This window comes from Lontra canadensis, unplaced genomic scaffold (assembly GCF_010015895.1).
Source record: "Lontra canadensis isolate GAN:19392208 unplaced genomic scaffold, GSC_riverotter_1.0 scaffold458, whole genome shotgun sequence".
NCBI classification, from domain to species: domain Eukaryota; kingdom Metazoa; phylum Chordata; class Mammalia; order Carnivora; family Mustelidae; genus Lontra; species Lontra canadensis.
The window spans coordinates 6,125-78,047 of NW_022631451.1; the positions used below are offsets into that span (position 1 = coordinate 6,125).

At 44.3% G+C, this 71,923-nt stretch overlaps 1 protein-coding gene across 1 annotated transcript; it reads left to right on the top strand.

Moving 5' to 3' along the window:
* Positions 1 to 26,573: 26,573 nt before the first annotated feature.
* Positions 26,574 to 44,653, top strand: LOC116863015 (protein argonaute 2-like). The gene is made up of 2 exons (XM_032850488.1): positions 26,574 to 27,253; positions 44,480 to 44,653. The coding sequence occupies exons 1-2, from the start codon at positions 26,574 to 26,576 to the stop codon at positions 44,484 to 44,486; spliced, it is 687 nt and encodes a 228-aa protein (XP_032706379.1). The 3' UTR covers positions 44,487 to 44,653.
* The last annotated feature ends 27,270 nt before the right edge of the window (positions 44,654 to 71,923 follow it).

The following is a 71,923-nucleotide window of genomic DNA, read 5'->3' on the forward strand; positions in this document are numbered from 1 at the left end:
ACTGAGCCACCCATGCGCCCCATGTTTCTTTCTCCCTTTATTAAAAAGTCAAATTTTGTTTGTTCAAAAGCAGTTCAGAATCACATTTACACACTACAATTTAGAGGCTAAGTTTTACCAAGTAAAGGATATGCTTGAAAGTCAAATTCCAGGCCCAGGAGCTTACCTACTTAAGTGGTTTGATTACCAATAAATTCATTGGGTTCCAAAGGATTTAATTCTCTCTTAAGCAGTTAAACAATCCTCCTTTCTTTAATTAGAAACATCTTTTCGTCAGGGACCTGGGTGGCTCACCATCAGACTCTTAATTTCAGCTCAGATCATGATGTCAAAGTCCTGGGATTTAGCCCCACCCCCCCCACTTCGCTTCAGGTTCTGAGCTTAACAAGGTGGGGGAGGGTCTGCTGGAGATTTTCTCTCTCTCTCTCTCTCTCTCTCTATCCCCCCCCCATGTGTGCTCTCTCTCTCAAATACATAAATCAATCTTTAAAAAAAAAAGCTTTTTTGTCTTTGTCAAAGTCAATGCCACCATTAAACTCCTTTCCACCACTGTATGAGTTCCCATCGTATCAGATTTCTAGGATCTGAATTAATAACTGTTTTAGATAAGTTAACCAAATCCAAAGAACTCAGTAAAGAACAGTTTAAGAGGTGGCCTTTGAATAGACAGGAGGACGTTAGTCATTTAAAGGTTGTCTGGCATCTCCTCCCCTTTGTGATTATCCCTTCTTGGATTTTCCATCATGTGGGGCCCTGAGAAAAAGGAACACAGTCAGGGGATAAAGGCTTGACCACTTGGGCTCAGCTTCCAGCTCTGAGACCTAGAAACCCTGGTTCATCTCAGGCTGAGGAGGTAGTTCCTGGGACAAAGTCCTTTTGAGAATCCCCTTGGTTCTGGGACTTTAGCCTACCATCAAGTCAGTAAGTCCCAGGTATCCTTCCAGTTACTCCCTTCTTTGTCTAAGAGAGCAGGAATCAGTTTTCATTATTTGTAACCAGATAGTTTAATATGATGCCCTCTGAACAGCTTTTCATCCACACTTTCTTGAGCTAATCTATAGTGTTATTGCTACAAAGCATTTAACAAGAAAGACATCAGAGCGCTTTTAGAAGCAAGAAAATTCATTCCTGTCTCCATCTAGAATTCCTGAGTTGAAGATTTAAGATATATTTGGAAAAAATCTGTGTTCTTTTAAAATGTAGCCATGTCCATAATTGATGTATTATGCCTTTTTTCATATTTTTCATCTGTGTGTGGCTAGAGAAATTATAAAGAAAAGTTTCTGTTCCCAAAGGAGAACTCCTCTATGGAATATGGGTTGTTGTTTTTGTTTTGTTTTTTTTTTTTTAAAGCCACAATCATGCTTCTGAGAATGTTTATCTCACTTTACCAAACATCATACGGTCCAACCTCATGGGCATTCTTTATTCTGACATGTATAACTCTGTAAGAATACCATCCATCTTGGGAGAAAAAAAATAAAGAGATTATTTCTTTCCTAAATATGCTTACTGTTCAATTTAAAGGGTATCTGTGGTAGAGAAGGGAAAGAATGGGTTTTTCTCAAAACTTTCAAGAGGCTAGTTATTCAACATGTCTATTTTTAAACTTTACCATCTAAAATCATTAAGCCTTTAGGTTTATGGGTGTTGATTTTCTTGACTCCGGAAGTAAATCCAAAGAAAATGATGCAACACCAATGGGTATATTTTACCTGTAATATTTGCTCTGAAGAAGGGATTCTTTTTTTTTTTTTTTTAAGATTTTATTTACTTATTTGACAGACAGAGATCACAAGTAGGCAGAGAGGCAGGCAGAGAGAGAGAGAGGAGGAAACAGGCTCCCTGCTGAGCAGAGAGCCCTATGTGGGGCTCGATACCAGGACCCTGGGATCATGACCTGAGCTGAAGGCAGAGGCTTTAACCCACTGAGCCACCCAGTCGTCCCTGAAGAAGGGATTCTAATTAGGAATGCAGTTCTGTCTTCTTGTGTGTAGAATTATTTAGCTTAGCTTAAAGAGAGTGTGTGCAACCCGGGGGGGGAGGGGCAGAAACAGAGGGAGAGAGAGAATCACCAGAAGACTCCCTGCTGAACAGGGACTCTGATGTGGTACTCATTCTCACAACCCTGAGATCATGACCTGAGCAGAAACCAATGAGCAGATGCTTAACTGACTGAGCCATCCATGTGGCCCAGCTCTTTAATTTTTGATGCAGATTTTTCTGTGCTGATCATACTGTTTAGTCAACTCTGAGTTATCTACTTCATACTGTTCAGTCAACTCTGAGTTATCTACTTCCTTCCAACTCTCTTGCCGCCATGTTGGTCCAGGTCACCATGGTCTCCTGGCTATATGAACACAACTTTGTACCTACCTTTGTTGCCTCCATTCTCACTCCTGAGCCCCATTCTCCAGTTCATTTTCAATAGCTGGAGAACCATGCTGAAAACATAAATCTAGTCACTTAATCCTCTGTCAAATATCCTTTGGTGTCTTTTCATTGTTCTTAGGATGAAAACCAAAATCCTTAACAGGCTGAGAAGTCCATCATTATCACTTTATTCTTAACATTAAAAAAAAAAAACCCTGAAAGATGAAAGAGTCTGGTAGTTCATTATTTTGGACAAATTTACCAGAGCTATATTTTGAAACTCATAACTTACAAGGGCCTCATCTTTCAGTAACTTATTATCAGTAAATGATCTGTCAAATTTCATACTTTTGACAAAAGAAAAACACTGAGAGAGTGAAGCAACAGAAATGTCTGGTTTAATGGAAAGAAGATGTTGAAACTAAGCAAAAATGCTCAAACTGGCAAAAATTAGAGCCAAGAAAGAATGGGAGAAAAAAAACAAGGCCATCCCTCAGGCAGTGCCTGGGCCATGCCCACATCCAGACTGGAACAAACGAGCCCAAAATTTGAAAAATGTGTGGGCAAAATGTAACTTTGACCTATCACTTTTTTTTAAGGGAAAGAGATACATATGTGTGTATCAGTGGGAAATAAAAACAAAATGATATTATTTTAGAATAAAATTGCTCAGGCCGCAATAGCTTCCTCAGAGGGCAGTCGGCCATGCATCATAAAAACAACTGATGTCAGAGAGAGATCTTTAATATTGGAAACAAATAATATCTCTATTATAGCCTGTGACTTCAGATGAATTTGCCATTGGGTTGACTTCCTCCAGAGTCCCAGTCTGCCTATCAGAAAGGACTCATGCAGAAACATCAGTTTATTTTTTAATTCGCCTAGTAGGAAGTGATGGATCAAACATGCAGAGACCCACTGCTTGCTCTAGGATGACGTTCAGGAGACATATGAAATGGGATGGCTGCACATGTAAGTTCTCCCAGCCTGTGCTGGGGATGCATTCTTTACAGAGCCTGGTATTTTCATTCTCTGGAGGAAAGTTTGGAGACTTCCATATTACCCACGTCTCATGTGCCGCAGTATGTTCTGTGTTATCTTGTATATTTTCACAATGTAGCTTATAGTTGTTCCCATTTTACGGATGGAAAGATGGAGTCTTACAAAGAGAATAGACATGCTATTTCCTCCTTGCTCTCAGAAATCTTTCTCCCTTTTTCTGGTGCCAGCACCTTGGTTTTCTTTGGAGGACATGCCTTTCTAGTCTTGGTGAGGGTTTTGGGGGAGGCTTCCACTCATGGTATCCTACTCTCTTCTAGATAATTCTGTGCTTTTCCCAAAGAATCTCAATCTTGTTGAAGTACCACAGGGGTGGAAAGTCATTGAAGCTTTCCTAAAGTATCTGCTGCCATCTTCTGTCCTTCCTAAGGCCTGGTTCTTCAGCTTTCATTCTGGTACGTATTTTCTTACCTGAGTTGTCCAGGGTCAATTTCTGTAGCTCATAATCAGATAGCTCTGACTGAAACAGAGTCAGTAGCTTGCCTGCAGATGTTCTCACTGCTCTTTCCTTCACTCTTTCCACTTCCTCTCTCCCTGCCACCCTGGTTATGACTGCCACGCGCTGGGTGCTTGGTGCCCATGGGACCTAACCCTTTTCTCCACATAAGGAGAGTGAAGGGAGTGAGGTGTGTTGTGCTCCTGGGGCACAGCATCTCTAGTTCAAGGCTCTGGGTTTTTGTTTCTCTGTATAGCCTCACCACCTATGAGCTGAGCTCTATCTCAGTGTGATTTGAAGGTGGTCCAGAGACCTCTAAGTATCCATTCTCTGGACTGCTTCTGTGTCTGAAACTCTACCCAGAGAATCACCAACTGTGGGAGTTTTTCTCAAAATTCTTGATGAATAACATTAAGCCAGGAGTTTAATACTTTTTTTTTTTAAAGATTTTATTTATTTGTTAGAGTGAGAGAGAGAGAGCCCAGGCAGGCAGAGTGGCAGGCAGAGGCAGAGGGAGAAGCAGGCTCTCCGTGGAGCAAGGAGTCTGAGGCAGGACTTGATCCCAGGACACTGGGATCATGACCTGCACCAAAGGCAGTCGCTTAACCTACTGAGCCACCCAGGCATCCCCAGGAGTTTAATTCTTGTATGATAGTAGTTGTGTGTACCAATCTAATGCTTATATGTTTTAATGAAATATTATTCATCACAATAGTGCTTATATACATTTGAAAAACAGTGGTATAACCCTGTGGGAGACACAGAAGAGATTAAGTGCATGGACAGTAAGGTATTTGAGGATCTCCCTGCAAAAACTCTGTGTGCCCTCTTCACACCCAGAAGCCTCACAGCCTACAGGTGGGAACCACTGCATTAATCCGTGTGGCATTTGTTATCACATTAGGAAGTTTCATTCATTCATTCATTCATTCATTCATTCCATGGAGAATAGCACCCGGAGAGAGAAGTTGTGCTGGAGTCTCACCTGCTACCCAGAACCACAGAAGATGTATGTTCTGCAGGCACCTTTAAGAGGATATTTGACTTAGGGAATGGCTTTAAAGACAAATTTTGCTGCCTTATGGTTTTCTTGCGGTTTTTTGAGCCAACTCTTTTTAAGAATGAGCAGTGGAGGGGCACCTGGGTGTCTCAGTGGATTAAGCCTCTGCCTTTGGCTCAGGTCATGGTCTCGGGGTCCTGGAATTGAGTCCCACATTGGGCTCTCTGCTCAGCGGGGAGCCTGCTTCCCCCTTTCTCTCTGCCTGCCTCTCTGCCTGCTTGTGATCTCTGTCTGTCAAATAAATTAAAAAAAAAAAAAAGAATGAGCAGTGGAAATGGTACAGACAAGTCCTGATGTTAGGAACACCAAATCTCTTACTAAAACTTCCTTGTGCTTGAAAACTCAGGCCCACGGCTGGGGGTGGCCAGCCAAATACTGCCTGTCTGGTTTTCCAGCTGAGTCTAAGGGGCAGTTGATTGTGTGAGGGATTGTGTGGGCAGAGGTGAGCATAGGGTGGGGAGCCTAGTCTACCAGGAGAAAGAGGGTGTTTGTTTAATCGTTTGGGGAGAAAGGCTTAAAATGGAAGAGGGGATAGGCCTCACAATGGAAGAAAGGAAGAAACAGAAAAAGAGGTAATTAGGGTCTGACTCTATCCCAGCTTCAGGAGCTAAGAATAAAAACTGCCATTTATTAATCATTTGGTCTGTGTCAGGCACTGTGTGTCCTCTTCCTTAGTCCTCCCAGCAATTTTGTCATAGATACTATTACTATTATCCCCATCCTAAAGAAGAAGAAACTGAGGTTTGGGGTGTTAAGTAACTTTCTCAAAGTCAGATACCTAGATCTGTGGCTCTTGGTAACCTGGCCTTAGTCCCACAAGTGATCTGAAGCCTCTCTGGGGCTGGACTTTAACAAAACTGAGACATGGTGCTGCTGCTCTCTGTGGTCACACAGTATGGCTCCAGTGAGCAAAACCTGAAGGGGATTTTTTTTTGGTACCTCACCATTATCAGCCTAAGGAGTTGGGAGAATCAGCCAGTTCCAAAGATGGGGCATAATTCTCCTTCAGGAACTAGAGTGTACCCCAGCTGTGCAAACTTGAGGTTCAGTCTCTTCATCTATAAAACAGAGATGGCAGGGGCGCCTGGGTGGCTCAGTGGGTTAAAGCCTCTGCCTTCAGCTCAGGTCATGATCTCAGGGTCCTGGGATCGAGCCCCGCATCGGGCTCTCTGCTCAGCAGGGATCCTGCTTTCTCCTCTCTCTCTGCCTGCCTCTCTGCCTACTTGTGATCTCTGTCTATCAAATAAATAAAATCTTAAAAAAAAAAACAAACAGAGATGGCAGTACCTCCTATATCAGGCTTAGATTCAACTAGAATGACAGAAAACACAGACTAACAGTAGCTTAACAAGAGAAGTGTATTTTTCTCGCACATAAACAAACTCTGGTGATGTAAAGTCCAGAACTTGTAGTGTGGCTCTGCAAAGTTGTCAAATACCTAGGCTTTCTACATTTTTGTTCTGCCATTCATACCGCATTTCTTTTACCTCATTGTCCTAAATAGCTGCTGTAGCTCCAGCCATTGCATCTGCTTCTACTCATCTGGAGGGAAGAAGGGGCAAAAACAGGTACACCTCCCTTTAAGGTCACCCCCATTCTGAAAGTTGCACATTCCCCTTCTCTTCACATCCCAGTGGTCAGAATACATGCCAAACCTAGCTGCAAAGGAAGCTGAAAAATGTCTTTATTCTGTCAGGCCAAATACCCAGCTAAACATCAGGGGTTCCACTATTAAGGAAGAAGGCGAGAATAGTTATTCAAGTTGCTGGAAAATGAAATGAGTTCAATGCATGTAAGTGATCCAGCGGGTCTTCCTGGCCCCCTAGGGTAGACTAGATAAACAGTAGTAGTAAATCTGTCTTTCCTTTGCGAGTTTCCTAGCAAACATTCCAATTTGGTCATATCTGCTTTTATATATGGATAAAAAGCTGATCAAATATGTATCTTTAGGAGCTCTTTTTTTGTAGAATTTTGTAATAGGAAAGGGTTTTGTTTTTAACATATCAGTACGTTTTTAAAAGTTCCTTCCTGGGGGTGCCTGGGTGGCTCGGTGGGTTAAGCCTCTGCCTTCGGCTCAGGTCATGATCCCAGGGTCCTGGGATTGAGCCCTGCATTGGGCTCCCTGCTCAGCGGGAGCCTGATTCCCCCTCTCTCTCTCTGCCTGCTGCTCTGCCTACTTGTGATCTGTCAAATAAATAAATAAAATCTTAAAAAAAAAAACCTCTCTCTTCTTACATTATAAAAAAAAATAATAAAGTTCCTTCCTATTCCTGAAGATATCTTTTTTTTTTTAAATTTTTTTTAAGATTTTATTTATTTATTTGACAGACAGAGATTACAAGTAGGCAGAGAGGCAGGCAGAGAGAGAGGAGGAAGCAGGCTCCCTGCTGAGCAGAGAGCCCAATGTGGGGCTCGATCCCAGAACCCTGAGATCATGACCTGAGCCGAAGGCAGAGGCTTTAACCCACTGAGCCACCCAGGCGCCCCTTCCTGAAGATTTCTTAATAAGACAATGGTCTTTCTATTGTTGTAGTCCTTGGCTCTTCACTTTCCCTTATTGTAGTTAAAGCCTGAAGGCAAATAAAAATGATGTCATCTTATAATAAAATGTCATAAATGAAAAAACCAAAATATCGTAATCATCTTTGCTTGGCTTTGAGATCACTGCTGATGCTCATGCCACTTTCTAAAAGACAGCATGGGGTCTACCAAGTGCAAGCTGTGAGAGCTTGGACAAGTCAGGTCCCTGCTCTAAACCTCAGTTCGCTCATCTGGAACCCAGGGCTGTGAGAATGAAGCGGAATGATTGATGGAAGCCAAAGTCTCAGCAGATGGCCTGGCACAATCTACGTCCACCACAAAGGGGAGCTCGTATTTTTTTTTTTTTTTCCTATCCCGAGGACTCCCAGGCTTAGCTGGAGATTTTTTTTTTTTTTAATTTAGGTTTCCAGTTCATAATATTTTAGCTTTTGTTATAATAAAAAATACATACTTAATGAGATTGTTCATAGCAGATCTATTCATAATAGCTGCAAACTGAAAACGGCCCAGCCTGTCAACAAAAGAGTAAAAAAAACAAAACAAAACACACTGGCCTATTCATACAAAGGCACACTGCTCAGCAATCAAAAGGAATGAGCTACTAATACACAATCTGACAAGGATGAATCTCAAAACCATTACACTGAGCCAAAAGAAGCCAGACACAAATGAGTATATAATGTATGATTCCACCTATTTGTGGCAAAATTCATCTAAGGTAGAAAAGAACAACAGAATAGTGGTTGCTTCTGGAGGGGGAGTGCAGGGCATGAATGAGAAAAAATCTGAGGAAACTTCCTGGAGGGTTGATAGTGTTGAGTATCTTGATAGAGGTTTAGAGTCCATTTGTCTAGCACTCACCTAATGGCACATTTAAATTTTGTGCATTGCCTTGAGTGTGAATCTTAACCACAGAAGTAAAAAAGAGATGCCGGGGCGCCTTGGTGGCTCAGTGGGTTAAAGCCTCTGCCTTTGGCTCAGGTCATGATCTCAAGTCCCGGGATCGAGCCCTGCATCGGGCTCTCTGCTAGGCGGGGAGCCTGCCTCCTCCTCTCTCTCTGCCTGCTTGTGATCTCTCTCTCTGTCAAATAAATAAATAAAATCCTTTAAAAAAAAAAAGAGAGAGAGAGAGAGATGCCAACAAATACTGGGCCCTAGGATGATTGGTGAAGGGTCTGGAGTGAGGTATACTTTTGTCTGCAAACTGGCGATGCGTCATAAAAAGGGCAGCCTCTGCTGAATGGAGAGAACTGGACTCCGCAGCATAGGGCAGTGGACACCAAGAGAGAGGAGCAGAGATCCTTGCACTGGTAGAAAGCAAGAGGGAGAGTTGGAAAGGGTGTATGGGCAAGAGTGTGTGGGGCCTTCGAGTGGGACAGGGGACAGGGCTGGGACAGTGGCTCTGGTCCGCGCTCACTGCTGACACTGGTTCTTTTTTTATTGTTTTTACACTGGTTATTAATGTTTCATTTATTTATTTATTTCTATCTTTTTAAAATTTAAATTCAATTAGCCAGGGTATAGTACATCATTTTTTTTAAAAATTAACATATAATGTATTATTTGTCCCAGGGGTACAGGTCTGTGAATTATCAATCTTACACAATTCACAGCACTCACCATAGCACATACCCTCCCCAATGGCCATAACCCAGCCACCCCATCTCTCCCACTCCCCTCCCCTCCAGCAACCCTGTTTGTTTCCTGAGATTGAGTCTCTTATGGCTTATCTCCCTCCCCTTTTTGCATCGTTTCATTTTTCCCACCCTTCCCCCCACAACTCCCCACCCTGCCTCTCAAATTACTCATATCAGAGATCATATAATTGTGTTTCTCTGATTGACTTATCTAACTTAGCATAAAACCCTCTAGTTCATCCATGTCGTTGCAAATGGCAAGAGTTCAGTTTTTTGATAGCTGCATAGTATTCCATTGCATATATATACCACATCTTCTTTAACCATTCATTTTTTGATGGACATCTAGGCTCTTTCCATAATTTGGCTATCGTGGACACTGCCGCTATAAACATTTGGGTGCACGTGCCCCTTTCAATCACTATTTGTATCTTTAAGATAAATACCCAGTAGTGTGATTGGGGGCTCTTAAAGGAGGCTTTCGGCTGGTGTGAGCCAGAGAGGGGGGAGTCATTTCTGCTACCTCTTACCCTGCATTTGTTCCACCCCTGGGAGGTATCCATGCTGCCCCGTGAATCTCCCCTACTTTGCCATCTACTTGCCCTTGCCACCATCACTCCTCCCAGTACAAGCCCTCCTCTCTCTCCAGGGGACATCTGCATTGTCAGTTACCTGGATGACCAGTACGCCTACTTCCACATGGACCCCCAACCCTTCCTCCACACTGTGGGCAGAGCAGTCTTCTCAAAAGGCACCTATTGCATGGAGCTCTGGGTGTCCTGCATCAACAATGAATCTTGGAACACTGAAAAAGTAAAAGTAAATTAAAAAAAAAAAAAAAAGGAAATCTAATCCTGTCAATCCGATCAAAACCTCCAGGGAGTGAAAGGAAAGCTTCCCGTGTTCTGCGTGTCCCACCCACTGCTCTGCCCCCTCAGCTACGCCTGAATGCTTGGTGTTATTTCTACCCCACCAGTCATTTGTGGAAATCCTCACGCCTCACATGATTTTAGGAGGCGGGTCTTTGGGCGGGACTTAAGTCCTAAGGGTGGAGCCTTCGTGAATAGGATCCAGGGTCTTCCAAATGAGCCCTGACAGAGCTCCCTGACCCCTTCCAACAGGTGAGGACACAGCACGGCGGCACCATTTCTGAACCAGGAAGAGGGTCCTAACGCCCCCACATGCAATCTGCTGAAGCCATGATCTTGGAGTTCCAGCCTCCAGAACCGTGAGAAAGAAATGGCTGTTGTTTGTAAGCCCCTAGTCTGTGTTAGTGTGTTACTGCAGCTAGAACTAAGACATCTCCCAGCCCTCCACCTGCCTGGCTTCCTTTACCCTACCCTGGCTGTGTCTCTGCCTCCTTCCTGCCATCTCCCACCGGCTGCACTGTGGGGGCTCAGGCTGTTCTCTCTTCACCCACTTAACGTCTATTTCTCTTGCAGTTCGCAAACCAGCAGGGACACCTTCTCTGAGCTCCCCGATGAGGTCCTAGCCCCCCTAATTTCAGCTGGCATTATTCCAAAGGCCTCTGCGTGGGAGCATTTCTTGTGGCGGTTTACTCTGCATCTTCTGGTGAAATTCTGTCCTCACATCTGCAGGTTCCAGCAGGCTCACTCCGGTCCCTAGTGCGGTAGCTGGCTAAGGGTAGATACCACTGAATGTTAACTGAAGGAAGGAGAAAGAGGGAGGTGGGTGTGGTGTCCATGAGGACACAGCCGGCCAATGTTCAAGTGCCAGCAGCAGAGGTGACCAAGTGCCCTGTCGCTGTGCCCTGAGCTGCGGCTCCACATTGGCACGGACGCCACACCTGGCGCAGGTGGCGCCCAAAAGGCAGGCTGAGTGCCACAGATCCCTGATCAGGTCCTGTTCCTGGGCAGTTTGTGCCTGTCTTCCCCAGGAGAGGAAAGCAGCACCCACAACACCTTGCACACAGGGGAAGCAAAGTCCCTGACACCCAGCAAATACCCATGAGAAGTAGGAGAAGCAGTGTTTTCCAGATGGGGTTGTGATTCACTACTGGGTCAACTGAGTGGGTCTCAACTACCTTTTTTTTTTCTTTTTTTTAAAGGAAACTGAACCAAACTGAATAGATCAGAACGAGGTGTAGATTTCAGGAAATGTCACAGAAAGAAGGGGTCAGTTTTGTGTCCTGGATGTTTTGTTTCAGTTTTTTCATATAAGTGAGTTTGTACCAGGCTGTGGGGTGAAATATATTTCCCCATATTCCATGGGTCATGGTCAAAATTGTTTGGGAAACTCTGGTCCGCAGGATCATCTGGTTAAGTATTTCCCCAGGACACGTTTATCAACCAGAAAGTTCCTTTCAAAAGGGATTTCCTAGTCGAATATGACAGAGTTAACTCAGAGCAAACCACCGAAGAGAAAATCTCTATAGATCTCAGCCGACTTGGAAATAAATGCACAGGAGTCAAGGTTGTTAAAGACTGTCTGCATCTTCAAATCTGTTGAGTGTAGAACTTTTCACACGTTTGAGCACTGACTGCTTCCTCCCTCCTTTATTTTTAATCACCTTGAAACACCTATGACTCTCTCCCTAGATACTACTATGGAGAGACCCTGACCTGCCCCCCACCCCACCCCCCAGTGGATTCCTCAATGCACTGTGCTTGTTGGCATGACCGTGGGTCTGGGGAGGTGGCTGACCCTTCACCTTGGCATCTAACCTCCCACTCAGGCAATGATTTTGTGTGCACCTTCTTCATAGACTCAGAGACCCACTCCATAGAACATAGATGCCCTTGGCTTTTCCCCATTATTCTCCAATAGTCCCCCTGGTTTATACACTCTCTCTCCTGCTCCTTCTATACCAAGTGCATTTATTTGCAAGACAACAGCCTGTCACTGAGTTAACTCAGCGGCCAAGAAGAGAGGGAAGTTAAGTAGCCCATATAGGGACTGAGCTTATGACCTGGCCTTATTCTTTATGCTTGGTGATGTGGAGTGAAACAATCAGGTGCTCTGCAATGAATGAAAGTTTAGTCCTGTCAGCCCAACAGAACACAGCTATTCTCCTATAACTGGGAGGAAGTTAGTCGGATTTAGAGGACAGTCTGGGAGTCAGGATGTCTCAGTTCTAGACTGTGTCCCTACTGTAGGACTTGGGCACATTTCCAGGCCTTACGGGTAAAGTCAGGTGTCAGTCTAAGTGCTCACATTGACACAGAACAATAGAAATGAAAAGGGCCTTAGAAGTTTTAGTTTATGTCTTTGAGTGAACAGCTGAAGAAACTCCAAGTCCAGAGAGGCCAAGTAACTTTTACTAGTCCACACAGCACTTACATAGCACAGCACAGATAGGAACTCAGATGGCTTACTCCTATTTCAGCCCATTGCCTTCTGGCCAGTCTGTCATCCTAAGGTCCCTTCTATAGCAGTGTTTTCCAGTATGTAAAGTAATCATAGTAGACAGCAGATGGCAAACACTGCTCATCTTAGAGGTCTTTAAATGGGCTCTAAAAAAGGACAGGAAATAATTACAGAAATTGTAATTGTTTAACAGCAGCATTTGCATATTATGACATTTCTAAGCACTTTAAAAAATCTTATTAGCTCAACATAATAAATACATGAAGTGTTTCCCCATTTCCCCTTGGCAAACCTTTTCCTTAATTCCAAGTAAATGGCATTTGCATTATTGGGTGTTTATGCAACCTCTTAATTAATCAAGACTCTCAGGTGCAGTGGGTAGAAATACAGGTAAACCAATTTGATCAAAAAGGGGAATTTTGGCTCATGTGAGTAGAAGTTCATCTACAATTAGATTGTACTTAACTTCTTTCTCCTTTGCTCTCACAAGCTGTTTAAACTCTGCCTATCTCTGGTGGTTGTACCCTCATTTTCTCCTAAAGATAAGCTTTCTCCACATGGGGAAGATGTTTGCCAACAGCCCATTTCCAGCACTCCTGCTAAAAGTTGAGGATTCTTTTTTCTCTAACTTTAAATAAAAAATCCTAGGGAATAACTCTGGTTAGTCCGGCTAAGGCCACATAACCACCTATAGACCAATCACTGAAAGCAGGTGATTAGGTTACTATGAATGGCTGGGCCTAGATCATGTGCCTATACACCTATGGTCAGGACATCCTTCTGGATCAACAGTTTCCCTAGGATCTGATGACTAAGTCTGGGGAGAAGCACTTCCCATACTCAAATACAGAGCCCAATATGAAGGCTTAGCTGACTTGGAAAGCTGAGATGGGCTATGAAAGATAAGATAATTTAAGCCTAAATTCCAGGAATGAAGGCATTGGTTGGGACAAATATTTACTGGTTCACACCATGTTCATAGCTATGTATTTGCAAAGATAATGCAAAATGCACCATGGATCTAACTCCATGGCTGATTTAACTCCCATTCTCAATCCTTTACCCTAATTTTTAACTGGGGGTGGCCAAGTTACATAATTCTGACCAGTAAAACATAAGTTCATGTTTTCTCTTGGTTGTTGGGAAAGCATCTGCTTCCCAGATACAGGTGCTGCCTCTTTCCTCTCCTTTCTGATGGAAGATGGATGTGATATCTGGAGTTTGAGCAGCCATCTTACAACTATGAGGGAAGGGTCAAAAGAATTGTGAGCTGCAAACCAGGGCCCACAAGCTATTGTGTTGAGACTTTTTGTTATGTAAGAAAAATAATCCTTGTCTTTTTAAATCATTAAAGTCAGGTTGTCTGATACTTGCAGCAAAAATATTCCTGATGCAATGCATAAATCATATTCATATGTAGCCATAAATAAAAATCTTAAAAGTGATAGAGTATGGTACAGGTTTCTGTTTCTCAGAGTTTTTGGTTATCTGTCCTTTCAGACTTTGGGGAAGATAAAGAAGACACAGTTCTTTCACCCAGAGGAAGCTTACAATTAAATAGAGCTTAAAATTTAGGCCAGTGTTGAACAAAGAATTCCTTCTCATGTTTAATTCCCCAATGATGTAATTAAGCCCATTTGCTTTTTATTTCATCCTCAGTAGAGCTCAAGAATGGCTAGTTACCATCTTTTTAAATAAGGAAGATGACTTAATTAAAAATACTCTTCCATCCCTGTGCGGTGTATGTATGTGTGTGCGTGTGTGTGCACATGCATTTTTCAGTTTATTTTCCCTGGTTAATTAATACCAATTTCTTTGACTTTTTTCATAGATTTTATTTTTTCAAACCTCTAATCTTTATGTGATATTTGATCAAACAAAATGTACAATTTGAGTTGTTAAAAACCCGTGTGGTCACCAAGGATCTCCCATCAAACTGGAGAATAAAATTGTAATGACTTTTTGGCCTCATGTTTTTGAGTCCCTCCAGCTCCAAAGGTGGAGCCACATAGCCTCTTTCCTGGGTGATTAGATCTTCATGTGTGTACTCTGGCCCCAAATTCTGGAACCCAGATTGTCCCTGGACAGAGGAATCAGATGCAGGCTAGGCTCAGGGACACCTGACTCTGAATGGTTTCTGGGCCTGTCATGATAATTTTAGCCTTGCTATCCTAGTTCACTAGTGACTGGATACCTCACATGGTCTTTAATTTCCTTTGCTAGGGGTATTTTCTCTGGTCTTAAACCTCTTCTTCTGGTAACTCTTCCCTGACTTTCCCAGTGACATTGCCCCTCCTTTACTTCCAATCTGTGCTGTTCTAGTGGAACTGATTCCATCTTCAGCCCTTATGATGAGCATGTGACTCAGGCCTGGCCAATCACAGACTCAATCACATCACCTTGGCCATAGCGATTATTTCAGAGATGGCCATGTGAACAAGTCGGGCTACTCAAAGCCAGTGACACCCAATGATGGGACTTTAGTAAGAATGATTGGGCATGGAAAGCTCTTTCCTTACAGGGTTTGCTGAGCAGGAAGAATATGAGCCTAGCCTTACTGGCAGCCATCCTTCCACTAAAAGGAAACAAGCTTCCTAATAGAGCCCACAAAAAGGGAGGAAGACGGAGAGGGAGAAAGCGAGAGAGAGAGAGAGAGAGAGAGAGAAGGGAGGGAGTCACTATGTGACCTTGAGGTTAGCTTATAAAAGGTGGTGGAGCTTCTGAATTTTGGAGTAATTTGTTGTTCAGCAATAGAATCTGGAATATGATCTAAGACATCAATCTTAGATTGATTAAGACTAAGACTAAGGAGTCTCTTTCCAAATGGGTTATAGGTCCTGATCCTCCCTGCTCCTCTTTGGCAGCCCAAACAAACCAAGTTGTGGCAATGTCTGTCGGTAGTCTTGCTGGAAAATCCATTTGGAAAGGCTGTGGCTTTCCAGGTTTCCATCATCTGACAATGGGACAACCCTGGCATTTGTGGGTGATCATTGTCATTCCCCTGACACCCAGGGGGTTGATATATCAGGAACAGATGACGCTCTACTTGTAATGTGGTCAGGCAGAGGAATCAGGGGCTATATTTTCCCTCCTGAACACATTTTACTTGTAAAATTAATGACAATTTCTGGGAAATTCCCAAATGTCAGGATTTAAAAATCCTGAAGCAGTTGTTAATTGTGTCTTGGTTTTGTTTAAGTAAAAATGCTAATGAAAGTTTCTTTTGAGAATCATAATGAGAAACAAAAACAGGAACTTGAAGGTAAGGTAAGGTAGTGGTTCTCAAAAAGTAGCAAGAGTACTTTTTGTCACTGTCCTACTTGTGGTCCAAAGGCCCCTCCCTCCAAATGATTTGAAGATTGATGTGTTTTACTGTGCAAGTCCCACAAAGAGTGCACGTGTGTGTGTGTGTGTGTGTGTGTAAGAGCTTAGAGGTGTGTTTCTTACATATTTCAGACCACATTTTTAGAACATGAAAATGAACATCTGAAAAATATTAAAAAAGATACATTCACAAAATGCGTGCTTACCTAGACAAAACACCACCTGATATCTTTGGCTTAGTTTTGTTTTGTAGTAGGGACAAATGGAAAGTCAGGAGGGAGATGAGGAAAGTGTTTTGGGGGAGTTTTATTTCAAGTTGATAACTTTATTTTTAAAGCAATCTGTATGCCACCGAAATTTCAAGGTTTATGTTGATTGCTTATTTGCTGATTTATGTCCGTAGAACCAGGCACTCAGCAATGGGAAGTCAAAGGGAGATCAAGAAAATCTGGCTGGTTAGAAGGTCTTTTTTTTTTTTTTTAAAGATTTTATTTATTTATTTGACAGACAGAGATCACAAGTAGGCAGAGAGGCAGACAGAGAGAGAGGAAGGGAAGTAGGCTCCCTGCTAAGCAGAGAACCTGATGCGGGGCTTGATTCCAGGACCCTGAGATCATGACCCGAGCCGAAGGCAGAGGCTTTAACCCACTGAGCCACACAGGCACCTCAAGAAGGTCCTGTTTAAACAAACTGTTTCTGATTCTTTTCTTACATTCCTTTGTTTCTGACTAGTCTGGTTAGCTGTGGCTGCATAATAAGGAACCCTAAAACCTAATGGCTTAAAACAAAAACCATTTTGTTATTTCTCAGGATTTTTTTGTGAATCGGGATTTGGGAAAGGCTAGGCTGGGTGGTTCTGGTTTGGGCCTCTCATCAGTTTAAGTCACTGTGGGACTGGAGTGGCCTGGGCTGGCTGGGCCTCTCTTTCTGTCTTCGTGTAGTCTTCATGTGGTTCTCTCCATGTGGTCTCTACATGGGCTGGTTTGGGCTTCCTCAAACCATGGTGGCCTCAAAGCAGTTGGACTGCTTGCTTGGTAGCTGAATGTTTTATGAGTGAACACTAACTGTCTTATCTTCTATCCACAGAGGTCATACAGCTTTATTTACACCTCATTCCATTGCTTACAAGTGTGTGGCAGACTGCTCAGATTAAGGAGAGGAAAATTATACTCCACCTTTCGATGGGGGATTGAGAAGTCTCTGTAAGAGCATGTGGGGTGGGAGACATTGTTGCAGGCCATCTTTGGAAAATACCATTAGCCACACTGTCCAAGCCTGGTTCCTCAGTGTTCCCACTGATTCTATTAACTACCCAAAAGCCTTGTCTTAATTTTCTTTATACGTTAAAGTAACTACAGCCCATCTCTCTAACGTGCTACAAGAGCCCTGGTGGGCCCAGTCTCAGTTATTTCAAATGAACTTTACTTATAAACTCTTGGTTAGAGCCATTAACTGAGATTAGAGAAAGTACAAGAGTGGAGGTGGCTTTTGGAATCCCTCTTCAAGATAATCAGATCAGTATAATGATACCATTAAGAGGAAGGGAGAAATAAGACTTGTCTTATTGTCTTAACCACTGAGGTCCTGTCCTGCATGACCTAGCTAGCTGTTTTTTTTTTTTTTTGAGAAGGGATAATGCTTCTAAAATATTAATAATTCCTTAATAATAATATTAGCAAAGATGCTTGGTACTAACTCCTGGAGAAGAAGGCAGATGCTTGAGTTTGGCCTATTGCCATCCAGCTGTTGCTTAGCTGAGGCCACACGCCAAAAGCAAGATTTTGGCCTGTTAAAAAGCCTCTCCAGCTCTTTCCTCACACCACCAGGGGCCAGAGCTGTCAGCCTGACTCTTGATACTTGGTACTGGAAACAGTAGGCCTGAGAGAAAAGGCCTCAGTGGTGATTGACGGAGAGCTCTATTCCAAAACTCCCATTTCAGCTGAGTAGAGACATCGGCAGACAGCAGGAGGGAGGAAAGTAGGCCTGCTGCCACTGACATTTAAACCCTTGAAATGTGTTTCAAAAGGAATGAGGAGAACAGAATGAGTTAGGAGGAGGGGAGAGCGGGCTTTGCAAGAAATATCAATCCAACATTGATGCATTAGCGCCTGGTCTGAATGTTGCTATGGTCTGAATGTTTGTGTCCTCTCAAAATTCATCTGTTGAAATCCTAAGCCCCAAGGTGTTGGTATTAGGAGGTGAGGCCTTTGGGAGCTGATTAGGTCATTTGGATGGAGCCCCCATGAATTAGATTACTGTCCTTATGAAGGAGGCCTCAGAGAGCTCTCTTGCCACCTTATAAGGCTATATTGAAAAATATAGGCTATATATATAGGCTATATATAAAGGCTATATTGAAAAAATGGTCATCTAGAAAGTGGGCTCTCACCAGACACTGAGTGTGAGCTTAAGGGTCCATGATCTTGGACTTCTCAGCCTTCAGAACTGTAAGAAATAAATATTTTTTGTTTATAAGCCATCTACTCTATGGTATTTAGTTACAGCAGCCTGAACAGACTAAGACAAATGGTATTCAGCTATTTATTTATTCCTTTGTTTGTTTACTCATTCATTCATATTCATTTTAAGCCAGGGCATTCTAGGAAATGGAGAAACGACTAGATCAGGACCCTCATGCGGGTGGGGAAATAGGAGAGGAGTAAAGGGCTACACCTCAGCCCATACAGTTAAATCTCGGTTAAATCTCAAAAACCTTTTGCAAGGAGGCTCCTTTATACAAAATAATATTTGGAAGAGTGGGGAAAAAAGGCAGGTATCTTGAGAAGCTGTGCTCATACTGTAGAGCCTGAACCACATGTTAGCAGTTAGGGAGGAAATGGCTCTTAACTGTTCAGATTTCCTTCTATGCAGTGAGGGAAGAGTGAGAGGAGGCCATTTTTATGTTTGTTTGCTAATCATCAATGTTAGCCTTCAACTGTCTAGTCTCCTCCCCTTCCATCACACACATTATCTTATATTAGCATAGCAGGTACTCAGATGTGCTAAAAATAAAACTTACCTTATGTTCCTTTTTTTTTGGAAAGATTTTATTTATTTATTTATTTGAGAGAGAGAAAGAGAACATGAGCAGCATGAGAGAGAGAGAGAGAGAGAGAGGATGGGAGGGGCAGAGTATGAAGCCTGATGCGGGGCTCAATCTTACAATCCTGAGACCATGACCTGAGCTGAAACCAAGAGTCTGACACATAACCGACTGAGCCACCCAGGCACCTGACTACTGAAATCTTTGAGGATTATTTACAGTCCTTTACCACTTCTGTGCTTCCTTCAGGTGCCCAGGAGATGTTCTCATTCTCCCACAGTATGGTAGGGTCCAGGGAACCTGGTGGCTTTCTCAGACCCATCTGCCCAGATGTACCATGCTGGGTACCAGCCTGAGCCCCACCTGGGGCAGGGGCCATGAGTCCCTTCTGTATTTGGGCTCTCCCTAACACACCTCAGGTTTTTATTACACCACCCACCGTTATTATTCACTTTTACATCTGACATTCAGTTTTAGAATTTCCATTCGGTTCTTTCCTTTTCATAGTCTGTATTTCTCTGTTGAGATTCCCTATTTGTTCCTTCATCACAAACATTTTCCTTTACATTCTTGAGAATCGTGATAATAGCTGCTTTAACATCTTAATCTTATTTCAACACGGGGCTTATCTTGAGGTCAGTCTCCACTGACTCATTTTTCTCTTGGATATGGGTTACTTTTCCCTGCTTCTTAACACCTAGTAATTTGGGATGGTATTGTGGACCTTTTTGAATGATACATTGTCAAGACTCTGGATTCTGCTATGTGACTCGCAATAACATTGATTTTTAAAACACCTTAGCAGACAGTTAACTTTCCTGGACTGGCATTCCAGCCTTGGTCTCTCTTGCAGTGGGTGCCGCCTGGAGTCTAGCTCAGGGATCAGCCACAGGTGAACACAGAGTTAATGTAGTTCAATGCTCCCCATCTGCCGCTCACTCACTTGTAGGGTTCTGTCCCCTCGTCCCCCGGCTGCTGTGATCACTCTGAACCGTTTCTTCTGATTCCTTAGCTGGTGCAACTGTAGGCTTCTGTTTAAGTTTGGGCTGCCCTGCGGGGTGCTAACTGGGGCCTAGCCTGGGTGGAAAAGCCATTAAAAAAAAGGGAAAACCACCCATGGAGGTTTCCATTTTTCAAGTGTTGCCTCTCTTCTAGTTTCTACCTATTTTTAGTTGCCTTTCATTGCCTTCAGAGAGTCATCTTTTGATTTTTGTCTGGAGTTTGTTTGTAGAGAATTGGCTCCATATAAGCTACTTTACTGTGCCCGCTTTTTCTTTTTGCATACGCTGTAGGGGCCGGATACTGGGTCTCTTTTACTGAGGGACTTACAAAGTCCACTCACTCCGGCACCTTCCTGGCTGCCGTATGGGGTGATCGTATGCACTCGGGAGGTTTGGAGAGATCTTTTTCTGCCTCTTTAAGATTTTTTTTTTTTTTATTTTAACTCTCTTTGAACAACAGAAACTTAAAAGCTTTTGAGACCTTTAAGACTTTTCTTTGTCTCTCTGCTGAAATAGCCATTTCCTGAGCTATTGCTGCCACACAGTTTAGCTGGTTCCCCAATCAAAGAGAAAGGGTGAGCTGACAGGATATGTTGGGACTGGAAAGACCATCAGTATTTCAAAAAACCTATTCCTCCCTACCAGGCATCACACCCATGTTGAGTGATTACTTAGTTGTGGTTTAGCACGAGCTAGATTGAATGTATCTCATATTTAAATCAATAGTTTTAAGTAGTTAAGCCTTCTTATTTCGTTCATTGATTCATTCAAGCATGTTTTACTCATTAAAAAAAAAACAACATTTAGCGAATGCCTATTATTTGTCAGGCCCTGTGCTAAGTACTAATTATGGAATGAAAAGTTGTGCTTATTAAAGAAATTTCAGGTGTCAGCAAACATTAGGAGGGAGGCAGAAGCAGGCTCAAAGCTATACTGGTTCTGTGATTTTAAAATGGCTGGGGACAGAGAGGAAAGCCCAAGAATTTGGAGTAAAAAAACTCAAGTTTAAGCCCAGTTCACCATTTATTAACTGCATCCCTTTGGGAAAGTCTCTCAGTTTCTCCATGGCCTTATTTCCTTTACAATTAACAGCTCAATGTTGTTAAAGTGAAAGCTTTCTAAGAATAGGAACAGTGCCAGTATATTCCCTGCTGTGTCCCTGTTCGAGCATAGTGTTGGCACATAATATGTTCTCAATAAATAGGTTAACATTAAATGAGTGAGTAAATAATAGCTTGTTTTTAAAAATATATATTTATTTATTTGACAGAAAGAGATCACAAGCAGTGGGAGCAGCAGAGGGAGAGGGAGAAGCAGGCTCCCCACTAAGCAGGGAGCCTGATGTGGGCCTTGCTCCAGGACCCTGGGACCATGACCTGAGCCAAAGGCAGGCACTTAGCCAGTCAGGTGTCCCAAAAATAGCTCTTACTGCTTTTTTGATCATGGACTTTAACTGGACCTCTTTAGAATTACTGAGATTCCAAGTTAATGTGGGAAATAGTCTTCTAATTGGACCCCACTCCTTTAATCTTCTAGATACCAGATATGCTTGTGATGCCTTCCAGAACATCCAATGGCTTCTAACAGGTAATATCAATCAGCAGAAGCAAGCTTACTCTGCAGAAAGAAACAACTTGTAGCCCCACATTGGGAGGGGGTGGTCCTTACTCAGTGGGGAGCCTGCTTCTCCCTTCTCCTCTCCCTGCTACTCTGCCTGCTTGTGCTCTCTGTCTGACAAATAAATAAATTAATTTTAAAAAAAGAAGGAAAGAACAACTTGTAGTTTCAGTGACTTAAAACAAATCATTTCCTCTTCATGTTATATAATCCTTACAGGTTAGATGCATGGCTTAGCTTCCCACAAGCATTCATGGGTCAAATGTTGCCAGTGGCCTTGCTAGAGAGAAGAGAGAACTCTGGAGGGTCTCTTCCTGGCAAGTCATTGTCACACAAGTGATACACATCACTTCTGCTCACAATTCATGGGCAAGAACTAGTCCTATAAGCCCTCGTAATCCATCACCAGGAGCTAGGAAGAGCACTTCTACCATGGGACCAGGAGAGGACCAGAAATATTTAGGGAACAGCACTGATGATCACTACAGTCCTGCCATGTAAGGAGAATCTCGAGCTGGTCCACTTAGATCCATCTAAGTACAGGCATCACAGAAATAGGTAGGAGCATCTTTCATACTCAGATCTTCGCACTGTCCCTGAGTATGTGAAGAGCCCTACTCTCCATCTCAAGGGCTAAATGGCATCTTAGGCTATTAAATGAGGTTTGAACTCAAGGAATAGGAGTTAGTCCTCCTGGTTGACCCAGAGGTCATGCTCTGTCTGCTGTTTATGGGAGTTCATTGCCAAATGTAGAGGGAAGGATGAACAGCATTTTTCCTTCCTCTGCCGAAGATCTGTAGTGCTCCTGGACAAGTTCCAAGAGTTGTTGTCTACTTGTCTACAGGGTTTCCAAGTGTTATTCTGGATGATTCTCCCTTGAATGGAGGGAAGTGGGCTTCTGAATTCCAACTGTAGTCAGTCTCCAAATCCTACCAATTGCTCCCTATTGACATAGCCCCTCTGTTTCTCTCAGCTCACCTTGCTCTCGTTTGGCAGCTTCGGTCTATATTTGGAAGGTGTGTGTGTGTGTGTGTGTGTGTGTGTGTGTGTGTGTGTACGGGATAGGGGTAGGGGGTGGCTAAGGAAAGAAAGGAGATGTGATAGGGTACAATGGTTCTACTTGAGTTCATATTTTTCCACATCTTTTTTTAAAGATTTTATTTATTTATTTGACAGACAGAGATCAAAAGTAGGCAGAGAGGCAGGCAGAGAGAGAGAAAGGAGGAAGCAGGCTCCCCATGGAGCATAAAGCCCGATGGGGAGCTCAATCCCAGGACTCTGGGATCGTGACCCGAGCTGAAGGCAGAGGCTTTAACCCACTGAGCCACCCAGGTGCCCCATCCACATCTTTTTAACTTTATATCTGGACCTTGACTTTCAAAACCCCAAAGCCAAGAATTTTACTTTTTTCCTCTTGTATTGCCATGATAACTCTTCTTGTGGCACACTATGTCTTCTCTAGTCTAAACTGATGCAAAGAGCTTTGGTACAGCATCACAAGAAATACAGTGGGAGAGGGGAAGGAATGGTGGTAGGAGAGAAATCACATAAATGTATCAAAATCTTATTCCACCATTTACTTAACGATTTACTTCCACAATCTTCTTTTTTTAATCTGTAGAATGTATAAGCTTCTATGTATTCATATATATGTATGTATGTTATATATATATGTGTGTATATATATACACACACATATATATATATATATATATATATATACATTCATTCTCTGGTAATAAACCTTGTTTGCAAATGCAAGTCAGTAGAGATGTCCCAAGAATGGGATAACCAGTGAAGGGCTATTGGTGTGGATAGCTTTTGGTAAAGCCAGAGGGTTCCTCAGGCTGCATGAGGGGAACAAGTCTGCAAAGAGCAGCATGCTTCACAAAATATTCCTGAAATTCAGTCTCATGGCTCTTTGCTCCAGAGAGCAAATTCTCTCTCAGCCACAGGAGGGCCCCTGCTCCCCTGAACTGCTGGTTGGATAGACTGGGAATTCAGAGGAAAAATGAGGAGTGGATTCAGGAGCCAAATAACAGTAACGATATCGATATCGATATCTATATCTTTATCTAGTTATAGTGTAAGAGTGTGAATGGAACATTGGCAATCATACATTTCCTCAAACTGGTGACGCCTGTGTTGGCATTTGCAGAGTAGTCTGACCACACTGTGGACCAAAGTCCTTAGCCTTGGCCAATCAATGCACACATACACAACATCCTAACAAGCTCCCTGTCCCCACCCCAGTTCACACCCCCACACAGCTGGGGGCAGCCCAGGGCATGTTTGGAGCCTGGCACAAGTGTGCCCTGCTCCATGGTGACCAGGGACACCACAGACTTGCAAGAGGTACATCTGTGAAGGCTTTGCCTGTCCTTGTAGACGAAGGGCTGGGAGTTCTTCCAAAACCGCTGGCTCTGGGGCACAGACTCTGGCCTCTGCCACCATGCCTCCTCATAGAAACCAGTGTCACCCTACATGGGGCCAGCTTCCGGCCTCTATTTAGTGCGGAGCAGCTGGACAAACTGTGACCTCACTGTGGCAGCAAACCCACTTAAATATTAACTGTGGTGATAAAGATGAATAATTCCTATACCCCCAGGGCACGTATGAGTTTACTTATCTTTCCCATCAGCCCTGAAATGCCGCGGTTTAGTTGTCCTGTACAAGATCTGGCTTTCAAAGCCCTATGAAAACACAGGACAATAGCTCTTCAGGTCCTGAGGCTTTTGATGGGTCTGCTTTCTGCATAAGTTGTTCTTGCTCTTTACAGAATAATGGGGGCCTGAGTTATTTTGAGCTGAGTTGGGGGGTGCTGAGTGTGGTGAAATTATGAGGTGGGGGTTGAAGGAGGGCACTAAGAGAGGTTTAGTTGGGCTTCTCCTTCCTTCCAAGCTTCAGCATAGCTAAGGTGCAAAATAGGTCTGGCTGCCAGTACCCATGGCCTAATCATCTCCAGAGTGGGGCGGTGCTGCTGAGGCCAGGAGAGAGAAATGCTCCAGTGGGGGGTTCCTTTAACTGAGCTTTTGCAAGAATTGTACAGTCTGGCCACGGCTGCTGCTTATGCTTGCCTGGGCTGGCTTAACTCCTCTCGTTTCCATGGGGGGTGTGGGGAGAACCAGCTTCCCCATTAACTTGGGCCCTGCATTTTATCGACTGCAAACACTCAGGATCCCAGTTCTGGGGCCATCTGTGACCTGTCGTGCTATAATAGCTTGGTTTTTCCCGTGTTCAGCTCCCTCCCTGAGTACTTAGTGTTAAATCATAGGGGGAGGAAGTGTGAGCAGAGGAAAAACAGCACTATTACATGACCCCCGATGAGACCGCTGTGATAGAATTAAAAGCTGCCGCCCTAGGACATTCTAACAGATGACATTGTGAGGTTGCCAAGGTAACCCACCAGGATATAGTTCCAGCATCTTTGGGGTTGACGCTGGGTAGGCGAGGTCAGTCAGAGGTGAGTCCCAGCTGTCCAGGGTCTATCCCCTGGCTGGCCAGTCCATAGCAGCCAAGTGGAAAATCGAGGTTGACCTCTACACAGCACAAACGAACCCAACATTGACTCCTCATTGGGTATTCCAGGTGAAAAAGAATGAGAATATTTCAGATAATTGTTCGATGGAGGTTACCCAGAGCCTTGAAAGATATGGAGGTTAAGAACTCATCCATTCATTCCACAAATGTTTATTGAACACCTACTATGTATCAGGTAGGAAGTGTCAGAATATCTAGGGGGAAGGTCGAGAATTCTAGAAAACCCTTACAAAAGGCGGATTCAAGTAGGGAAAAAAAGACATTTACACATTGTTAATACTCAGGAAAATGTTGAGTGGAAGAAAATGGAAATAATCAGAATAACTTATTAACCCCAATGATCAGGTGTTTAAAAAATGTGCAAAAATTTATAGAGTGAAAATGATTTGCTTAAATGAAATCAACCTCTTCCCCCAACCACAACCAGGTTATGCTGCATTTTCTCTCTTTTCTCTTTATCTTCATTTAAATACTCCATGCTCACTTGTGCATTTCTGGCTAACACCTATAAAAGTTACTTTTTTTTCTCTGTAAGGAAAGGATTAGAAAGGATCAGAAAGACTTCAGATGGGCCCTGACTTACAAAACTCAAGGCCTTGGCAGATAAATGACATAAAGATCTTTCCTCCTTTTGGCCTCATAGGTGAGTGTTCAAAACCAGGGTGGTGCCACTGGACCCTTGTGCCCATACACTTTTGTTTGCCCCTGGACCTGGGGTGTCACCTGGTCTTATTATTTTCTCTCAGAGGGCCAGCTAAGGAGAGAGAGCTTTTACTGGTGGTGGTGAGTGATGCCAGCAAGTGGTGAGCTAGAAAGGGAAAGGAACAAAACACAAACAAGAATGGTGTTGGGTGCAGGAGGGAGGAACACATAACAGATGGCCATGGAAAAAGAAAATCAGGAAGAAAATCTCTGAGAGGCTGTGTGAAACAGGAATTCCTGAAGACAAAATAGCTCTACCTTAACCCCTGGGGGGTGGTTATTAGTACCAGAAGGACCTCATTAAAAAACCTCTGGGGCCCAAAACCAGCCCACTACTCTCTGGGCTCCAATGCCTAAGGCCCCCTCTTTGCCCAACCAGAAAATGTAGATAATTAATTAGATTATGTCAGCTGTCTTCTTGTGGTCCTCTTATAATATTAATAATAACGATGATAATAGCTAAGTTATAGAGTGCTTCCTAAGCAAAACCCAGGAGGAAGTGCTATTTAACAATTGAGGGAACAGGCCCAGAGCAGTTAAAGCACTTACCCAGATCACACAGGGAGTAAGTATAGAGGCCAGGCCAACCCCAACTGGCTTTAGGATTCCTGCTTTTAACCCTTACTTTGTAATTTTGTCTTGTTTAAAAAGTTCTGAGAAAAAAAATACTTTTTAATGGGCTCTCTGCCTTATGTTTTCACTTTACCAAGTCAGCCCTGCCTTGGTGCTTTATTTATGTAATTGTCCCCTTGGGCAACCTTAAGTTGCAGTCCAAGATGGTTCCCGAGATCTCAAACCTTCTGGCCACCTGAAGTAGGTGGAATGGGGCGTGGCAAGGAGACGGTGGCATTATCCCTCTCATTAATCACTGACTCAATAAATAACTTAGATGGGGTGGAGGGACACCTGTGGAATGGGGAGGAGGAACTGTCCACTCTCAATTATCCTCCTACACCCTCAGCCCCTTGGTGGCAGTCACCATCCAGCACCCCAGCTAGGTGCCCTACGTGCCCTCCCGCCATACACAACCGTGTTTAGGAGGGGTCGAGAGGATGGATCACTGAGCCTCCGACCTGTGCGCGGAGGGGCAGCGAAGGTCGCCCGCGGGGTGCGGCGCGTGCGGCACGCAGGTGGCCCGCCGCGTGGAGGAAGCGGCGCGGGGCGTCGAGGGGGTGCAGGGCGCCCAGGGGCGCTGGGCGGGCTCGCTGCTCCCGAGGCGGCTGTCAGGGGCCGGCGGCTCCCCCGAAGATGCAGCGCAGCATATTTTGCACATGAGTTCAGAGGAAGAGGAAGTGTAGCCGGCGGACGCGCGGCGGCGGCGGGGGCGCGTCGCGGCTGGAGCCGGAGCGCGCCAGGCTCAGGGCGCAGCGAGCGGGAGCGCGGCGGCCGCGGGCTCCGCGGAGGGACGGACGCACAGATCGCGGGAGGGACGGACACCCGAGCGCGCCGCGCCGCCGTTTCCCGCCCCCACCCACTGGCGCCCACGCCTTCCCCGCGCTGCCTGCGCTGTATGGCACAAACTTTCCTCCCGGGACGGAACACGCTGTCTCGGGCAGCCCGCGCCAGCGCCTTCTCCTCAGCCAGTTCCGAACGGTAGGTGAGCGCGCGGCAGGACTTGGGGTGTAGGCAGGCACAGGCCCTGCCATCTGGCCCCGCGGACCCGGACCGCGGCGGACTGGAGGAGCCCCGCGTGGCTCCTCCTTGCAGGTTGCCGCGGTGGCCAGAGGGCCACCGCCCCCCCGTCCCCAACCACATCCCCGGCCCGGGTTGGATAGGGTCGGCGCCGATCCACAGCACACAGCGGTCTTGGCCAACTTTTTTTTTGGGGGGGGGGGCGGATAAATCGTCCCTGGCACGCTATGGGGAGAGGCACCTAGAGCAGTTTGTCAGGGGTCGTGGGCTCTGCAGGCTCACAGCGCCAAAGAGAGAAGCAGAGGGGAAGCTTTGAGGCTACAGGTGGGTCTGGGACACAACTGCAGGGGGTCCTTGGCAAAGATCAGACAGGAGCTGGACACGAAGTGCGGGTTCAGGATGGCGCGAGGCTGGGTGGGGTGGGGAGTTGGGAGGCTCTAGCTGCCCTTCTGCGTGCGCCCTGGGAGGTGGGTTTGTTGGCGCAGGGGTGCTGGATAGATGGGAGCAGACCTGCCGCGCGTCCTGAGGAAGCGCCGCAGCCACCAGCGGCACAGAGACTCTGGGGCGCGGGGAGTCTCCGGCACTGAAAAGGGCATCTCTCCTTCCGTAAGGGGATTTTTTTTTTACTTGTCCTAACCCACTTTCCCAGGCTCAAGGGACGCCAGGGTAGGTCTTGGGCCAAGGTGGGGTGGTGGCGGTGTACATTTCAGAAAACCCGATTGTCAGGCACGCAACACTCCTCCACCTCCCCTGACCAGGGCTTGTGCCCTTGACCCAGGATATCGCGGTCTTGGCATCCAGAACCACGTGGAAGCCAAAAGTGCTAGACCCAGGCACGCTCCCTGCTTCCTCCGGTTTGATCATGCTTAGCTGCCCCGTGTGGTTGTGGGTGTTCCCGGGGACACTGGGTGGTGGCAGTGAGTTTGTTGGGGGACTTAAACAAAATGTATGTATGTATATATTTTAAGTCTCACACAAAAGCCAAATTTGAGTGCCTGCCCTGGGTTTCAGGCAACAGTCCTTTCTTGTAATTGGTACAGCTGTTTTCAGATGCTGGGCGCACAGTCAGGCCAGGCGTCTTCCAGCCCCTGCCATCGTGTGTCATCTCAGGATAAGTGAGGCTCTGCCAGGAAGGGCGGCGGGCTTAATGTGAGCCACCTCTGGGCCTGTGGGTAGGGCACACTATGCACACCACGTGTCCTGGCTGCCGGGATTCCAATTCGTACCTCCAAACAGCTGAATTCCCAATGAAATTCAAGTGACCCCAGATGTCACCAAACCCCACAGAGGGGTTAAGCAACAAACTGTTTGGGGCTCTTTGGTGCGTGCGTGTGTGCTAACCTCAATGAAATCACTTTAACCTCAGGCTGACTCTGCATCCTCTTTTGCCTTCAGCAGGGTTTCTGGTCCTGAGAACTGGGACTTCATCCTCTGTGTATCAAGTCCCTGGGTTGGTGTTTCTTTGTTAGTCTTTTGGCTTAATGGACACCGGGCAAATGGAAGTGGAGTGTTGTGCAGTTAGCTAATAGATTGGTGCAGGAATTGAAAGAGAACAAATTAGGAATGAGTTCTTTTTCTCCCTCTTGAGCAGGAATTTTTGGCTTCCATTCAAATAATTGCTTTGTCTGTAGGGAAACAGGCAGAAAATCTTTGGCATGAGTGATGGGAGTTCCTGTAAAGCTTCTTGTGTTCTTCCAATCTTCACTTTTCTGCAGAATTGAAACTATATGGGCCCATGGTTTGGTGGGCGTGGATGTCTTGCCAAATTTCTAACTGGGGGGGCGTCAAGGAGAGGGTATTATGACTCCCCACCTATCTCCTTTTTAAAAATATAAAAATGTTGCAAGAATAGGGGCGCCTGGGTGGCTCCGTCATTAGGCATCTGCCTTCGGCTTGGGTCATGATCCCGGGGTCCTGGGATCAAGCCTGGCACCAGGCTCGTTGAGCGGGAAGCCTGCTTTTCCCTCTCGCACTCCCCCCTGCTTGTGTTCCCTCTCTCGCTGTGTCTCTCTCTGTCAAATAAATAATAATAAAAAAAACTTAAAAAACAGTTGCAAGAACAGTAACCATTCAAATACCCATATCTAGAGAGTAATTTAGCAGTACTGGCCTTATTATGCATCTGTCGACCTATTCATCCCTCTGTCCATCTTAAGTCCCAACTTAAGTCCCATCCATCAGTAAATCTCAACTTCTTGTTTTATGCACTTTAAAGTAAATTATAGACATTGACACAGGTCACTCCTTAATGTTTCAGTGCACATTTTATTATTCAGAGTTCAATATATGTTCATGATTGTCTTAAGGTAAAATGCATATGCATAGAGTGAAATGCACAAATCTTCAGAGTAATATTTGCATAATGTTTTGATAAATGTGTACACCTGTGTAATCCTAGTTGCGATCAAGATAGGGAATATTACCATCACCTCAGAAAGTTCCTCATCCCCATTTCCAGTCCGTCCCTGCCTCCTTTCAGTGGCAATGACTGCTGATTATTTTTTACTGTTAGTTTAGTCTGTTCTTGAATTCCTGTAAATGGTGTTCTATAGTATCGTGTAAAGCTTCTTCCATTTGCCATATTTTTAAGATTCATCCATGTTCTCTATCAGTATTTTGGTTTTTTTTTTTAAATTGCTGAATTATATATTCCAGGACATGTCCATACCACAGTTTGTTAATATATTCCTCCCATTGGTGGACACATGAGTTAGTTCCAGTTTTGGGGAAGTATTGTAAATGAAGCTGCTATGAATATTTGTGTACAAGTCTTCCTAGGGACATATGTTCTCATTTCTCATGGGTAAATGCCTAGAAATAGAATCATTAGGTCACAGAAGGGGTATATGTGAACCTTATAAGAAGCTGCTGGGTCTTTCCCCAACACGGTTGTACAATTTTTGTAGCCCTACCAGCAAAGAATACAAGTAAGAGATTCCAGATACGACAACCCTGTTTTCCTGTCCCAAAGTCAAGGGCATGGCTTGACCAGTGTTTCTGGGCTAGCAGGGTACAGCAATTGGATACCTTAGACAGTCCAAAGCACGTTGCTTTTTTTATAGGTGGAGGAGTTGTGAGAAATCTCTAACTCTGCCAGTAAGTGAGTTCACACTTAAATTATTACAGATGATCAGACAAATATTTTACTTGTTGAGATCTTCAGAGAAGGGAATTCCACAGGGTAATGTACCCTTGGTTGTGAAAGAAGATTGATTGAGTACTTTCTATATAAAGGAAAAATAACTCCCAAACCCACAGAATTCCACCACACTTCTGCTAGCTTCTCCTGGGGGATTTCTGACGTATTGGTCTGGTTGATGTGAACTTGGTGGAGGAGATCCCCGTTGGACTTCACCAGCTTGCGCAGCTGGCTGCTGAAACTGGGTTGTGTTTGCTTTGTGAGGCAGATCAGATTTGGTTTTTTGAAGGCTCAGAAACCAGCTCTGCTGTTAAAGTGATTTGGCCTGTCAGTGAGAAACATGACCTGTCGACATGCTCTCGTGGTCCTGGCTGAGAAAACAGGCCAGGTCCCCTCAGGTCCCCTTACACTTTGGTCCCGTTCCGTGGCCTTGGATGATTCAGGAAACAAGAATGGAGCCTCCCAGATTGCGTGGGACCCTAGAATGAAATATTTGCGTCTGGCCAAAGTGTCTCAGTGGGGTCAGATGACAGATGGCACAGAGTCTCGAGTCTTTGCACTGTGTTTGGAAACTGTTGTGATCTGACAGCCTAGGACAGTGCCTGCCACAGAATAGGGGCTCAGTAAGTCTCAGCTGAATGATTCTGGTGACTTGTGGTACCTGACTGGGTGATTGCCCATCTGGGGGTTGACTGTGAGTGCCGAGATGTCCCCAAGATATATCTCACGGGTATTGTACTTCACTGTAGCCTTGGAAACAAGTTCAAAGTTTTTCGGCCTAGGAAAACCTGTCGGCTGTCCACTTCTATTTTAGTAGCACTGTTCTTATTTTATTGCAGATTTCACTATTGTTATTAACAAAATAATAATTATAGCTGCCACTTTCCCAGTGCTTACCCTTGGCCTGGCACTGTTAGGCACTCTACCTGCATTCTTTGAATTTAATCCTCAGGAGAAGCGAGTACTACTCTTATCTGCACTTTAGCCTTGAGGAAACTGAAGCTTAGCGAGGTTAAGTAATTTGCCTTAAGTTCACTTTTTCATGTTTCCTAGACATAGGGAAGAGACCGTGACGTTCTGGTTTCGCAAATGAGACTACGTCTACAAGCACAGATTTCCAAATACATGAAGCCATGGGGTGACAGACACGAAAACTGGAGAGGCACAACTGCACGGGAAGAAATGACACCCCCGAATCACTTTCTTCCATCTAAGTTTTCTGAGTTTGGGGCAGCCAGGGCCTGTATTGAGATACCAAGTATTTTGGTGATAATTTAAAACACTGTTGGTTGGCTGTGATTTTAGTTTCACTGGAGGAAAAGAAAAACATTGCCAGCTGTTAAGTGTCCTAGCTAAGCAGTCCCGCCCCTTGGCCACCACCTACACATGGCCATGTACATTTCAATGTAAAATGAATTAAAATGAAAGAAAATAAAAATTTCAGCTCCTCAGTCCCATTAGCCACATTTCAAGTGCCCTAGAGCCACACGTGGTTATTGGCCCAGGCCTTGGATACTGCAAAGGTGGAGTATTTTCATCATGGCTGAAAGTCCTGCTTGCCCTATAGTAAGCGTCTCTCTCTTTTCCTTCATCGAAGAATGGGCAACACACTTGGCTAAGGCTTAGGCTCTTTTCTCACTGACAAAGAGGAACATTTAGCCAGACATTTCTTTTAAGTTTACCTTTTAAAGGTTTTGCATGTGTGTGATCTTTCCTCCCATTCACATTCAGTTTTTGACATAAATTTAAGTTTCCCTTTGGTCCTGGGCCCCCAAAGGGGCTTTCGTTATTATCATTGCATATTTTACCAGAATGGTTTCTGTGAAAAGATTGGTACAACAGGCAAGTGATGGCCACTGCTTGAGCCCTGTTAATTCCTTGCTCTCCAAATAAGAATTCGGTTGAGCTTTTAAATATGCATTTGTGTGACTTACTCCCCACCTGGGCTGAATTGAGAAAGAAGAATCGGCTCTCAGCGGGGCCAAAACCAAAGAGCTGGAAAATCAGGTCACATTCTACGCCTGATGGCTACCTGCCAAGACAGAGATGGAGGAGACACTATTTGGGGTATCGAGGGCTTTGCTTTGGAGTTTTCTTGGGTCTGACTGCCCTTGTGGTGTGTGGGGAGTGCAGGAGGGGGCCCAGCAGCTTCCATGTCCTGGTTGCACAGGACGAGGCGGGGTGGCTCGTATGGTGTCCCGGCTTGCCCCTCTTCTGTGCTTCAAAGGAGAGGGGACTTCAGCCCTCAGGTGTTATGGGGCACCAACACCAGCCAGTGGTGCAAAGTCCATGTCAGCTGTGTTTTGCCCAGCTCGTCTGACACTGAGCAACGCTTTCCTTCTTTCTTCTTAAAGATTTTATGTATTTATTTGAGAGAGAGAAAAAAAAAATGAGTGGGGGGAGGGGCAGAAAGGAAGGGAGAAGCTGATTCCCGCTGAGCAGGGAGCCCTATGCAGGGCTTGATCCCAGGACGGTGGAATCACGACCTGAGCCGAAGGCAGACGCTTAACCACCTGAGCCACCCAGGTGCCCAGACCAACTGTGAAGTGACTTTATGAAACTGTATTGGATGTTTCCACATTTTTTCAATCAGGAAGCCAGCTGCTCTTTCAATGACAACTTTCTCAAAATGTCCCATTTTGTTTTTCTGTAGTCAGGCCCCCTTGACTGTCAGCATTTATTTCTTGCAGAGGATTATCAGCTTCCATTCATGTGTACATGACTCTGTGTGTGTGTGTATGTGTGTGTTTTGAAATTTCCTACTTTGTATTTCACCCCAAGGAACTACTTCCTGAGGAACCCTTCAGGTTTTATGGAATAGCTCCCAAATTCCCAAGTTTGAAGAAATTACTGTAATAGACCTCATTCATAAAGTTGGATAAGGAGAGAGATGGTTAATCACAAACTCTGGCGAATGGAATGTGACCGAATCATGTATTGCCAATTTTTGGAAATATAAAGCACAAGAAATCAGATTGTTCATTTAAACACTTCTGTAACTTAGAGAGGGTTTTGGAACTTTTACCACTGTCTTGGGATCCCATATAAGCACCGTTTGCAGACGGGTATAATTATGGCCATAGGCAGGTCAAAAGAAGTCTTTAAAGTGGATAACAAGTAATACTGGTAGTATTTCTAATAATAGTTAACCTTTATACTACTTTTTCTATGTATCAGAGCTCTTCTAAGCCCTGTTCAGTATTAACTTATTTAATCCTCACCCTGCCAGTGGATTTGGGGGGTATCCCCATATTATAATTGGGAAACCTGAGGTTGAGCAGCTTCCTCGAGGTCACACAATTAGAAAGTAGAGACGCTGGGATTTGAACCTAGGTAGTCTGGCTCCAGAACCCATGCAGCCAACCCTTGTGCTATGCTCTTAAGAAGGTTGATTTCCCAAATACTCCAGAATGTCCATCCTTTACCAGATAATAAGTGTCTGTCCTAGTCCTGTAGGATGTTGATTTAGTAGGTATTTATCGTGCATGTAGGGGCATCTGGGTGGCTCAGTCAGTTGAGCATCCGACTCTGGATTCTGACTCAGGTCATGATCTCAGGGTCATGAGATCGAGCCCCACATCAGAGTTCATGCTCAGCAGGGAGTCTGCTTCAGATTCTCTCTCTCTCTTTACCCCTCCCACTGCTCACGCGCACTCTCTCTCTCTCAATAAATAAATAAATAAATGTGCATCTATTGGGGTGGGGCGTTGGGATAGCTGCTGTTGGAGACGAAGAAGACATGATTGCTACCTTTAGGAAGTTGGCTGTCACATGAGCAGGTGAGACAATACCAAAAGCTCCAGAGCTCTCTCTGGAGCTCAGGACTGGTCTCTGCAACTGCCCATTCTGCATGTCTACCCAATGGAGTTAACACATCTAAAATAAACTCCTGTCTTCCTCCCATAGCCATCCCCAGCTTGGAAGGGGGCCACTCTAGCCTTCCAGTTGCTCAGGTCACAAGCCCTAGATGTGTCTTGGATGCCCTCTTTTTCTCACACCAAACTACCAATAAATTTCATGAAAATATACTTTCAAAATATATCCAGAACTTGCCCATTGCTCATAACCCGTTATTATTTGGTATCCCCATTTCCACAGTCAGTCATGGCCAGAGTGGTCATGTCTGCCCTTGGCTTGAAACACTCAGGGCTCCCATCTCAGAGTAAAGTCAGAGTCCTTACCACCATCTGCACAGCCCACACAACCTGCCTCACCATGCCACTCTGATTTTGTGTGCTCCCTGCAGCTACTCCCTTTTCCCCCTCAGCAGGTCCTGGAAACTTGCACTTGCTGCCACCTTGCCAGGTACACCATCCCCCTCATCCCATGTTCTTTTTGACATTACCTTCTGGGTGAGACCTTTCCTGATCATCCTGTTTTTAAGTATTCCCTTGTCTTCCCTTGTGCTTGCTCTCCCTCCTCCCTGCCTTTTCTTTATTTCTTTAAAATTGAATTTCCTGTATTATTTTTATTTGTGTATTGTCTGTTTATCTATTCCTGAAGGTAAGATCCTTCAGGGCAGGGTTGTTCCTTTGTTGTTGTTGTTGGTGGTGGTGGTCTTTTGCATCACTTTGGTATCCTCAGCATTTACAATAGTGCTTTGCATGCAGTAGGTGCTTAATAAAGGTGAGTGTGATGGGTGATTTTATGTTTCAACCTGACTAGGCTAGGGTACTCAATTTTTGGTGAGACAGGTCTAGGTGTTGCTGTGGGTTCTTTTTCTTTTTTTAACATGATTACCATTTAAATCAAGAGACTTCAAGTAAAGCAGATTACTCTCCATAGTGTGGGTGGGCCTCACCCAATCAGTTGAAGGACTTAAGAGAAAATACTGAGGTCTCCCAAGGAAGAAGGAATCCTGCCTCCAGACTGCCTTAGGACTTAAGACTGTAACATCAGCGCTTGTATAGGTCTCTGACCTGTTGGCCTTGCCTGTAGATTTCTGACTGGCCAGCTCCCACAGTCACATGAGTCAGTTTCTTAAAATAAATCTGCCCTGCCTTCTCTCTATATAGATATCTACCCACACACTGTCCTCTTGGTTCTGTTTCTCTGGAAACCCTAATACAGAGGGTTGAGATGGAAGGGAAAGTGTCAGGTTGGGGTTGCAGTGGAGGTAAAGGAATGGTGTCTGGAGAGTGCTCAGTGTGTACAAAAGGGAGCACTGGCTTCCTACACCTGACACCAGGGTACATGAAGAGGAACAGCCAGAGACCGGGGAGGAAGTGGGTTGGGGGTGAAGTTGAGGTGAAGGACTCCAAACTGGGTGGTGTCTCTTTCTTATGCTCTTTGAGCCACTTGTGTGGCACAGAATGGTTAATGTGGAATTAGCCTGTGCTAAGAATTAGTGGGCAAGAGACCAAGGGAAGCCAGATGTAGGAAGGCCTTTGAGGTCCTAAGAGGGTGGGCTGGCATGGACAATGAAGTGGTGGACGTAAGGGCCTCCACGAGCACCCAACACCAGGCCAGCTGTAGTGGCGACAACAGTGGCAGGAGCAGGCTGATGCCTGGTGTTTTGAGCCTGTATGTTGCAAGGACAGGGGTACTACCCTCAGAAGCAAGGAACACGGGAGGAAGAACAGGCCTTGATGGGCCAGGCGTTGAGTTCTCTTTGGAGCATATTCATCAGGAATTTCAGGAAAGTTCTGGGTGAAGATGCTAAAAAGGGTCCTTGGGGCATATTCACCTGGAGTTCACCAGACTGGGAAGGAGACTGGAAGGTTTTTGCCTAGAGCCAGTAAAGCAGGGCCCATGAGGGGATATGAGGGCTAAGGGGAAAACTATAGTATTTATGTAACTTTCTTGAGTATACTCAACAATACCACAATTGGAGGTTCCCAAACTCCATTACAGAGGCACCCCAAGGCGCCACAGCAAACTCATGGGGGCGGGGCAGAAGGGCGTTTTTTTTTCTTTTTACATTTCTGAGGGCAACAGTGGTACTTGATGTGTTAGACAACACACTGCCTGCCATCTTGGGGTAGTTCTCAGTACCAACGTTAGACGGCTCCGCCTTCCTTTTGATGACATCATACTTCTGTGCCGCGCCTTTTGGGTGGTTGCTAAGAAACCACGAACAGGAAAGGAAAGTGGTGGTGTCCAGCGGGATTCCAAGGTTTGAGAAGTTGTGCGGTGCCCAAGAGATGCACACAGCCCGCTAGTGCTTGTGACTCAGGAATGAAAGAAAAAGGTTTATTCTTTCAATTTTTATGCACTGTTTTTTTCCCCAAAGGCTAATAAGTTGTTTGGACAGAAATAATTATTGTTTAGACTGAACTACTTAATAAGTGGAACTATAAGTATTGCTTTTAGCCTAGGGGTGCCGTGACGCTAAAGGTGCCAGGAAGTGGAACGTCTCAAACCTCTGTCATGTATTGTTGTGGGTGTCACAGGTAGATTCTGGAAGGATAAAAGCAAGGATAGAAGGGGGGAGAAAGGAAGGGCACGGGGGCTGCATCTAAAAAGTCTCATTTCTTAAAAATAAAAAATGTGAAGCAAATAAAGTAAAATGTAAGCATTTGTTAAATCTTGGTTGTGGGTACATAGATATCTCATTTTCTGTCCTCATCTGTATGTCTGAAGTGGCTTATACTGAAAATGGTTTTAAGATTTCATTTATTTATTTTATAGAGAGAGAGAACATGAAAGGGGTGGGGAGCAGTGGGGCAGGGAGAAAATCTCCAGCAGACTCCGTGCTCAGCACAAAGCCTAACTTGGGACCCAATTTTGTGACCCTGAGATCATGACCTGACCTGAAACCTGACCTGAAATGCTCAACTGAGTCACCCAGCTGCCCCTATACTGAGAATGATTTTAAGAGAGAGAGAAGGAGGGTGGGGATAGAAATTTAGGGGTGCACCTATGTTTGGAAGGACGAGGTGGGAAGAGGGCATCTGAGGTACAAAGAAGTTCAAGAGATAGGGGTGGGGTATCAAGGGGGTCAGTAGGGCCATGTTCTAGACTGGGGTTCTTAGCCCTGGCTAGGAGACTTAAGAAGGATCTGAGACTATACAGAGTTCAGAGAGGGAAAGCTGAGCTTGCTCCTAAGTTATTGCTTTGCAACCCTGGCTGTCAGTTAGAATTACCTGGGGTTTTCAAAAATTCTGGTGATCAGGCCCTACCCCCCAAATGCCTGGGCATCAGGATCTTTAAGTAGCTCTCCAGATGATTCCAATATGCAACCAAGGTTGAGGACCAGTGCCACAGACGGCCCAGCGTTTCTCATACTTTACTGCTGCTCAAACTTCAGTGAATCACTTGTCATTAAAATGTAGTTTCTGGTTCAGCAGGCTTGGGAGGGCCTGGGATTCTGGATTTCTCATAGGCTCCCAGGAATTCCGGTGCTGCTGGTCTGAGAACCACGCTTTGAGCAGCAGATTCTTCTGAAAGGGAGCTATGTTTGATTAAGGGTGTTTGTCATGGGGACTCTGGGAAGGCAGAGAGGTGGTCTGGATCAGACCTCGACTGAGATGTGGGGGGAGGGGATAGTAAGCAAGTGTTTTCCTTTGGAAATGTAAATACCCCTTGTATTCCTTATCTTTTGCTGTGTAACAAATTACTCTGAATCTTAGCAGCCAGGAATGACAGTAAACATTTATTATCTCAGAGAGTTTCTGTGGGTTAGAAATCCAGAAGCGCTTAGCTGGGTGGTTCTGACCTGGGGTGCCTCAAGAGGTTGTGGTCAAGGTGCTGGCTGGGCTGGAGGCCATTCTGCAGGTGATGGATCTGGTTCCATATGGGTGTTGAGCTAAGCAGCAGTGTTGGCTGTTGGGTGGAGGCGTCAGTTCCCTGTCCTGAGACTTCTCTACAGGGTTAATAGACTGTCTTCATACTGTGGCAGCTGGCTGTCCCCAGAGTGAGGGATCCAGGAGACAGTAATGTAGAATGCACAATGCTGCTGTAACCCAGCCTTGGAAATCACACTCATCATTTCTGCAGTGCCCTCCTGGCCCCACAGGTCAGCCCTAGTCACTGTGGGCGGGGACCACCTGTGAATGCTTCGAGGATTACTGAAGGTCGTCTTAGGGGCTGGCTATCTTACCTCTTATTGTTTTCAATGAAGAAATAATGTATGTGCGGCACAGAAAACTTGAGAAAACCATAAAGAGAGTGTCACCCATAATCTCATGACCTGGAGGAAATTTCTGAGAACACTGTGGTCTATGTCTTGCCAGATACAAAGAGAATGCATGTGTATGTATATGTATATACACATACATATATACATATATGTATACACATATACATATATATACACACATAAAATACATATGTAATATATAATAATGTGTGTGTGTGTGTGTGTGTGTGTGTATATATATATATATATATATATGCACTCAATTAGAAAAAGTAGCACCATACAGATAATACTGTTTCATATAGATTGTTCTTTATCCTTGGCATTGATTCAGGAATACTTTAAACAGGTAAATTTTTCAGGGTGCCTGGGTGGCTCACTGGGTTAAGCGTCTGCCTTTGGCTCAGGTCATAATCCCAGGGTCCTGGGATTGAGCCCCATGTCAGGCTCCCTGCTTGGCAGGAAGCTCTCCCACTCCCCCTACTTGTGTTCCTTCTCTAGCTGTGTCTTTGTCTGTCAAATAAATTAAAAAAATCTTTAAAAAAACAGGTAAATTTTTCTTATTGAACTGTAGTTGTACAATGTTATATTAGTTTCTGGTACAACACAGTGATTCGACAGTTCTAGGCATGACTCAGTGCTCACCACAATAAGTGTAGTGTCACCATGCAATGTTATTACAACATTACTGACTATAGTCTGGACTGTACTTTTCATCTCTTTGCCTTTCTTATTTTATAACTGGGAGTTTGTACCTCTTAATCCCCTTCGCCTACTTTGCCCAGTCCGTCAGTGGGTACATTTTAGTTATCCTCGGGTTTCTGTCTTAGACTATGTTTGTAGAATATCAAGATTTGATACCATTTGAATTCTCAAGTTTTCATTTACATTTCTGGGTTGAGAGAGATGTTCCTATCATGCAAAAACGTCTTCATCTGGATCATCAGTTCTTACTTTGGGTGACTGAGTGATGTAATAAACACGCTCGAGGCTTCAAACACGTGATTTGAATGAAGAAATAAAAAATGAGTTTGCCAGCTGATCCGGCATCATTGCCTATAATTGCCCCATCTTTGGTTGCTTGTCATGAGCTGTTGGCAATTGTTAAAATTAGCTTTACAGTCTGCCATGGATTAGTAGCAAGTGTGGTAAATGAGGACTCACTCTTAATGAAACTAATTTGTATTTGGAAATATAACTACATTTATTGCTCCCATTATTTAAATGCACGTATGATTGTTGAGAGTAAAAATGAAACTTTAAACTGAAGTTTTAGAAATGCTAGCTGAAAAATAATCTTTTAAGGAGGTGATCCTTTTTCAAGTGGTTTTCCAGTGTCTTACGAGCATCTTGGGAAGCATTTCAGAAACAAATCAGAAATACTTAAAATTAAAATGTAAGGATTTCAAAATTGACAATGACACAGGGCATCATGTCGCATTGCTGATTAGCTTCTTCTGGAACCAGGTCTGTGACAACGTGCTGTCTATTTCATATTCCTGTCTATTTCAAATCCGGGGATTTTCTCTGAACATCTCGGGGGCTGTCCAGACTTCCAGAACAGCCTTCCCCACGGCACCGCATACATCTGTTCACTGTCTTTCTCCTCCTTTCACCTCCAATCTGCTTCAGAGCAGGGCCTGGTCTTCCCATTTTTATCTTTTCTAATTGGGGGCCTGATTTAAAGCAGACCTTAGTGAACGTGGGCTGAATGAATGTATGCATGTATGCATGAATTTGGAGAAGTTCCCTCTAGTGTGGAGCTCACAGTTTCTGCATGAAGCGGGGCCACCTTGTAGCAAAGATATGCCTCACGCTGGGTTTGATTTGGAGAGAACTAATTTTCCAGAACATCACCATCTGAGGGCCCTCTGCTTTCTGGTCATTTGCAATCTCTCATGTCCTTTCCTTGCAGCCAGGGTCTCAACCTCCCATGATTACCTTATTTTCCTCCATAATCAGCATCCAGTTCCTCATTACTTTTAGCTGATTTCTGCTAGAGAACTATACGTTTATTTTGGCTCTCTCCCTACTGTCTCGCCACAGGAAAGGGGAAAGACCTCCTCTTTTTGCTTTACGTTTGAAGAATACTTGGAAGATTTTTCTTTGTCCCTCGATGTTAGAGAGACCCATACACATGGGTGCAGGGGTGTATTCTGGGATGACAGAGGTAGAAACAGAAAAGCCTGCCAAACGACTGTCAGGTAATCAAAGCTAATCCAGCGATCCACTCACACATCAAATGAGTAACTTGATTTACATTAGGTATCAATGTGGGGTGACTGTAGGAATATGGAAGGTCAGAGCTGTGGGGGTTGAAGCAACGGGAGAATCTCATCACACACAAGCATGTGCCCTTTACAGAAACAGACAAGGAAAGCAGAATTAGCCAGGAATAGCAGGGTTCTCATGATTCCACCCAGGGAGCTGATGGTCTAGAGTGAGCAGGAGGTAGAGGGGCTAATCGGTCAGTGTCTCGAAGGGTCTCACCTTCCACCATGCCTCTCCTGTGGTCAGCATCTGCCCACCGTGAATGTGGAAAGAGAAGTCTTATTCATTAACAGGACCCCTGCACTTAACACCAACCCAGCAATCCCACTCCTAAGTGTTACCCTAGAGAAATGAAACTTATGTCCTCATAAAAGCCTCTGTGAGTGTTTATAGGCACTTTATTCATAATCAGCTGGAACAACCAAGTGTCCTTCGGAGTGTGGATGGCTAAATCAGGGCCCCTAAATGTAGGCAATCTCGACTGGTGTTCTCCTGAGGAGGCAGCGGGCCATGGTCATTTTGAACAAACTTGGTGAATAAGTTACCTATTGAATGATGAATCACCCTAAAACTTAAAGGCTTAGAACAGAAACAATGGTGTATTTTGCTCAGGGATCTGCAGTTTTGGCAGGTTTGGTGAAAACAGCTTGTCTCTGCCATACATGGTGTCAGTGTCTTGACTGAGGCAAAGGCTCAGTTTCTAAGATGGCTCATAAGCAAGATGGCTGGCAAGTTGGTACTGGCTATAGGTTCCTCTCCACATGGGCCTCCCTTTGGGGCTGCTTGAGCTTCCTCTTGGCATGGTGGCTAGGAACCAAGAACAGGCATCCCAAGGATCAAGAAGTAGATGCTTCAGTTTCTTGAGGCCCAGGTCCAGAAGCTGGCACTGTGTTATTCCACCATATTGTATTGGTCAGGCAACCATGGAGCCCAGATTCAAGGTGGTGATGTAGACCCCACCTTTCAATGGCAGGAGTGTCAAAGGATTAGGAGGCCATATTTCAAAGCCATTATCCTTACCATTTACCTTCTGCCCTACTAGAGACCTTAACTCCTGAGGGAGATGTGCTTCCACTGAGATAGATGCTCCCTGAATGCTGTGCCCTCTACTCTTCCCTCTACCTCCCACCTTTCACTGCTCTCAAAGGCCCATACCCATCCCTTGCCCCAAGCTCCTTGTGGGATTCTAGCATGAGCATGGGAACCTCACATAGTAAACAGTAATGTTAGGCACTCTTCTGTCTTATTTTTCCCACTTTTGTAAGCTAGATCTTCCTTGTTTGAGCATTGTTGGGACTGTGGTAGCTATTTTTAGAGTGATATGAAAATCTTTACTATTTTGACAGTGGAGGGGGATGGTAGAAGAACACAGGAAGGAACTAGAAGGAACACAGGTGTGCCAGGAGTGAATAAGGTAGGGCCCTCACCACAAAAGAGGAGGAGGAACTAATTCACACTAAGGTTTTATTGACTCACAATTGCTTCATATGTCAGCCTTCTCAGAGCGAGTCGTGCTATAAAAGCAGTTGCTTTACCAGTGTTGCACGTATTCCAAAGAAATGAATCCCTAAGTTTGAGACCTTGAGGATTCACCCATACTGCTGTTTTGCTGCAAGCTGGAACTGTTTATCTTTTCTGTGTCAGATCACATGCATTATTTACCCAGAACCTTGTGATACAAGCACAGTGCCCTTTGGGGTGAACTTGGGCAGAGATCTTAAGTTTGGGACAATCTGACTGAAACCTTAAACTCCAAGTTTAAAATCGGGAGAATTTTTCTGACGCTTCTTGGAACACCATCCCCCACCTCCTTCTACCTCCTTAACTTTTTCGAGTCTTTTTGCTCATCTTGGTAATCCTCTCCTCTTTTTTCTTGATTGTCAGGGAACTTGTCCTTTATAGAAAATAATAAATTATACTAAAATGTTAGTGGCTACCATAAGCTTAGTTTGTTGCTCTTCCCATAGAGATATCTGTGGTTTCAAAGGAGATCCTGAGGGGCAACGATTCTGATTTCAAAGAAATGAATCTCTAAAGCTAGAATTGACCTAATAGGATAACAAGAATGGGAGCATTATTGAGGGAGATGATTCTTTTTTTGAGGGCCCCAAACTCTCAGTCTCTCTTAGGGAGGTAGGTGTGTAAGTGACTTACTTGGTAAGCCTCTGGGTTATTTCCAATTCTGTTCGGGTGGTAACAGTGTTCATCTTGCTAGGTCACCTGTTCCCCAGTACACAGGAGCCTTCCTGTCCACTTCTCTTCTGCTTAGCCTCAGCAGATGCCACTTGGCTTGCTTTTTAGTAGTTATATATGCAGCCTCTGTATATATCAGCTGTTCTATCTGCAGACCTACAGAGTATTTTACAAGTAATCAGTTCATGCAGATTGCACATAAATCACGTCTGCCCTGGCCCTTTGGACACTAATGTTCCCTTATTAAGGCATAAGTAAGCCTTCCTGTTCTCATCCATCCTTCCAGACTTTTTTTAATTACTGAAAAGTATAGCCTGGTTGTCACGATACCACTCTCTTCCACTGCTCCCTTCCCCCTAAACACTCATTGCTTTTCTGAGAGTCGTTTTGTTTTTCTGGAACTTGCCAGTTTGCCCTAGGAAGCTGGGTACCTTGTAAATGGATTAAGCAAAAGGAAATTCTTATCTCTAAAAGGAAGCAGTCACCACGTTTCTGTTTGTGATATTCTTGGCCAGTTCATATTTTTGTGAAATATGTTCTGATGGCAGCTCTGGTACCCCAGAGAAAGGGGGAAGTACTGGTCATGCGCCGTGCACAAAAGGAAAATATCTTCTGCTGATGTCTGGGGAGTGGATAAAAAGTAGTTTCATGGATGTCAATCTGCCTAAATAAACAGAGAACCCTCCTTATTTTTAATCTCTCAAAAGGCTGGGAGCTGAGCCCACCCTAACATGCACATTATCCTAACATTTCTCCATTTTTCTTTCAAACCGTCGCCACAGATTTTCGCTCTAATACACGTGGATTTCTGCTTCCAATTTCTCTGGCCCTGCTATTAGTGTTCAAGCCAGTCTTCATTTTGGTCTAAAATGACTCTCTAAGAGATGGAAGCATACTATTATTTCCTGTGGTTTGGTCTAAAAAGAATAAAAGGGGGACTTTTAGATGAGGCCCATAAAAATACCACCGTCTACTTTTAGAGATGTTTTATGAATATAAATTCCTGTCTAAATAATTACTGTTGGAGTTTGGAAATTGTGCCAACAACTTATTATTCTCTCTTAGCAATCACAGCAAAAGTGACACGTCTCTTGTTTTGTTTTTTCTTTTCAGATGGGCTGACACTATAATGTACCATATTGCTTTTAAGATCTCATTTTTTAATCATGTGTACAGATTAGAGTGAACCTGAGGCGCTCTGAGGTACTATTTTCCCCAGCTAGGGGAAAAAAGATAGAAAGCAGGTATGGTTTTGGTGTCATTATAGAAGTGCTGGATGGCTGGTAATGGTGTCCTCACAGAAGGAGAAGCCAGCCTGAGCCCTGTGCACAGCTCCTCCGTGTTGGGGTCAGACACTGAATTATACTCTGGGTTCCATAGAGGCTGAGGTCCTCCATGTAGTCTTCAGGGACATATGGGGTCTTTTATACTGTGGTGTTTAAAAACAAAATCTCAGGGGGAAAAAAAATCACTCTCTTGTCCTTTTTTTGGTTTCTGCTGGCAGCTGCTGAAATGGGTTGCGGATTGAACAAGTTAGAGAAACGCGATGACAAACGGCCTGGAAACATCTATTCGACTTTAAAGAGGCCTCAGGTGGAAACCAAGATAGATGTGTCCTACGAATACCGCTTCCTGGAGTTCACGACCTTGAGTGCTGGTGAGTACAGGCGGCCCTAGCTCCCAGTGGCTGGAGAGCTCAGACCCAGCCCCATGCCGGAGGTCCCCTCCCACCCTGTCCCAGGAGGAGGAGGAGGAGATGAGCGGGGTTGGGGGGGCGGCTATGGGGAACGGAAAAGTTGGACCTTTGAAAAGGTACTGCTTACAGAAATCCAGATTTTTATGTGGAACTTTTCACTTTTTAAAAGATAGTAACTAATTTATAATGTAATAAGTTAAAAGCAGGCGTGAGTCAACTCGTACAGACATTGCAGGAGGGCCGCGTTTAGCCCACAGGCCAACTAGTTTGCAGACTCTGTATCGTAGCCAGCTGTGTGCAAAAGGAAAATTTACCTTATCCCCTATTAGTGTGCTTGTCCGCCCAAATTTACCTGCCTGTTGTCTGGCATCTTTCAAGAGTGCTTGTCCATCCAGGCTTGGCTTCCCCTTGTCTGAGCTGCAGGGTGTCTGGGTCACCCCACTAACAGTGTCACAGTGGCCCTGGGGTGACTGGCAAGTGATAGTGTTTTCACCCAGAGCATTTGATGAGCACAACTGTGTGCACAATGTTGGGCTGTTGCTGTAGGGGGATCGTGCAGTCTGTTCAGGTTTCCTGGAGCCTCTTACCTAGTGCGAGAGAAGACTCACACTCATGAAAAAAACAAAGCAACAAAAAACCTCAACAGACTATAATTTTAAGTAATTGTAAGCATCTGCTCACATCATGATCCCAGCGTCCTGGGATCGAGTCCCGTGTGAGACTCCTTGTTGGGCAGGAAGGCTGCTTCTCCCTCTCCCACTTCCCCTGCTTGTGCTCCCTCTCTCTCTCTCCTCTCAAATAAATAAAACCTTAAAATAAAATGTGTCTTCAGAAGTGGAAAGATCATTCTTTTGGTGTAGGAGGCAGTTCCTAAAAGTTTCACACAAACAGGAGTGCTAACTAACTCAAACATCTTACCACTTTCTTCCTGGGCTGCTGGGCATATTTTAAGCTTCTGTTAGCAGAGAAGAGAATTTGTGGGAAAAGCCCTCATAGTTGGGGTTTGAGTCTGGCTCTGCTGTGGAGTAACTGGGCTTCGGTCAGATGAGCACATGAATACCCGCCTCGCAGGGCTGCTGTGGAGACCAGAAGAGGACGGGCCTGAGAAGCTCTTAGGACAGTACAGGCATGTAGTGGAGCAGCTAGTGTTTTGTCCACTCCTGTTCCTGCCGTGACCGTCTCTGTGCCTAGCCTCCCACTGCCTCTTGATCCCTGAGAGACATGGCTGGCTGGGGGTCTCCGCAGGGACTTTCTGTCTACCCCTGCGTGTCACACACACTGAGCCCTGTGTCTTTCTCATCAGATGGGCTTCTTGCCGGTGCCCTGAGTAAATCATGTCACCACCGTCCTCTCAAACAGACTTGGCACCTTAGTCATCAGTGACCATGCCTTGTCCTTACCCACAATTTCCATTGTGTCACCCAAGCCTGTTGAAACTGCTTCTGAAAATGCCTGTAATGTAGCTGATGTAACAAAAGCGAATCTGTACACAAAATCGTTGGGAGCATTAGATCACCCATTATTTGGTGAACATTTGAGTGCCTGCACAGTTCAGGCCTTATAGAATGACGAAGGAGAAAACCAAAGTATATGTAGGAGAAAAGGACGAAAGGAAATAGGACAACATGTTAAGTATTGATTGTTAGGAAGCTGAGAATATGGGGGGATTCTTTTTTCACAAATATATATATTTTTTGCATCCTTTATTATTAAGAAGAGTATGTTTTACTCACAGAGACCTTCATGAAGCTGTGCCCTCCTCTGTGTACGCATTTCTCTGTCACTGACACCGGAGTCATCTCCCTCACCTCCTGATTTGTTTGCTGCCTTGCTGCACTGTGCTTTCTTTGATTGAATTACCTTTTGTTTTCTGATTATGAAATGAACATACCTCCATTATAAAAAAGTTAGGAAAATGTCGGACAAATCCCAACTGATCTCTTTCTTCTACCCTTGTCCCCTAGAGATCATGTCACTTTTCCACTCGAAGCCCTGCTGTGGCTCCCCTCCCTGTTCTCCATCCTCATGCCCCGGATGTTTGTCCTGTGTGTTCTGCCATTCCAGCCTTCTTGTTTCTTGAACCCTCCAGGCCTCCTCAGGGCCTTTGCCCTACTTGTCCCTCTGCCTGGGAGTCCTCCCAGATACACCCTTGGCTCAAACCCTTAACTCCCTCTTTTCTTTGAAACAAAACCTTCCTATTTAAAATTTCTAGTTACCCCCTGACTCTCCATTCCTTTGCACTCTTGATTTTCTCCATGACACTTCCTATCATTTAACATGCTGTATACTCCACTTACTATTCTTTGTTGCCATATTTGTGGTCTGCCTTCTTTCATTAGATGGTAGAATCCTTCTAATAAGTTCAGGGTTGTGTCTGTTTTACCCTCTGCTGTACCCTCAATAGTTAGAACAGTGCCTGGCACATAGTGGATAATCAATAAATATTTGTTGAATGAATACTTAATATATATTTTCATGCCCTGCTTTTTTGTAGCTTAACATTGTACAGTGAGGCAGTACACTGTTGTACCATATGTTCTCAAAATATGATTTAATGGCTATATATGATTTAATCACTCCACATACCATAATTTATTTAACGGTCTTCTTTTATTGGACATTTAAGTTATTTCAGGCTTTGGGCTATTATAAATAATGCTGTGATAAGCAGCACTGTCCATAAATCTTTTTGTGCATTTTTGATTATTTCCTCAGGAATTACTGAGTTGAAAGATATGAATGTCAGGACTCTTGATAAATTGCCAGATGGCCCTCTAGATTTGTGTAAAACACAAATCTGATCATGCTGAATCCTTCAGCTCGTTCCCTTGACGCCCTGGAGAGCCCTCCTGGTGCTCAGGGCCTCCCCCAGCTCAGCCTTGCCCTTTGTGGACCCTTCCCTACTCCTGCCTTGGAGGAGCGGGCTGTGTCCCCCACCCTCAACCCAGCTTCCACCCTTACACAGGGCCCGCCCCACCCCTCATTCCTTCCAGAGTCCCACCCATCGGAAACCGTTCTTTCCCGACATCCATCCCATCGCCATTACTCTCTTCTGCATGCCTCCCGTTTGTCAGTACCATCCTTACGACACTTTTATTACATCATACATTAAACGTATTTGTGTTTTCTCGAGGGCAAAGATCAAGCCTTGCTTATCTTTCTGTGCGTCTTTCTTGTTCACAGTTTTTAGCTGAGAAGAACGTGTCCTAAGTAACTGGGTTTGAGTAAACCAAAGTGTTACATAGGCTGACTTGCTTCCCTGGCAGCCCGTCAAATTCTTTTCCAGAAGTTCTAATGGGATCACTTGCTATTGCTCCAGAATGGAGCCAGCATTGGTTGAGAACATACTATGTGCTCAGTCCTGTGATGGCTCATTATGTCTTCCCAACTTTTTCAACTTTATCGAAATATAATTTAAGCATATTACACTGCATGTATTTAAAATGTTCAAACCCAGGAAACTATGACCTCATCACAGTTGCATAGATGCAAAACATTTCCGTCTCCCACAAAGTTTCTTCATGCCCTTTTGTAATCACGCCTATTTTTTGCATCCCTCCTTCCCCAGACAACCAATGATACACTTTCCATCACTGATTTTATTTTCTAGGATTTTCTATAAGTGGACCCATGTTGTACATACTCTTTTTGGTATGTCTTTTTCTACTCGGCTTACTTATTTTGAGATTCATTGTGGGTTTTTTTTTTTAAGATTTTATTTATTTATTTGACAGACAGATCACAAGTAGGCAGAGAGGCAGTCAGAGAGAGAGAAGGGAGGAAGCAGGCTCCGTGCTGAGCAGAGAGCCCAATGCGGGGCTCAATCCCAGGACCCAGAGATCATGACCTGAGCCGAAGGCAGAGGCTTTAATCCACTGAGCCACCCAGGTGCTCCTCATTTTTTTTTTTTTTAAATTTTTAAAGATTGTTTATTTACTTATTTGAGAGAGAGAGAGAGAATGAGAACGTACACACAAGTGGGGAGGAGGGGCAGAGGGAGAGGGGGAAGCAGACTCCTCACTGAGCAGGGATCCCAATGCGGTGCTCGATCCCAGGACCCCAGGATCATGACCTAAGCTGAAGGCAGTTGTTTAACTGACTGACCCACCCAGATGCCCCATCTGTATTGTTTTGTCTATAGTAGTTCACATTCTTATTTTATGACTGATAGCATTCTCTTGTGTGGATATACCACAGTTTGTTTATCCATTCACCTGTTAGAGAACATTGGGTCATTTCTGTTTGGTTTATTACAAATTAATATTCATCTTTGTGGGGCTTCTTATGTCATTTTATTCTCACAGAAACCCAGCGAGATATATGAGTGCACGCATTCCTTTTCTGCAGATGGGTAACCAACACTCAGAGAAGTTAAGTAACTTTTTTGAAGATGCAGTGCTAGGAAGTGATGGGGGTGAAATATAAACTTTGACCTCTTGGGCCCCGGAGCTCTTGTGCCTCATAAATGGCAAGGCAGTAGACAAATAGGCTTTACCACCAAATAGAATGTTCTCTTTAGAAAATTTGTGTTATGATGTTGAGGGCCATAAGGCTATTCCTCTTCCATGCAGTTTTGGTGCCGTGGAAGATTTTTAAGTAGCACTTGGTAGATTTCATTCTCATGGAGAAAATGCTCATTTAACTAATAAATTTTAAGTCGGAGAAAGGGTGTAGGCCCCTCCTACCCAGTGGCTTAGGCAGGAAGGGGACATGTGCACTTTTATAAAAGTCAAAATCAGAATTCACACTGTTCCATTTGTCTCTTACTTAGAGCTCAGTGCTACTGGGGATGATACTGGAAGCCTCAACCTCGTTTGTTGGGCTGACTGAGGTGAAAAGCAGTGGGATCCTTGAAGTGAAGCACAGAAGCTACCAAAAATCTCAATTCTGAATGATTTGATTGGGTCTTAAATTTTCAGTAAAGTCTGGTCACCAAGGGATGAACATGCCCTTTGATGGGTTTCATCACAGATAGAGGCCCATAAGGCACCACAGTCTCTTCTTGGCAAAATGGTGCCTTGTTATCCCTTTCATACATATGTTTTGCCAGCTTCTCTGTGCCAGGCCCCTCTCATGCCACTTGAAAGCTACCTGTGTCAGCTCTATGAGAATCTGTTGTGTTTTATACATATTTGGTGCTGGGGACAGTTGGCACAGGAGTGACCTGAATAATGAGGTTAGTGCCCAGGGCTTGATTTTGCTCAAAACATGTGGTCCTATGCTATCCTATACAGGAGCCACCAGCCATGTGTCTGTTTAAATGTAATAATTAAAATGAAATAAAATTTAAAATTCGACTCCTCTGTCACTCTAGCCATATTTCAAGTGCTTAACAGCCAATGTAGCAGGCGGCACCTATATTGGACAGTGCAGGTAGAAACCATAGCCACCGTCATGGTAAGTTCTGTGGGGCTGTGCTTCTCTAGTCTGTTTTCGAGGGAGGGTAATTTGGTTCCAGGTCTGAATCTGCATCTCTGATTCAGATAAGTGGGCCATTTTATTATGAAATTTTGCCCATGGGTCCAGTAGGGACCGTAGGATGACAATTCATTGATTCCACAGACACTTACTGAATGTTGACCAGAGGCCAAATGTGTTCTGAGGACATACGGATGAACCACACAGGAGGTATTCCCAGTTGCCTTCATTAGCTCTGTTGCCATAACAAAATACTCCAGACTGGGCAGCTTAAACCACAGAAATTTATTTTTTCACAGTTCTGGAGGCTGAAAGACTGAGATTAGAGGGCCGGCATAGTTGGGTCTGGTAAGAGTTGTCTTCCTGGATTATAGATGGCCACCTTCTTGTGGTGTCCTCACATGGCTGAGAGAGAGGGACAAAGAGTGAGTTCTTTCATGTCCCTTCTTATTCTTCTTCTTCTTTTTTTAAGATTTTATTTATTTTATTTGACACAGAGAGAGAGCATATAAGCAGGTAGAGTGGCAGGCAGAGAGAGAGGGGAAGAAGCAGGCTCCGTGGTGAGCAGAGAGCCTAACACGGGGCTCTATCCTAGAACCCTGGGATCGAGACCTGAGCTGGAGACAGACACTTAACTGACCGAGCCACCTAGGTGCCCTGTCAAGTCTCTTCTTATAAGGACATGAATCATATCAAAGTCCCTTTCTTATGCCCTCACTCAACCTTAGTTACTTACAACAGACAGTCACATTGGGGTTGGACTTTTGAAAGGGACACATTCAGCCCATAGCATCAGTCTAATCCACTAGTCTAGATTGGTTCACATCCCTTACAGATGAAGAACCAGGTGATTATAGGACTTGATGCTAATGTGATGGTGATAGAAGGGTCATGGTAGCCCCCAGTCTTGTTGGAAGTGTGTGTGTGATGAGGAAGACTTGAAATCTTTAGGCGTATTTGGATTTAGCCAGGCAGAAGATTGAGAGTGGAAGAAGATGGTCTTTTCAGGACAACCTTTGGGAAGGTCAGAACCTGAAGAACAACATTGCATATATGGGAAGCTGTAGGCAGTTCAGTTAGGTTGGACTGAGAAGTCTAGCTTTCTCAAGAATGCTGAAGGTTTTTAAGGTGGGAAGAGGGTGGGTGACATGATTAAATTCACATTCTGGAAAGCTTGCTCTGAGTTTACAATGAAGGAGAAAGAAAAAGGTAAAACTGGAGAAGGAGAAACTGTTTGGAAGCCGTTGCAGTCATCAGACAAGGGGTGAAAGTGGCCTCTGTTGAGAGAGTGGCAGGGGGACAAGAGGAGTGGGTGGGGAGTCAGGAGAGATTAGGAGGTGGTCCCGGGGACTGGCTGGCCAGTAAGGGAAAGTAGGGACTGGAGGAGTGGGTGGTGTGCTGGGCGCCTACCCACTGGATGCTCAGATTCACTTTAAAGAATTTTCAAATGACACATTCACTCCAACATCCACGTAGCACTGGGAGTCAGAAGGAAAGCATAATTTTCTCCTCCTCCTCTCTCCCCCTCCTTCTTTTTTTTTCCAGAAGAGATAATTGCCTTGGTATGCAGTAAGTGGTACCAGAACCCAGTGTTTCACACAGGATTTACTCTTTCACACAGGATTTTTCTACTGCTCATGAAAGAGCGCCCAGTGCCTACCTGTCAGATGCTCTGAATGGTGTCTCAGTGTATTTGTTCACATACATGTATTAAGGTACAACTTCTGAGCCATGAAATACACCCATAGTAAGTGTGTGGTTTGATGAGTTTTAATAATTGTAACCACCCATGTAACCGTCACCACACTTTAGATAGAGAACTTTCCTGTCACCCCAGAAAATTCCCTCATGCCTCCCCTTAGCCCATGCTCCAGACAACTGCTGATCTGTGTTCTGTCACAATAAGTTAGTTTTGCCTCTTTTAGAACAACATAGGAATGGGATCATACAGTGTATCATCTTTTGTGTCTGACTTCTTTGTGATTTGTCTGGCTGTCATATGTATTAAGAGTTAATTCCCTTTTGTTTTTGAATAAGATTCCATTGTTTAGCTGTGCCACGATTGGTTTAATTGAACATTTGGGCTGTTTCCAGTTTGGGGCTATTATCAAAAAACCTGCTATGAACATTGTGAGCAAGTCTTGTGTGGACATATGTTTTCATCTCAGTTGGGTAAATAAGTAGGAGTGGAATTGCTGGATTGTTTGGTAAATGTATGTTTACCTTTGTAGGGAACTGCCAACTGTTTTCCAAAATAGTTGCACCATTGAACATTTCCAGCAACAATGCGAGAGAATTAGGAGCTTCATTTTTTACATGTAAGACCTACTGTTTATTCAGCACCAAGTGTTGTATTCGTCAATTTTATTTTTTTTCTAAAGAATTTTTTTTAAGATTTTATTTATTTATTTGACAGACAGAGATCACAAGTAGGCAGAGAGGCAGGCAGAGAAAGGAGGAAGCAGGCTTCCTGCTGAGCAGAGAGCCCAATGCGGGGCTCGATCCAGGACCCTGGGATCATGACCTGATCCGAAGGCAGAGGTTTAACCCACTGAGCCGCCCAGGCACCCCGTATTCATCGATTTTAAAAACTAACAACAATCTCAGGGGCTACGTAGTTACCTTCATGGTGTAGAGGAGCAAATGCAGATCTTCAGTTTCAAGACCCACTTGCTCTCGGCCAGCAGCATGATGGATGTTTGGAGCCGTCGCTCTGGGCTCTCATGGTTCCTGGATCTCTTGTGCACTGGCTGGACTGAAGCGAAGTTGAAGGGCTTCAACATGAGAAAGTTGAAAAGATCCTCCTGCTCCATTGCCTGTCTTCTTCAGGCTCATGTTCTGTTTCTCCTCCTAAATTCTTGTAAATAAAGCATTCCTGTGACATGCATTACAATTTCTAGGATTAGTTCACATTGCCACATTTTAAAAATTCCCGACTTTGTGGTTTTCCTGTCCAAGAGGTCTTAAAGAGCTGAACTTTGGGATTCTTGCTTAGACATTGTGCTGACCAGGCTCATGCTTGGATTTTGGCTGCCAGCATTTTGGCCTTCAGCTCTGTATATATATTTGGGGTGGTCATGATCATGTCACAGAATGAAATTCATGATTCTAAACATGCAGCTTGCACACTGAGTCATTTTAGGGTCCAGTTTTTATTTAACTTCCAGTCTGGGGTAACCTTAGCCCTCTCGGCAACTACAGAAGCAGCTAACAATCTTTGTCTGATTTAAGTTGTCCTTTTCATCTCACTCCACAATCAGGAAAAAGACTAATATAAAAGGATGGATCATAATTTACCTTAAGGCCTAGAAATTAACAGATTCAAGTGTTTGAGGCCTATTGGGTGCCTAATGGCTAGTTATGATTCCTGGCACTGGTAGGCTGTCAGATTTCATGGGTCATGAAGGGAGGTGATAAGCAAGATCAAAGATACCACCCCAAAATAATGTTAACCTTCAGAGAAAGATGGAGAGCTTTTAGATATATCATTTCCTTAAAGTCACCTCCAGCTTGGCGGTGAATCAGAATCATCCAGAATCACCCAGAATCACCCATGTTAACCTTCAGAGAAAGATGGAGAGCTTTTAGATCTATCATTTCCTTAAAGTCACCTCCAGCTTGGCGGTGAATCAGAATCACCCAGAGGGCCTTCAGAACCCAGAAGTCCAGACCCCAGCCCCAGAGTTGCTGGTCCATTAGGTCTGGGGCAAGGCCAGAGAACCTGCATTTGTAACAAGTTCCCAGGGGGTGCTGGGGTCCACGTTTAGAGAACCTCCAAAGACCAGGTGGAGTGCAGATTTCTTTTATCTGAGTGGGTATGGCAGAATAAAAAAAGCTATGATTTTTAAGCATAAAATAAAGTCAATAAATCCTTACCTACCTCACTGTATATTATGAACTACTCATAACTTATTTCCTTTAAGTAGCTTGTAATATATTTGGAAGGACAGGCCGTACTCATTAAGACAAAAAGTAGTACGGGTGGATACAATGATTCTCAAACTTTGCTTAAAAAATTCTCATGCCCACCCTAACAACGCCCCCCCCGCCCCGCCCAATTCAGTCTCTCTTGGGGAAGGGACGGAAATGTCAGTACTGTAAGAAACTATGGGCGATGCCGGTGCACAGCTGTGGTTGAGAACGAGTGAGTGGGCATTTGTAAAGTGCTAGGTGGTTGGTATAAATGTGGGCACCCCAGCTGGTTACCTCCAGGTGGGTCACACGTGCTGAGATTTTGTTTCCCGTCAGCCTTGGGACTGTTTGAATCTCCTGCAGGTTGCCTCCAGGTCCCTGATGTCTGGTTTCTTTCCCCAGAGTGCTGAGCGATTGTGTGACCTGGTATAGGTTGGGAAGCTCTGGAATGAACGGTTCCAAACTTTAGCAGTTCTCAAAGTTTTTTGAGAACTTTAAAGTTCTCAAACTTTAGCAACGCCAGAATCACCTGGTGGCTTGCGGGGACATGGGTGGCTTAGCCCCTACCCCTAGAATTTGTCATTCTGAAGTTCTGGGGTGGGGCCCAAGATTGTGCATTTCTAGCAATTTCCCAGGTTATGCTTCTGCTTGCTGTTGCTGCTACGGGGACCACGCTGAAATCCACTGGGCTAGGCCACGCACAGTGAATTCCCCCGAGCTGCAAAAAACCTTCTTTTCTGAGTTCTCTCTGTCTGAGTTGTAACTGAAACCCAACTGTCCCCAGTGGATATGCCACCTCCCCAGGGCACCCCAAAACTTTAAATGGTTATCCATCAGAAAAGCCAGTGCTTCTCAGTTTGGCTCCCTTTTATCAATGCTTCCCCTCATCTCCTAATAGCCATTCCATGAACCTACTTGCTGTTCCTGAAATGGACCCACACAGTCCTGCCCCTCTCTCTCTACGAGTACTGCCATCTGCTTGGAGCGATCCCGCCTTCCACCACACTCCAAGTCTGGGTCCTCTCTCTCCTTCAAGATCCAGGGAAAGGCTCCATCACAGGGAGATCGAGCAGGTCACACCCTGAGCTTCCGTCTTCTGATTCCATGTGACCTGTGGGTCTTGCTGCCACTGACGACCCTCAGGGTCTGGGGCTCGGAAGCCATGTGAAGATCACACAGTCCATCACAGGTTGGGAACCACTTTCTTATTTGCCAAGATCACGAATGTGGTTAATAACCCGCTAGAGTACAGTGTTGGCTTCCATTTGTTGCTGGTTTTCAAACAGGGCTGTTTGACCTCTAGCTTAGATTTGGAAGGCTGTGTCTAAACTCGGGTACGTGTGGATGGCTGCCACTTAGTCCCGGTTTTGTCACTGTGCCAAGCCCAGAGGTTATCCTGTGCTGAATATAGACTCCTCCTTTGCTGAAAATAGTATGTGCAGTAGGGTAGGGAAACATTTTTCTTTCCTAGAAAATCGCTCCTTGCTGCTCTAGGTAGCATCGACTTCTGTGAAACCATCTGTTCCTCCCAGTATAATTTCCAGGCTATTAGATTAAACAGTTTCTCCTGACCCACTTTTGGCTTCTGGTTCCTTTCCCTGTTCATTAATAAATTGTGTAGCAGAGTTTTTGTGGAGAGTGTGTGTGTTTATTTATTTAATTTCAGTTTGGGCAACAGCCATTGTTGGGGGCTGTAAACTTATTTCATTTCCTACCATGTTTCATTTTTGTTTCAGTTTCTGTAATTGCTAAGAGTTGGTTGGGTTTTTTTGTTTTGTTTTTAAGACTCATGAAAGGAAGTCAGTGGCATGAGTTATGAGTTGAGGTTCTGGTTTGGGAGGTGTGCTAAAAACAGACCCTGTTTTTTATACAGAAGATGCAGAGTGGTAAGGAAATCGGTTCCCATAAAACATGTCTGACTGCAGATAAATACGCTTTTACAGAGTTTGTGGAGATTTTTAAAGATAAATGAGATAATATGCGTGACATGGCTTTAAGCTTTTCTGAGCAAAGCGACTCTAATATATCTTCTCTATTGTTGTTGCTTTTGATAATGAAAGCAAGTCTATTAGTATTAATGTTATTGTTAAATATTCACTAATGGAGGTAATAAGATTAGATTTAAGAGGAAGGAAGGCATTCTTTGCATTCCTTTCTTAATGTAAAAATTCTTCTGCTCTTTCCCCCACCCGCTACTCCAAAGCCAGACCAAGAAACAACCCTCATTGTTGTGTGAGAACAGGCTTAGGTTTGCGTGTGTGTCTGTATGTGTCTGTGGGTCTGTGTGCAAGCAGTAAATTTCAGCGACTTAAGGCTGCCTTCAGTAAAATGACATTTCTTGGTGAGGACTGTTATCTGTCAAAGCAAAACCAAATTGTTTTTCTGCGGAATTCATAAAAGCAGTGCTGTTGTAGTGGGAATAATTTTTACCTAATTTGGTTAAAATGGAACAGAAAACAAGTTAATATTCTATGTATACTACTAATTATTGTCACTAGCGATATTGCTTCAAAGAATTTTTATAAAGAGGCTTTCTCCAACATTTTGACCAGATTTCACTGATCCTTCAAAGAAAGGAAGCTTGTTGAAATTTCGTCTTGGAAATTTTTTCAAAAGCAGTTCTGGTGTGAAAAGGCAGAGGATTCTGGCTTTAAGTTGCATGTCACTGTCATTATATCTAGAAAGTCATTTCCTCAGTTCCTTAGTGTTTTTACAGGTTAGATCTTCTGATAAATGAAACCTGTGTAGGTGATGGATACCTGCTATGCTTACCAGTTAGCTGAGATGTTTTCCCATTCTATTGCATGAATATACTTTTCAGGTGCATACATAGAATTTATTAGGAGGAGGATACATTAGTTTGGCAGCCTTCTTCTCCAAAAAAGGGAGGGAATTATTTTAGTGGGGCATCCCAGGGGTATATTCAGAGTTGCTTAGTAAGCATGAACTCGGCATGGCACAGGGTAGAACGAATGTTTCTTTTGATCCAAGACTGATAATATGCTCCTGAGGGGGCTGGCATACTTGGTCTGATGGACTTTCCTTAACGGAAAAAGCAGTCTTGTCTGACGGGCTTATTAGATAAAATTAATTCATTGGATGTTTACTGATTACCTGCTCTTTGTCAGGCAGGGTCCCTCCATGTAGGAACCGGTGTCTAAAACATTCCATCCAGTTCTACATTATTAATGTCCTAGCCCAGTGTCTGTTTTCTGCTATCTGGAAACCAGTCCAGTGTGGACACAGCCTTAACAGGGCTTGTATGCTGTCTTGGAAAAGCATCTGCCTTAACTTTCCATGATTTATCTTGGACTCGGTAGGCTCTGCATGGCTGGAGATTTGTCTGCTGTTTGGTGGGCACGGGAAGGCCCTGGAAATCAGATCGGAAGTCTGATCCCTGGGCCCACCAACTGCAGCTCGGAAAACCCCTGCATTAGTGCCTCAATCGAGCCAGCTTTGTAGGGGTAAGGGACTTGTCTGGGCTGCCCATGCCCACAGCTGAGCTTTTGGGGACTTAGTAGATGCGTCCAGAATGTCCTGGGCTGCAGTCTGTCCTGGCTTTATTGGTGACCAATGGTCTGCTTGGCCAAGGTGAGGTAACCTTGTGGAGGAAAAGTTCTTGCTGCTTCTTCCAGCAGCCTGGGCCAAGTTAATGCCAGGACCAGGACTAGGAACAGGAAGAAGGGAATTGAGGGTTTTCAGGATTGCCTTGCTTTATCCCCCAAACTGGTGGCCCATCTGCTCTTTTTCTTACCACTGTTTCTTGTGAATTTGGAAACTGTAAATTAAAACAAAAACTTATTTTTATTTCTACTTGGCAGTACTTACTACGGACTTCATATAAATGGATTAGACCAAAATAACTAAAATCCAAGAAAGAACCATCTTTTCTCCTAATACCCTTTACTTTCTTTGCTACAAAGTGAGATGTCAGATGTGGCTTAAGGCAGATGAAGGGTCCAGTGCCCTAGGGAGGTGAAGGAACCAAGGTTTTGTTGTTCAAATTGGAAGGAATATGAGTTGAGAGCCAATTTAACTGAGGTAAAAACAACTTTAAACTCAACTTTTATGCTTATTATATTTAACAACTTTATGCTTATTGTTATTGTTAATATGCCATGATATTAAGCAGCATGGTAGGTATCCTCTGAGATGGCTGCCAGTGACCCTCTGGATGTTCACGCCCTTGTGTAATCCCCTTCCCTTGAGTGTGGAAGGACCTAGTGACTTGTTGCTAGTGAGTATGATATTGTGAAAGTAATGGGATGTCAATTCTGAGATTAGATTACAAAAAGAGGGTGGTTTCTATCTTGGACTCTCTCTTGCTCTTTCTTTCTCACTCCCTCTGAGTGAAGCCAGATGCCATGTTGTTAGCCCAGTGGAGAGACCCACATGGTGAAGAACTTAGGGAGGCCAACTACTAATAGCCAGTGAGAAACTGGTCCCTTGTCCAGCAACCCTGGAGAACCTGGGTCCCGCCAACATGGGTGTGTGCAAGCTTGGATGTAGGTCCTACCCCCAGTGGAGACTGGAGATCCCTTCAACCTTGGATGATGCCCTGATGTCCCCTCATGGTGCGCCTTGAGCCAGAGACCCCCAGCGAAACTGCACCTGGATTCCTGACTCACAGAAACTGTGAGGTAATAAATGTTTGTGTTTTAAGCTACTAAATCTGTGGGTAGTTTGTTCCAGATTGTTATATAACTCATACAGGTGGTTTATGGTAAAAGCTCCGTTCCTCCAGGATAGACAGCATTGTGGAGTGGTTGAGGGCACAGACTCTTGCACTAGACTTCAAATTCTGGTTCTAGCCACTTGTTAGCTGTGTGACTTTGGGAAAGTCACTTAATCTCTCTGTGCCTCCATTTCCCCATCTGTAAATAGGAAATGTAGCTTTGGCTTTCAGACTCTATAGTCCAGGAAGACTGACTTAAGGGAGGTAGAAATGGATTTTGATTGACAGAATCCACAGTTTCTGCCACAGTGCGTAGAAAGAAGGGGCAATGTTGGTGGCTTTGGTGCTCTCATGCCTTTTAGACTCCCAGACCAGGTGGCTCCCGTTTAGCTGAGGGCAGTTTTCCAGAGGAAGAGGCAGCCAACACACAGCTGGAGGTTGGGGGCACAGGTCCCTTAGTCTGGAAGCAAATTATTACTGTTAATTTTTCCATCTTTGCCCTTTCTTTGATGCCCTGAGCCATGTCTGTAGCATCTCTCTGATTTCATGCCACAGGCCCTGTTGAACAGAGCATCTCCTTTCTCAAGACTAAATTATATGTTTCAGAAAAGCCTTCTGCTTCGACCACAGTTATTCATCAGCTTGGATGTAAATTGCTAAGCCTGCCTTCCAATTGTGAAAGTCAAGATTTGTGACATTTAAACATATTGATGAGATATAAATGCTCTGTGGATACCCGTCCACAAAGCCCTAGCACTTAGATAAATAAATGACCAAGAAGAAGCTGGAAGAGATGGGCATCCAAAGGTCTCTCTTAGATTTGAGAATTGTTCTTTACTGGATGCCAGCGTCTGGTCACCCCTGTCAGTAGTAATGATGTTCGGCTCTTCCCAAATGTCCCCAGTTCACTGTGGGCTGGTTACTTGAAGATGCAACTAGATAATTTTTTATCTTCTTTTTTTTTTCTTTCTCTTTCTTTCTTCCATTTTTCCCCTCCCTTCCTCCCTCCCTCCCTTCCTCCATCCCTTCCTTCCTTTCTTTCACTAGGTCCCTCTAATCTGGACACATATTCTAAAAATTAACATCAAATTTTTGTCTGGGGAAAGGAAAAAATGCATATAAATGGTACTAGTTCTCCTTGATTTGAGTTTCTTGTGTCTTCTTGCTGTTTTCACTTTACTCTCTAGCAGGAAAATAAAATTGCATTCGATTGACATACTCTCCTGCTGGGAACCCAAGATACATTACACCCTTTCTGTGTGTTCCTAGTTGTGATGAAATGGTAGAGAATCCCTGGCAACCTTGAATAAGATAGGCATCAGCGATTTATCCAGAATCAGGAAGGAATATAATAATTTACTCATTTTTTCCCCATTAAAAACACTGTAAGAGTTGAGGCAGCTGATGCCTGGTGAACAAGAATGTGCTTTAATGGAGACCCATTAATAATTTACCTTAATAGTGTAACAGTTGCTGTTTTTGTGACCAAAAATTTGTTTCAACCCCTGCTTTATGGATGAAAAGCAGGATCAATTAATATTGAGTGATGATAGCCTCCCTGCAGAGAGAAAATGGGAAATCTTCGTGTCGTCATCCGCCTTGTGACAAGAAATAGCTTTTCTTAATTGTACGGAACAGAGAAACCCAGGGGGATGTAATTCATTTCTCTCTAGCTTACAATGTAAATTGAAAGTAAAGAAAAATAACCACATGCCAGACTGGGGATGTGAACTCAACCACTGAGTTATGTCTCACGTGTAGAATTTGCTGGAAACAAGTAGACAGCTCTCTGCCCAAGATGGCGGGCATCCTTCCACAATGGCATTGCTCAGGTACCTCTGATGTCACATGGCTAGAGGATTTCTCTCTGATGGCGTTATGGAGCCTCTCTGCCTGGAAGTCTCTACTCCCACATCTTCTCCTGGTTCATTCCTTCTCCTCATCTGGTCTCTGCTTACATGCCACCTTTTCAGAGAGACCTTCTCTTAAGACCCTGCCTAAAAAAGGGTCTCCTTGCTACATTCACTTTCAACCTTCACTCCTTGCTTGACTGTCCTCATGGAACTTGTCATCATTGGAATCTCTTTTATTGTTTTGATGTTATTTAGGGTGTCCTCAACCATAATATGAGTTCCAAGAGGGCATGACTTTGCCTTGTTCATTGCTAAGCCTTAATGCTAAGGGTTAATGCTAAGACACGCTTGTTGCATGTCTGAATGAATGATTAATGAGTGTAAAAACTCTGTAATGCAAAAGAATTGAAAAATTCTTGGATGTGAAAAGAAAATTCTTGGACATGTACACCAGCCTTCTTAAAAGGTGTGTTGACTTCAGGTGGATGACACAGTCTGAATTGATCCTCTGAATGTGATTTGGTGCCATTATCCTTATATATTTTTGCCAATGGCCAGAAGTCTCCAAATGTAACCATTCCGCAGCCATAATTCTTCCATGACATGCTCTCGGAGGAACCTGTGCATCTTCACAACATTGATCACAATTCCTTATTTGTTCAGTGTCTTCTCCCTTGCTGAATTTTAAATGCTTTGAGGATAGAAGCTGTTTCTATCTCATTAACAGCTCTATCCTCAGCCTCTACCACTGAAATTCATGGCGGTGCTTCTGGGAGTTATGAAAGGTGCTGGATGTTGGAACCAGCTGTTGCCACATGGAAGAAGTGCCACAAAGAGAAGGAGGTCCCTTCTCCCCTCTCCTCCATCTAATGTCCGACTGGAGCCTCCACTGGTAGAACTTAACAGGAACCTAAAAGAGAAGGAGGAATGCCATTATCAGAGTACTGACTCACAATACAGATCAGGGTCTAGAAGGGTGGATGGTTACTGAGTGACAGTAACTGAATGATCAGCCCAGTCCACCCCTTCAGATTCCCAGAATCTAAACATCTTTCTGCACATTTTAAACTCAACAGGACAACACAACAGCCTTGTTTTTGCCTAACAAGATGTGATCTGCTCTTACAGTGCTCTTACTCTTTCCCCAAGAAGAGGAGACACAAAGTTCCAAGTGGTACAGTGTCCTTCTCTGGACAACATGAGTGATTTTTCTAGTTCACTCTGTAGGATACAGGGTTTATATAGGATTGCTGGAGCTGGAAGAGGTTGCAGTGTTGCTCAGCTGTGGATGGCTTGACTGTTGGGACTTAGCTTTTGCTCTCAGCCAACACCTCACCTGGTTGGAACTCATCACCTAGTGGAATAATCTAGATATCTAAATACTTAGTGGTCCCCAACCTCTGTTGCCTTAGTTTTCCATTAATATTTACTCTTGGACATGGAAGGATCAAGAGGCACACCAGAGGCACACCAGAGTCTCCCTGGGTTCCATTTTATGGCAACAATCTGATTTCCCCATGGAAATCAGGATCACTCACCCCAGCTAGTACAGTAACCACTTTCTTAGCCTTTTGGTTCTGTGGCATTCATAATCCAAAATGGCCAAGGGGCTCTCTCACCTCCTAGCTCTGTGAAACTATTGCTATGTTGTCTGGTAGAAGTATTCCTTCCTTGAGAACCAAGACCTCCAAACCAGCAGATCCAAGATTTGTTTGGTCTGGAGACAAAAAATATCCATTAGGAAGAAGACCTGTTCCTTCTCCCACCTCTTGATTGCTAGAACTGTGTATTCCGTCTGTGGTAGAACCTCGTCCTGAAAGAGTGAACTCCAGCTTGTCAGGACATTGTCTCCCACCTGACTCCACAGGGAATGTTGGATTGGTGATAATTGGTGATTTTTTTTTTCAAATCATATGCAGATTTTTCCAAACATGGTATTGGCTAAGACTGTTTCAGCTCTGCATTTCATGGTGAATCAGTGGTTTCAAAATTGCATTGGATGGAAGCCAATTTTTTTGGTCCCCTCTCCTTGAGTGCTTTAAAGTAGCCACCAGATGCCTGAAGGTGTCCAGTCCATTGTTCCCAGTATCACTCTTCACCATCGCTGGCTTCCTGGGGGTATGATGGCATCTTTCTCATGGCCCCAGGATTAGCCTAACCTGTGTGTCTTGGAGGGAGGAGGAAGAATAGCAGCTTCAACTAATTAGTCCACCACTATTTATCAATCCATCCCCTTGCCCATCAGGGACTAGCACTGGTTGAGTGATTAAAAGCATGAGCTTTGGTGGAGCATAGATCTGGGGTGAGGCCTACAGACATGGTGGGAGACCTATTTCATTCATTTTGTGACCTTGAGTAAGTTACTTAGCATCTCTGGGTCTCAGTTTCTTTTTTATTTTTTTATTTTTTCAGTGTTCCAAGATTCATTGTTTATGCACCATACCCTGTGCTCCATGCAATACATGCCCTCCTTAATACCCACCACCAGGCTCAGTTTCTTATCTGTAAAATGGCAGTGTATTCCCTGGGTTGTTGGAATTAAATGAAATCATCAGATATGGCTTGGGTTAGGCCCATAGATAAGACTTGGTAAATGGTAGCTGTTTTAATGATATCAAGTGCAAAGAAGAGTCAAGTTAGATGTGTGTCCATGAGGGCCTGATAGGATTTACTGCCTAAAACAGGAATGATTCTTTGAACCCTCATGCCCTCACCTGCAAAATGAAGTTGTGTGTCCTAATTGATCTTTCTGCAAGGTCCTGCCCACTGCGAGGATGTTGACAAACAGTGGTTCACTGCCCTGAGTGGCTAACTGTGAGATAGAATGGTGTGGAATGTGGCACAGCCTGGGCTACGAGAACCATAGGCGTTAGTCGAGGAAAGGGCAGTGTTTACAAGGGTGAGGGCCCAGGGCAACCCGGGATGAGGATGGGGCAGGATAGAGAAAAGTGGGGAGACTTGAGGAAAAGCTCCCGCTCAGAGGTAGAAGCTGGCTGTGTTGGGGAAAATAGTAGTGCTTCAAATTAACAGAGGGCTTGCGAAAGAACGCAGCGTGCTTTTGTGGCTCTTATTTAATCGTTTTGATAATAAGGAACTCTGAGTCTTACAGGGTTTTTTCTATAGGTAGGATAAGAAGATGATCAGTCTGTGGAAATTTGGTGCCTTGTAGCACCCCCATTGGCCTGGCATCATGCCCTCTTTCCCATCTTTTCCAGTTTTGGAGCTGAGGTAGGTTTCTCTGGCTTACAGAGTTGAATGGGCTGCCCTAAAGGAATAGGCATGGTAACTGCATTGAGAAAATATTGTGTGTGTGTGTGTGTGTGTGTGTGCACGCGCGTGCACGCGTGCACATGCATGCGTGTGCACACATGCACTTGCACATGATAGGAACTGGGTGTTAGCAATGAGGACATCTATGGCCAACAGTGATTTCCTAGCAGCACTTAGAAGAGAGAGGAACCTCTGAGGTCACCCCACCCAGGTGTGGAAACTGAGGCATTGACAGAGAAAGAGCTTGCCCAGGACCAGTCAACCTGGTGGTGCCAACCCCTGGAAGATTCCAGATTTTTTGGTGACTCCTAGTCTCACCATGGCCTCGAATTGGCCACGTTCCTCAGTTTTTCATCATTTAACATTGTGTTAATCAGTTCAGCCTCAGATGTCCCCTCCTGTGTAATTAGGGGACCGACTAAAGTTCTGTGAAGGTCATTATGTGTTGAGACAAAGTCTGCTTCTTTCAAACAGGAAATTGTGTTCTCCTGAAATTGGAAACATAATAGAATGGTCTCTGCCTTCCTGAGGTTCCACATCTTAGTCTGGCTGGGTGTTCCTTGTAATTCCAGAATACTCCAGATAAACCCTCAGGGATGCCTCCTGGCCAGTCCTCCTGTGTACATCTGTCAGAATCTGTAACCTCTGGGCTTTTCCATGGTCTCCCTTCTCTTTCTGGCCTCAGTTGTTTGACTGGGTTCTTGCTCTGAAACATTTTTTAAAGTTCTAATTTCTTCTCCTCACTAAATGAGGCCCAGGACCTGGGGTCATGACTCAGGTTTGTAGCTACCTTTGTAGATGATCTTTGTTGGTTTTATATATCCAGTGTTTAATGAATTCCTTTATCTCATTTCTCAAACCCTGTCCTCAGTCACAGGAAGGAGGAGGGCTGTTTGGGGCAAGACACATCATCTCTCTCTAGGGGGCTCCACATCCCAATGCCTTGCCTTTTTTTTTTTTTTTTTAAGGCAAAGTCCCAAATTTCATAAAGTTTTAACATTTCTTATGTCATTCAGGGGAAAGAAATGTGACTTTGACTCCTCAAATTCTAGGCATTGTTTTTGTTTGTTTTGTTTTTTGCTTTGTTCGGTTTTTTAGTGGCTTAAATTCCTTCATGCTGTGTCAGTTGGGGAGATGAAAAGGGACAGAAAAGAAAGACAGTAAATACAAGAAGCATAAGCAGGAAATGCTTGGTCCTCTCATCCCCACAGCACATCCCATAGCTGCAGAGACCCTTGTATAGAGATGCTGTTGGTGGATATGTGTCCAGTGAATTCTGAGGCTCTGTGTGGGGGCCAATGAAAATGACTGAAAAGAAAAAAAAAAAAAAATAAGACATTCATGTGAATTTCTCAGGGTCCCCTTAAAAAAAAGAATGGTGCCTTTCTAAACCATATCTTAAGACATTTCAAATTCAAAGGAATAAAAAAAAGTTTGAAAATAACACTCTGATTTTTAAAAAATGTTTTGGTCAAATTTGTGAGATGGCAGAGTTATGCTTCGTATGTGTTTTGTTCATGTTATAAGACTTTAGGAATGTGGAAAAACCAGCTGACACTGTATTTGTGCCTAATGAGAGATCTTTGATGAGGAAGTGACTTAAAATAGAGGGACGGGTCTGAACTCTACTCCCAGTTCTGTAATTGGCCAGTGGAGCGTTGCAGGTCTAGCTACCTCCCCTCCCTCACTGCCTGTTTATTCAGAACTTGACTGTGTCCCAAGTCACTGCATAGGCCTTGAATGTGAATTCTCACACCAATCCTGTGAGGCAGGTACTGTTATTATCAACATTTTCTGGCAGGAAACCGAGGTGCAAAGCATTTTGGTAACTCACTGAAGGAGACACTGGCTTTTGTGTCATGAAGCTGGGGATTTGCGTCCAGGCTGTCTGACACCTAAGCCCACAATAGTGCCTTATATATATATATACTGTCCCCTCCCTCTGCATAAAATAGGCTATGGCATGTGACTTAATTTTGTTTTTTAAAAATGATTTATGTTATGTGGGTGTCATAGGCCTTGATTTATAATTACACATTATTATTAGACTATGATTTATTTAAAACAAGGTTTTGATCAGAAATTTAGTTCTTGAATATAACTTGTTTGTAGAGGCAAGGTGATGCATATTAAAAGTTTGCTTTGTTGTGTGTTTTGTGGGACTAGATAAGAAAAGTAGGAAGCACCTATATTTTTATTTTGTAGGTGTAACAATGTAAAACTTTCCAAAGCACTTTTTGCTCACCTCACCATATTTTAGCCTTAAGTAACTCTGTGAGGTAGGTTAGACAGATATTGAGTGTAGTTATAAAAGTCACTTAAAAATCCTTGCCTGTCGGTTCTTACTTCCAAGTCAACTTGGGATTGGTCTTCATTGATTGTCATTTTTCTTGAGAATGAGTCACGTTTTAGATCACCTTTTGGAACAATATTTGGATGATATCCTGGACATCGTAACTGTCATGTTGCGGAGACTCTGGATTCTGTTATATTTCTTTGGTTAGTGTGGATTTTTGTTTGATTGTATAAGGAGGTAGTTTACTTGATTTGACTCTAATTGCAAACAACATCTCTTGGGTAGCTCAATCTCAGCCTGACAGGTTGGAGGGTACTTCATGAAGGAGTGGTTCAGGAGTCAGCCAGAGATATGGACAGAGTTTAGAGACAGCATTTGAGGCACCTCACCTCTGGTTATTTCCTTTCTGAGACTCCCCTCTCCTTTCACAGCAGCTGAAGTCACCCTGGATTCTGTTTCTCCAAGCCAGTAAGACTGTGGGTTTCTGTCTGAGTTTTAGCGTCCTCTGTGGTACACACTAGGACTTGCTCTTAGCCGGAGACCATACATAAACTTACTCAGTCTAGAAGCTTTCCTCTAAGTGATAACTCCCCTCCAGTGTCTGCTTGCCTTGACTCACTCTCCAGTGCCCTCAGGTTGTTTTGTTTAGGCTTTTGTTCAGAGCCTACAGTTGTCATCTGCAGGAAAGTCCATCTGATAGGAGCCTCCTCAGCCATACAGAAGTAGGGCTGGAGAGACAAATATTAACATCCCTATTTTATAGATGGACAAATGGAAGTACTAAAGGACCACATCTCTTGAGTTTGTTAGTAATGACTGAATGTAAGTCTCTGGGTCTGTTGCCCGTTCCTCTTTTTTCCTTTCTGTCCCTTCCCATCTACCTCTCTGCTCATGTGGCTTGGCTTAGTAGTTGAACAAAGGAGGTTTCTTTTCCATGTCAATGCTATTGACAATATACCTGAGGTTCTTCTGTTGACACTGATAAACTGATCATTACTGGAGGGCAGGTGCTGGTGTGCAGTGGGGAGGGCATGTTTTAGAGTCTCTGATAGATCACGGTTCAGATTTCACTCTGCTTCTTGCTAACCCAGTGATCTTGAGCAAGTTACTTAACCTTTCTTTGCCCACAGCTACACGGGGTCATTGTCAAGGTGAAATGAGATAACATATCTGGAGTGCCTGGGACAGAGCAGACCTTCAGGAAATGTCTTTGTGTCAACAGAAAGAGTCCTTGGGGGTGTATTTCTTGTGACTCATTGTCCTATCTTTTTATGGAGCCGGCCTTGGCTCTGTGTCCAGTCAGTGTTAGTGTGGGAGGAGGGAAAAGAATAAGTTTCATGTTCAAGGTGAGCAAGCATCTGCCAGACCCAAGGTCTTCCTCCCTGGAAGTCCTGGAGGGACTGGAGTTCTGACTCAGATGTCTGTCCTGAGCCACAGGCTTTCTCCCTGGTTCCCTCCGAGTACCCTGTTATGCCACTCTCCTAGAGCTTCGCATCTCCAGTTCTTTTGGCTCCTGGGCCAGGTTTTTGTTGAAGACTGTGGATCTGCCTTTGCAGTGCCTCTTAGTGTTGGCTCATGTTCTCCATTCCCATGACCCGTGTTTGTTCAGTGTCCCGGCTTTGTCTTGCCTGGATCAGTGTAATAGCCTTGCCACTGGCTGCCAATGGCAACTCTTGCTCTTGTGAACTGCTTAACAATAATAATGCTACCACTGTGGAGTACTTAATAGTCACAACCACCACAGGCAGCTCATGTGGTGATTACCATATGCCAGGCATTGCTCAAAACCATTCACTTACACTAACTCCCTTAATCTTTATAATACTCGATGAAGTTTGTATTATGATCATACCCATTTTACAGATAAGCACACTGCTGGGAAGGAGGTGCCTGGGTGGCTCAGTCAGTTAAGCATCAGCCTTCCACTCAGGTCATGATGCTGGGGGTCCTGGGATCGAGCCCAGCATGTGACTCCTTGCGAGCCTGCTTCTCCCTCTGCCCCTCTACCTGCTCTTGTTCTCTCTCTCAAATAATTTAATAAAATATTAAAAAAAAAAATAAAGAAAGGACGCTGCTGGGGAGTAGCACAGCCAAGATTTTAACTTAGGTGCCTAGCTCCAGAGGCTTGAGCACTTCAATAAGCAGCTAGATTTTTTTTTTTCTTTAACATGTAACCAGATGGGTACCTGTTGGGTAGGGACACAGTTGTTCTTCTGTTTATTTGGACCTGGAGTAGGTGAAGGACCCAAAGATCGTCAGTGGCCTCTTGCCAAAGGAAACTCCACCTTAGTGGCCTGCTGTCGGATGTGGTTCAGGCAGGCTGAGTGATGGCAGAATGGACCGGCCTTTTGCCAGGGTAGAGATGGCTGCATGCCTGCCTTCATGGCTCAGCCACAGGAAGGAGAAGCGAACGTACCCTTTTCTGGCTGTGTCTAATTATGTGGCATTTTTTGTCTCGGTTATAAAGATTTAATTGCTGCATTGTACTGGGGCATCGGGGCCTCTTAGAAGTCATCTTTTATGATTGGTGATAATTGGCCCAGCTTGAATTGGCTTCAGCTAGTTGCAATTTCCTTACCAGTTTTAATCTGAGATCCGGTTTTAGCCTTATCTTTTTTTCTGAGTCGAGTTTGTTTTGTTTTTATTTTTTTCAACTCTGAATGCTAGGTTGCATGTTCAGCCTTTTTCTTTACGCTATCACTCTACTTGGGCTGACTTATGCATCAGGCATCTAATATAAAGATAGTGAAGACATAGAAAGAAACCTCTGGGAGGGTTTTGGTGGCTTGGTAGAGAAAACACCACAAAAGAGGGAACCCTGCCCCTCATTTTGTCAGTGCTGTTAGGATCTGAGGCTGGATCTCAGGGCGGAGCACATTCAACAGCCGCGGGGTGTAGACAGACAGCATCTAATGGAGCCCTGCTTATCTACAAGAAACTCCAGACAGAACACACTCCATAAAAAATTAATGACAGCGAGGATTTGGAAAATCCTAAAGATAAGTTTCCAAATGAAAAAGATAAAAAGCTTGTCGTCTGAAAGGGAATGAGGTATGAGCCACATAAATTAAGCTGACAGAATTTCTAGAAAGCAAAAAGTGTGCTGAGGCATCGCCAACTGTGGAATATAAATATATCTCACCCCGTTATCGTTCCAGGGTCTGTAGTCTCCATATTGATGTTTCTGTGCTTTGAGTAAGCACTTCCTGAATGCTCCAGTCTTTGAGTCTAGCGGGCTTGATTTATGAAGAAAAGAGGATGATAATGAGTGGGAAAGGTTGACTAGGAATTAATTGAGGGTTGGTGAGAGGAAGCCAGCTTCTCCCCGCCGCCTTCCATGCTGGGTGTTGCTGACCCGTGGGTGCAGTGGGGTGAGGGACCATGTGCTTTACACCTTCCTTCCCATGTGGGTTCACTCCCAGCTCGGACTGCTGAGGCTGCTTGCTGTGAGTGGCTCTCAGCCATTTCTTCCTTCCTTCCTTCAGTGGAACTTTGTTTCCCTTCGCTTTCATCTCCTGAATTGATGCTCATGAACTGCGGGTAGGTGTTTGAATCCCTAGCGTCCCTTCCATGTCTTTGGGCAATTCATCTTTGTGCTCTTCCCTGCTCACCCTTAAGTCCGGGCATTCTCAGAGGTCAAGTCTTGCCCCTCTTCTCTTACAGAAACTCATCCTGGGGTAGGCATGCGCCTGGTGTGCTAAGGGACAGCACGCAGTCAGTGTGACTGGTCCAGGTAGAGAAGGGGAGAGTGGTCAGAGGTCGTGAGACCGGTCCTGTGCGTAGGGCCCGTAGCTGTGTGGCTTTCCCTCCTGGAGCGTGTGAGTGGAGGCTGGCCGAGTTCTGGGGGGCCGAGCTTGTGAGCTGCATGGCCACTGTGTAAGTGAGGCGTTACCCACATTTTGCTCTTTGTATCCCCAGGCTGAAAGCTCAAGGTGCTGTAATTTCTTCTTGTCTCCCCTCCTGCTATTTCCAGTACCGTCATATCCACTTGATTCTTTTTTCCATCATCTTTCTATTCTTCCCCTGGTCACATCCCTCCTGTGGACACTGGCCTAGGCTTTTAGTGCAGGAGTAGACTGCAGTGGTGACTCCTCTCTACTGAAATTCTCACCCCTGTTCCTTCTTTTGTGCATCTCAACACAGCACTCATTCTTCTCTACACTAAGGTAAGAATTGGCCTTGGGGTCTGTCATCTTATTTCCCCCTCTTTCTTGCTCCTTCCTTTAATCAGAGTGCCCTCTCTTTGTCCTCCCTGCTTTTCTCTGTAGCCTAATTACTCTGTCTTGACCTGTGTTAGATAGCTCACTGTCTAGAAAGAATGAGACACATATTATTTCAGTTATCTTTTGCCGTATGAAACATTACCCTGAAGTTGGTGGCCTAATGCCTTATTTCTTACGAGTCTGTGGGTTGACTGGGCACAGTAGGGCAGCTCGTCAGCTCATGTGCTATGACCTATGGTCACTTAGTGTAGCTGCTTCAGCCAGAGCTTGGCTGGAAGATCCAAGATGGCTCCATTCACTTCTTGGGCAAATAATGGTGATTGTTGACTGGGACATCTGATGCATCTCTCTCTGGCTTTGTTCTTTTCATGTGTCTCTCTCATTCAGGAGTTTGTCCTGAGCTGGATCCCAAGAAGGTGGAAGTGGAAGCTGCCATGCTTCCAGGCCCAGGCCTGGAAATGGCACAGTGCCCTTCAACCCCATGCTGTAGATCAAGGCAGGTCACAAGGCCAGCCTAGATTCAGTGAGAAGGGAAGTCGACCTTCCCTCTTGATGGAAGTGGCATGTACACACAGACATGGGAGAAACTGGGGGCAGCCAGTTTTGTAAACAAATATGCCAATAAGCTGACCTACAATATTGGTGACTGTAGCAAGAACAGAGGTATGCTTTCATTCATTCAGCCTGGGTTTATTGAATACTTACTGTGTCCTTGGAGGATTTATTAGGCAAACGAGGCTAAGGCCCTTTCCTGAGCTTCCTCCAGAAAAGTGAAATGTGCTAGAAATGAATCTACCTGCCATAAGAATCGCTGCTCTGAGCCCTTCCCTCTCCTGGGTGACATTTCTCTGTTGACTAGCCAGCTGGAACTTTTTAAAAAACATGGTTACTAATCATTTGTAATCATTTGTATTTTTTAAAATAGATCGCTTTTTTTTTTTTTGTCTTTAGCTTGTTTTCTATTGGGATGCTTGTGTTTTTCTTTACCAATTTTTAAAGCTTTTTAAAAAAATATATTGAGGATTTTTAACTTCTTAGTCTCATAACATTTAATATTTAAGATACCCATTTGAAATAATGTATGGTACGGTGGTTAGATTTCACTTATGTCTGTTGTGTTAATTCTTCAACTACCTCTTATGTCCCTTAGGCTCAGAGACTCATTTTTATGTTTTATAGTCTTGTGTTTTATAGGTGCTCGTGGTAAGCCCTGAAATGCCTTCCTTGTTTGCAGCTGAGAGAAGTGAGTGTGGGTGTCTGTACTCCTTTACCTCAGCGTAGCCCTTGCTTTGTAGAGCTGCAAGCCTTGTTTGGCAGACAAGGGGTATGTTTCTGAAACCCTCAGCTCACAAGGTGGAAGAAACTCCTGCTGTAAAAAGTGTTGGTTTCTGAGGGTACTTGGTGTTTTACTTGAAAATCAGGCTTCAAAGAAAATGAGAAAATGACTGGTTTCCTGGAAACTGCCCCCTCTTGGTGGTTTTATCAGAGCAGAAAGAATCCTCTGCACTCTTAATGGACTTCGTGAACCACCAGTTGGGAAATTTGGAATAGACAATGCAGGAGATCTCTTCGAGCTTCATAAGGCAGTAACTTTTGCAATATTCA

What these genes read in the sequence shown, in the direction of transcription:
- LOC116863015 (XM_032850488.1), top strand. Translation starts at nt 26,574, where the DNA reads ATGGGGAGGAGGAACTGTCCACTCTCAATTATCCTCCTACACCCTCAG.